Source organism: Alnus glutinosa, chromosome 1 (assembly GCF_958979055.1).
Source record: "Alnus glutinosa chromosome 1, dhAlnGlut1.1, whole genome shotgun sequence".
Lineage (NCBI taxonomy): Eukaryota > Viridiplantae > Streptophyta > Magnoliopsida > Fagales > Betulaceae > Alnus > Alnus glutinosa.
The window spans coordinates 35,026,405-35,098,493 of record NC_084886.1 but is presented as its reverse complement, the minus strand read 5'-3'; the positions used below and the strand labels follow the sequence as shown (position 1 = coordinate 35,098,493).

Below are 72,089 nucleotides of genomic sequence, written 5' to 3'. Positions count from 1 at the left end.
ATTTTTTGTGATTGTATGAAGGATTGTTTTACAACGGTTTTAATGGACATGAAATCAAGAGGGTTTGATAGGCCATGCCTAGAAAGGATGAATTGTTTTACACCCTAGTTAGTTTAATTTTGGTGGAACAATTCATGCTTGTTGAAAGATGAGTTATGTTTATCCATTGATTACATGTATGCTAATTTAGGGATTTGATAGTTCATACTTAAGGAAGACGGATCATACTGCATCTTAGTGGTTAGGTGGACGGTCAGTGCTAACCGAAAATGGGTTATTCTTATTTTTTAATAAAAGAATTTTCTTGACGACATTATTTGGTGCTTAACAAACACAGACGAGTGAAATTATTCATATATGTGAAATTCCCATGTTAAATGCAATTTACCACTATTATGAGGTTAGCCGTGAAACCAATCCTCTATATCTTCTCCAACAATCTTACTTTTATTTTTTACCTTTTTATTTGCAAATAAAAAATCAAACCTATTTTCTAAATTAGATTAGAGTTAATCTAACAAACTTAACAACTAAATCCACAGTCCTTGAGGTTCGACACCCTCACATAGACCTATTCTACAAAGATTCGTTCTATTGAGAGTGATAATTATTATTAATGCACTCAAGGCGCATCAGCACAACATGCGCCTTTACAAGTTTTTAGACTTAAGTTTGAATACAAAGATTTCAACATGGTTTGTAAAGCGTTGACCAAAAGGTCTATATCCATATCAATGACTACCTAATTTGGGATATTGTTTGTGTTCCTAAGAACATGAATCTATGATCCCACTACAATGTGGTGTAGTACTTAATGTCTCATAAGTAGCAACCCGTGGTCTATCACATACCCCCACCTTATCTCCAGAAACATTTGGAGAAGTTAAGTTTCTATCATTTTTCATTTACTCTTATTGTCTTTTAGGTACTCAACAAATAAGTATACCTCATTTTTTGACTTCATCTTATAATATTTTATGTGTACAAGACAGGCTCAAATATGCATATCTCAAACAAGCCATAGGGTGTCTTGGGAACAAAAATAGAAGTAATTACTATTGAGTATGTTGTTGTATCTAGAGCATAACCCCAAAAGACATAAGTAGAGTAGCAAAACCAGTAATAGCTCTGATCATATCTAAAAGAGTTTTATTCCTTCCTCCCACTACACCATTCAGATGGAAAGCCCTGATGCAATTTTCTTGTCAAATTTTGATAAGTAATCCTATAAGTCCTTGAAAAATTATTTGCCACTTTGATTAAATCAAATGGATTTTATGTATGTACCTAAGTACTACTTGTTTGAAATATTCTTTGAAGAATTCAGACTCCCATTGCATTAGGTATACATAAAATTGGAGTACTCATGAAACTATTACTCCATACCTTTTTCGGATTAAGACAACCTAAGGCTTACAATCATCAAAACGTTCTAACATAAGCATTTTTGTTAACCTTGTATGAAGAATTGATCAAAAGGTTTTTACTTTGTCACCAAACTACTTGTGTTGATTGATTTACTATTTTTATTATAGTTGGTGAATATTTCTGTCATTGCTAATTTTTAAATTCTATATTATATTGGCATACATGTTGTGCAAATATCTACATAAATAAATAGATAAATATTTGTGCGTTTTACTCGCAAGTGCATAAGATTAAAACGATAGTATAACAGGCAAATATGAGATCATTCCCACGAAGATTGGAATAAATTGTATTTAAAGAGAAATTCTTAAAAGAGATATGTTGAATAAGACGGGATCAAATATTGAATTAAAAATAATAAGAAGAAAAGGTAGGGCTTCAACATCCACCGCTAATTCTACTCAAATAAGATTCTTAAAATGCACAATACTACAATCATAACATGATGCTTAATATTTACTAGCCACAAGGGAATGGTATCTTCTCTTAAAACTATTGATTTCTCCAAGCAACGAGTTAGTCATGATATCTACTATAACTCTTTTCTTCCTTGAAGGATTTAGAATGGTATCTACTAAGTTGTTCTTCAAGGAAGCATAAATCTATGGAAATCGGTAAACACGCTTAGATTGGAATATGGTATCTATTCTAGTTGTCTTTATGTTGATTAATCTAAGAACCTGTGTTGAGGTTCTTTTGTTACTCTATTATGCCTAGGACTCGGTCATCTAAATTGACATAACTAACAAATCCATACCACATGTATATGATGGCCAAATATAAACATGCGAGGAATTCAAGATATTAGAATTAATCAAGTTAAGCATCGATATATAAATTGTAGCAAAGCAAATTGAAAAATTTAAAGAGACATGATTAGGGCTTCAATCGAGCCCTAACTAAAGTATTAGTTACAACTAATATTGACTAAAATTATATTCATACAAAAAATAAATAAAGGAAGAAAGAAAAACCAAAATTCTTCTTGAAGAAGCCTCCAATTCTTCCTCAAAGCTTGTGTGTTTTTTCTTCAAAGCTTAGACCCCTATTGATAAGGATTAAAGAATCTCTAGAAGCCCTAGGAATCCTAAAAGAATTGTAAATAGGTCTCCTAGTCCAAATAGAATAAGTACAAGTCTTTTCCTTTTCTGAAATTTCAATTCAAGTAGGAAAAGGATTTCAAAATTCATACAGATTTGCGGTTTTTTATTTTATGGAGGTTTTGGCATAGTAAAAGTCTGAATTAGGAAAAACCTATTTCTGACATATTTGTTCCATTTTTCATTAGCTTTCGAAATCCACTAATTTCGTCACAATCTGATACTTGAGCCAAAAGTTATGATTAAATTACTAATACATGCTCATTCTAGATTCTTTTCAAAAATAACGAATTTTTGCCGACTTCTCTTTTCTTAAATTCAAAATTGATTTAGAGTTGAATCTTTCCAAAAGTGAGTTTGTCGACTTTGTTATAATATTGGAATTTGATGATTTTTCTTCCAAAACTTGTAAAATATAAGAAAACACAAAAATAATACAAAATATTCAACTATAACAAAACTAAGAGCTTAACACATGTAAATTAAGGGGTTTGAATATGTAACATTCGGCACTTATCAATACACATATTCAATCCTCTTCTAGGTGTTGTTTGGAGTCTTTGGTTGTATTTCAATTGGTATCAAAGCCTAAGGTTCACTCTGTAAAGGATTATTTTCTTGGGTGTAATCTTTAACTCCTTGATCAAATGTCTTAACCTCAAGCCCAAACTCTTCATGCTCCTCCATATTTTGATGGATCCAATTATCCTTATTGGAAGCTCTGTATGAGAGCATTCCCTAAGTCTATAGACATTTGGTCTATCATTGTGTTAGGATATGTACGTCTAAACAAGGCGGTAACCGAACGGACTAGGATGAAGGAGATTGAGAAATTTGATGTATTTTATGCCAAGCGCCTTAATTATTATTATTATTATTTTATTTTTATTTTTGTGTGTGTGTGTGGTGTGTTTGGATGGCTGTTTATTGTCTCCGGACATGTTGGTCAGTAAGTTCCCTTAAGTAACCCTATTCGGACACAGTTTCTTTGTGCTCGGACACGCGTCGGTTTTTGTTTAAACTACCCCTTCCTTTATTTGGTTTGTTTTTATTGTGTTGATTTTCTTGTGTACTATCTTGATATTGGATCATACATTGAGTGGGAGAATCTCATTTTTTTAACTATTCAATTCCGCATATCATATGTTCTATTGTTCATGGTGTTGCATTTCATGCATGGGTCATTGTTTTGGTTTGTTTTTATTGCAGGACATTATGTTTGATCATTCTTTTGGAACCCTTTGTCATTTTGTAACAAAAACGGGGTAGAAGGTTTGACTTTCTTTGATAGGGGGAGTAATTACTTTGATGTCTTTGGTTTTGGGAGTAACATATATATATATATATATATATATATATATATATATATATATATATTTAATGTTGTGATTGATTAACATAGTTGTGCTAATGTGTTTATTGAATATATATTCAATGATTCATCTTTATGTTAATTTGAGTTTTACTACTTCAAATCTCTATGCGTTTAACGGTTTGTTCATGTTTTAGAAAACAAGTTAGACTCAAAATTTTACATAAGTTTATGTTGGGTTTTGATTTTTAAGTTTATTGTGTTGTTTCTAATGACCCAAGGCTTATATTAAGTTGAGGGAAAATAGCATTTTAAACTTATCGGGACTTTATAGTTCAAAAAATCATCGAGATGCTTCAAGAATGTAGTCAAATCACCTATTTCTAATCTAAAATGAAAATGAGTTTAATGATTTACTATAAGACCCATGGCCAATGCGTGGGTCTAAGGTATACCCACGGCCAAGCCATGGGTCTTGAGGATGTAAGAAGTAAAAGGGAAAGATGTTTTAACCATGAACAAGAGAAAATGAAAAGCTGTTTTGGTGTCTTAACCAAAACAGTTTGTGTTTCATTAATATTTATAGACGATTACAAGAGAGTGAATATACATTTCAAGTGGTCAAAGACCAGCGTACAAAACAGAAAACTAAGATGTATTTACAGGCTTTGGAATGTCAACTAAGTAAACTTAATCTAGCAATCCAAGTAAGCTGCTGTGACAGAGGAGCAGAGATATGCTTAGAGAGATCAAGGAAATGGTTTAGATGTGTGGACTTGCTGATGACGTGCTGTGCAAGTGATGTGGGCAGATTGCATGAGTTTCTGTGTGCTGTGTTCTGCATTGGTGGAGTCCTGCAATGGAGATTTGTTGGACTGATAGCTTGCATTAGTGGAAAGCTTGTTCAAGTAAGGATGAGTTGATTTATCCTTAACACCCCCCGGCAAACTGATGGGTGAGCAAACCCTCAGTTTGTCTCTTAAGAAGCAGAATCGGTGGGCAGGGAGACCTTTAGTAAAGATGTCAGCTAATTGTGCTGAAGTAGGTAGGTATCTGAGGGTGATATCCTTGTTGGTGACTTTTTCTCGGATAAAATGGAAGTCCACTTCAATGTGTTTAGTTCTAGCGTGGAAGACCGAATTGGATGCTAAGGCAAGTGCTCCTGAATTGTCACACCACAGAGTCGGGGAGGAAAGGAGAGGGAGATGTAATTCTTTGAATAACATACGAAGCCAATACATTTCAGCTGTGGTGAGACACATAGAGCGGTATTCGGCTTCGGTGCTTGAGCGAGACACTACACTTTGCTTCTTGGCAGACCAAGCAATGAGATTTGAACCAAGAAAAATACCATATCCGGAGGTAGAGCGCCTGTCATCGGGGTTTCCTGCCCAATCTGCATCACAAAAGGCATTAAGAAGAAGAGAGCTTTTGCAATAGTATAGACCATAGTCGATTGAACCTTTGAGGTATCGAAGAACTCTCTTGGCTGCAGTCATGTGAACTGAGGTGGGATTGTGCATGTGTTGGCATAATTGATTGACTGAGTAAGCAATGTCAGGCCTGGTGAGGGTTACATATTGCAAAGCTCCAACAATATGTCTGAATGTGGTGGGATCAGTGAGGAGTTCGCCTTCAAACTTGGACATTTTAGTTCCTGCTACACAGGGAGCTCGATAGGGCTTGGATTCAGCCATACGGACTCGATTGAGTAAATCTGTGATGTATTTTGTCTGTCTAAGATGGATGCCATTAGAGTCTCGAAGAACTTGAATACCAAGAAAGTAACTTAAGGCACCAAGATCTTTCATGGCAAAATCAAGCTGCAACATAGCAATCAATGCTGTGATTGTGGCATTATGATTCCCAGTAATGATTATATCATCAACATACACTAGAAGGAAAATGTGGATGCTGCCATGGTGGTAGATAAAGAGAGAGTAGTCCACTTGAGAGGCAAGAAAACCAATGTTTAAGAGAGCATGAGCTAGGCGGGTAAACCAAGCTCTTGGAGCTTGTTTGAGTCCATAGATGGACTTATGAAGACGACACACGAAGTCGGGACAAGAGGGATCAATGAAGCCAGGTGGTTGCTCCATGTAGACTTCTTCATCAAGGATGCCATGAAGGAAGGCATTTGACACATCAAGTTGACGAAGTTCCCAATTGAATTGGATTGCCAATGTGAGAAGTAGTCGGATGGTGGCTGGCTTGACAACTGGACTAAAGGTCTCATGGTAGTCAATCCTACATTTTTTATCAAAACCCTTAGCAACGAGTCGGGCTTTGAATTTATCAACACTTCCATCAGGTTTTTGTTTGATTTTGAATACCCATTTGTTCCGGACCACATTGTGATTGAGAGGTCGAGGACATAAAGTCCAAGTGTGATTGGATATCAAAGCATTGTACTCACTAGTCATGGCTTCAATCCATTCAGGGTGTTCTGCTGCTTGTTTGTAGGTGGAAGGTATAGGAGGTAACTGAATTGTGTGGAGACAGAGAAGAGGATGGCGAGTATGGAACATTTGAAAATTAGGAAATTGTTTTGGTTTAAGGTGGCCTGTTTGAGATCGGGTGAGCATACGGGTGGAAGTGGGAAGTGTAGAGGTTTGTGATCTTGTGAGGATTCTGGTTTGGTTTGAAGGAGAGGACGTGGCAGCAGATGGAATTGTGGAAGGAGGAGGTTCGGTAGGATGTGTTACCATGAAGTCAAGTGAAGAGTCCTGAGTGTGAGATAAAGGTTCAGGTATGGAGAGAGAGTGGTCTGTTTGAGTGGGGCAGTGAGTGGGGGACATGGGTGCAGGGGTGGAGTCAGGCTATTCTGCAATAGTGGGAGTTAAGTGAGATGATTGCTGCATGTGTGTAATCTCGTGGCTTGTTAAACTGAGGGGAGTAAAAGCAGGTGCTGACTCATGTGAAGGTGGGTGAGCTGTGGCAGGATTAGGAAAGGATGGGTGGCAAGTGATATGAGTGGAAGTGGGAACTTGTGATTCAGAAGATATAGGCGAAAAAGGGAGAGAATTACCTGGTGTTGCTGTGACAGTGCAGGACCCCTGAGGAAAGCTTGTACCCTTGGCAGGAAATTTGGACTCATCGAAGACAACATGCCTTGAGATGTAAACTTTTTGAGTTTGTGGTTCTAGGCAACGGTAGCCATAATGATTTGTAGCATAACCAAGGAATATACATGGTTTGCTGCGAAAGGAGAGTTTATTGGAGGCATAGGGTCGAAGCAGGGGATAACAAAGACAACCAAATGATCTAAGAGAAGTGTAGTCAGGGTCTTTGCCAAACAATTTGAAAAATGGAGAGTCATTGTTGAGGACTGGTGTAGGCAGCCGATTAATTAGGTAAATTGCAGTTAGGAAGGAGTCTACCCAATATTTAGGTGATAAGCCGGATTGAGCTAAAAGGGTGAGACCAAGTTCAACAACATGTCTGTGTTTTCTCTCAGCCACTCCATTTTGTTGAGAAGTATGAGGGCATGTGAGACGGTGCAATATACCATTTTGAGAGAGAAATTCTTTGAATTGGTTAGATGTATATTCTCCTCCATTGTCACTTTGAAGTTGTTTAATAGCAGTAGAAAATTGTTTTTCTGCTAACAATTTAAACTTGACAAAGCATTGGAAAACATCACCTTTATTGATAATAGGATACAACCAAGAGTACCGGCTGTAATCATCTACAAAGATCACATAGAAACGACATCCACTCATTGAAGAGACGGGAGATGTCCAAACGTCTGAGTGGATTAACTCTAGGGGTGACTTAGTGCATCTAGAAGAAGAAGAAAAAGGTTGTTGCTTGGATTTCCCAAGCTGACATGACTCACAGACATTGAGGGTTTTAAGTGAACCACACACAGGAAGTTGTTGAATACTCATGACACGATGGAAGACTGCATTGGAGGGATGCCCGAGTCTTTGATGCCACACCATATCACTGGTTTTGACTCCAACAAAAGCAGCAAAGCCCTTCAATTTTTTGGATTGTAAACTGGACTGCAAACGGTGCAAAGAGATAGGGTACAAGCCATTCTCACTGAGGCCCTGGAGCAACACGATTCCCGTCAGGTTGTCCTTCACAGTATAATAAGAACCAGTTAGTTCAAAGGAACAATGATTATCACGGCAAAACTTATTAATGGACAGAAGATTGGCAGATGCAGAGGGACAATATAAGATATCTTTGAGCAGAAATTGAGAGGGCTGAGAGGAGTTGGATTGAACCACTGATGAGCCAATGCTAGTGATATCCAAACCTGTTCCATTGCCAACCCCTACTGTTTCAGTTCCTCCAAATGGTTGTGGATTGTTGATGGTGGTAGGATCTGCTGCAACATGGGTATTAGCACCTAAATCGGCTAGCCATTCATGGCTATCAATCTCAGCATGATGGTGAGCAACCATAGCTTGAAGTTGTGGTGGTGGAAGTCTGCCTTGATAGGCATAATCCATCCTGTGGTAGCAATCCAATGCAGTGTGGTTAAATTTGCCACAGATTTGGCAAGCAACCGAGTGAGTGTTGTTGAAAGGAGCTCTTGGTGTGACAGTGGATGTAGTGTTTCTGCTAGGAGTGTGAGGTCTGGTTGGTTGGATTGAAAACCGAGTGGTTGAAGTCGAATATCTAGGAGATGGAGTTGAAAAACGAGAGGGAGTTTTTGGTGGGAATTTTGGCCTCCTGTTGGACGGATGAAAGGTGGAGGGACCGGTTTTGTTGGTGTAGAAAGCAAATGAATTATTTTCTGATGCAGGGGCATTTTGTTGCTGATTGTCTAGCAACTTTTCATGACTTAACAACTCAGTTTGAAAATCTGCAAAGCTCATTTCAGTGGTTCGAATGGCAAGGGAGAATGCAGTAACAAAGGAATTAAAGGTGGGATTCAAACCGCTTATGATGTAAGAGATGAGATCATCTTCATCAACTGGTTTTCCAGCAGCTGCCAACTGGTCTGACCATTGCTTAGCTAGTCGGATGTATTCAGTGCAAGACTTGCTCCCTTGCTGCAACGTTTGGAGCTGTCTTTTGAGATAAGAGATATGTGACCTTGACTGACTTGCAAACCTTTCAGCCAAGGCACTCCACGCTTCATGTGAAGTGTTCAATCCATACATGGAGGAAATGAGAGCTGGTTCAAGTGAGCACAGAATCCAGCTTAGTAGATGTTGATCTCTTTTCTGCCATAAAACATATGCAGAGTTGAGAACCTGCTCATTGTTTTCAGTATTGGTCAGGAACTTTGGGGGACAAGGTTCAGAACCGTCCACCAGTCCCATAAGTTCATAGCTACGAAGAATGGGAAGGAACTGTGAGACCCATGCCAGGTAATTTGGGCCATCAAGCTTGACCAAGCTGAACTGGGTTATGTTTGGGAGATTGGATACAGAGGAGTTGGTTGCAGCATTTGTTTCAGCCATGGAAGAAGCGTGAGCTTGAGTATGCTCTGATACCATGTAAGAAGTAAAAGGGAAAGATGTTTTAACCATGAACAAGAGAAAATGGAAAGCTGTTTTGGTGTCTTAACCAAAACAGTTTGTGTTTCATTAATATTTATAGACGATTACAAGAGAGTGAATATACATTTCAAGTGGTCAAAGACCAGCGTACAAAACAGAAAACTAAGATGTATTTACAGGCTTTGGAATGTCAACTAAGTAAACTTAATCTAGCAATCCAAGTAAGCTGCTGTGACAGAGGAGCAGAGATATGCTTAGAGAGATCAAGGAAATGGTTTAGATGTGTGGACTTGCTGATGACGTGCTGTGCAAGTGATGTGGGCAGATTGCATGAGTTTCTGTGTGCTGTGTTCTGCATTGGTGGAGTCCTGCAATGGAGATTTGTTGGACTGATAGCTTGCATCAGTGGAAAGCTTGTTCAAGTAAGGATGAGTTGATTTTTCCTTAACAGAGGATACCCACGACATTGCCTAGGTTTGAGCATAGCTTGTCACTGTCACACTCTATGTTAGCCCATTTGCGTGTGCAGATCATCTCTGAAAGCCTCCCTTCGTGCGGTGTGTTCCTCCACCGCTTTCTGGCACATGTCATCGTGGCCAATATATGTGCGCATGTACACATGCTTTACTACCTCGAAGAGTAATATAACAGTACAGAAACTGTTTAAGGGAATTTGTAATAGAAATAGAATGAAAATGGAAGAATGGGGTGAATAATGTAACCGGCAATGGAAATTGTATCGAAATTGGACTATTCGAGATATCTAGTCTGACAGTCTCCATGCTACTCATGGTGCTCAACCTCTATTTACCAAAGTAAACAATTCACTTCTATGATATCTCTGCCATTAGACTCTTGGATCTTATATACACAGCCCTTAAGCTAACAATTCTAACTAACAATTGGAATGGGCTAAGCCCATTCAGCCCACTATTAATGGGAGTATTACGCAATTACTGGCTTCAATATGCGAGGTAATGCTTTGACTTGGGTTTCAAGCGTTACGCACTAGAAATAGATCCGGTTGAAGATACCTACCAAATGTTCAACGAAATTCTTCCACCACGAAATTCAGAATCTATGCAGTATTGCCAGTACCTAGTGCGAACATACTGGAGGCCTTAATTCGCATTGTGAGTTCCTTTGTGTCTCAGTACTCGAATGAGGATGGGGTGGATTTTGTTGTCGTGAAGCATAGATGGCGTTGGAAACAAAAGGAAAAAGTAGAGGATGAGGTGGCTGATGCAATTGAGAAGTCATGCTCCTTGCATGGTGTAGTTCATGTGCGCTCATGTGCATCTCGGGGTCTTACAGCTTACTGTTGCCAAGGGCTCGGCCCAGATTTTGAAGAGGGAAGTAATGGAGAAGGCATGGTTGTGCGCTTGATTGGTTTTGAGAAGCCCAACGGTTTGATGCAATACTGAGTTGCGACGAAGAGGGAGAATGAGGTAGAATTATCATTTTGGGAGGTTCGGCCCAAAATGTGGAGGATAGTTCAATCTTTAAGTCTCCTAGAAGTTTGTGGATCACGCAGGTGCACAACAAATGCATGGTAGCATGGCTTTTCTCAAGCGTGGTTGATTTTTCATGTCATGAGCTGTAGCGTCTGATACTTCAAGTGGGCCAAGAAATCAACAGTGGGTTGGCTTTGAAGATGCTTGGGCCGTCAGTGAAGAGTCTTGGGGCAACAATGTTTTTTTTTTTTTTTTTTTTTTTTTTTTTTTTTTTAATACAGAAAAGGTTAAGAGTGAAGAGACTTGGGCCGTGAGTGCAACGGTTAGCCTCGAAAGAATTTTACTGTAGGTCTGAGGCTTAAAGTGGTTCCAGAAGTTCATGGGTTGGCAAACAATTACTACATAAATAAATAATAGTTTACATTTTTTGCTTAACCAGGGACCTTGAGGGCATGGTGCTTTAAAAGGGGTGGGTAATGTAATAGTCCCATTAGTAGTGGATGGGCTGGGTTTTAGTAGTGGGCTGAATGGGCTTGGCCCATTCTAATTGTTAGAGTTGTTAGCTTAAGGGCTATGTGTATATAAGGCCCAAAAGTCTGATTGTAGAGATACCTGATTAGTGAATTGTTTACTTTCGTAAATGGGAGGTTGAGCACCTCGAATAACTCGTAAAACCGGACATCTCGAATTGTCCAATTCAATACAATTTCCATTACCGATTACATTGTTCTTCCAATTCTTCCATCAATTCATCATTTCATTCATTTCCATTCCAATTTCTATTACAAATTTCAGAAATAAACCCTATAATTTCCATAACAGTTTCGGTACTAAACCGATTGAATCTTTGCTATTGAATTTAACAAAAATCATAACAAAATGCAGAAAATTTAGGGCTCTGATACCACTTGTAACAATACTGAAACTATTATGGAAGTTATAGGGTTGATTTATGAAATTTGTAATAGAAATTGAAATGGAAATTAATGAAATGATGAATTGATGGAAGAATTGGAAGAACAATGTAATTGGTAATAGAAATTGAATTGAAATTGGACTATTTGAGATGTCCAGTCTCCAGGAGCCATTCGAGGTGCTCAACCTCCATTTATTAAAGTAAACTCAATACTTTTCAGATATTTTTACAATTAGACTCCTGGGCCTTATATTCACATAACCCCTAAGTTAACAACCTTAACAATTGGAATGGGCCAAACTCATTCAGTCCACTACTAAAACCCAGCCCATCCACTACTAATGGGACTATTACAAGTAAATTTTCATTTAGGTTCACCAATGTACTCTCTTTGTCTTCTTCTATGACCTTTATTTTCTTAATAGTGGGTCTCCTCTCATGGTTGGTTTTTTTTTTTTTTTTTTTTCTCAAGTCTAATGTAGGGGTGTTATTGTTATTTTAAGTTACTGTATCACACATGGCCCATTTTCTTCGGATTTAACAAAAAAAAAAAATCCTAACAAAATGGGGCTAAGTGCAAGGGCTAGATAGTTTGGGGCTATAACAAATTTCAGTCTCTAAAATAAATATGTTTTATTTTGAGGAAAATGAGGCACTGTGTTGTATTATGGATGAGATAATAGTTTTTGGAGAATTACTTGGGAGTAAATATTCAAAATAGAGAGTTTTTTTTGGGACTATACGATTGAGAGGTAAAATTTAGGTTATATGTGTTTGATTTGGGCTAAGAAAATGGGACGGTTGACTGAGTATCAGAAGGTTGGTAAACTTCAATTGATCGAACTTGTGACGTGATAGATAAGCATTTAATAAGTCTGACTAGTTCAAATTTGATTGATCGAAACTGCGATGTGGGTAGGCAGGATCAAATGGTAGTAAATAGATCTAGCAAGTTCGTTTGATCGAACTGCAAAAGCATTTTGTAGGTAAGTGATAAAATTATCGCATTAAATGGCGTTGATATGTTTCGTTGAAACAAATCCTATTTCATTCGATCAAACTTGGTTTGAGTCATGTGAAAACAAGCCGTAAAAAATATCCAAGTGAGGGGAGTTTGGTTCATAGTAGACCCCCCTCCCCCCTCCCCCCCCACACACACACACACAAAATAGATGAGATAAAGAGAAGAGAAGAAAGCAAGACAAATGAGAGCAAGCTTCAAATGTAAGATCTTTACACTTGGTTTTGGTTTGAATTCATTACTTTTCTTGGGTATTTATGGCATGGGTTGTTTATGAAATGGAGGATATAGGAAATTGGGGAAGACAATGAATAATAAGTTTGATTGATTGAAGTTGGGTGTGGTCGATCAAACTTGTTATAGAAAGCCATAGAGATGCTCGACCGTAGGTTTGATCGCGGTTCGTTCGATCGAACTAGTCACAGAGAGGTTCGATTGCAAGTTTGATTGTAGTCTATTCAATCGAACTAGTCGTAGAGAGGTTCAATCACACCTACAATCGCAACCTGATCAATCAAAACATATTGGAATACTATACATACGCTTTTAATCAAGACATTTTATGTGAAATGCTAATTAAAGAGTGAAAATTCTATTTTAGACCCCTAGTTGCAATTATTCCCAATTAAACAACCCAACAGTTATCAAACCAACAAACATTGATAATATCACCACAATCAGAATAAAAATAAAATAAATAAGACACAAATTTGGTGAATAGGTGAAAACCTTTTTTAAGAGCTCTAAAGTAAGTAAAACCACTCCTAGAAGCCAACCAACTCTAAAGGCACCCATTGTATAAGACTCATGTTACATATTGTTCTACTTACAAAATCTTTGTAAACCTAAAGACTCAATCTCATAATCCCAATAAAGCTGGCAGTAAAGTAAGGACAATGAACTTAACAACTTAGTGGTTAAGCCATATATATATATATATATATATATATATATATATATATACTCAAACATGTTGTGGTTTAACTTCTGTTTTCTACTACCATTTATATGTTAGCAATTGAATTTATCTGCAGTACTATATATATGGAATTCTGGGAGTAAAAAATGCTAAGGAAGTTTGTAAATTGGATCCTATCATGAAAAGTCACTCTCTTTAAGTTAAATGATTTTACACTATCGTTTCAACTAAGTTGCTTTGATATACAAATTTATGTTGGAATCAAATTTAGTTATGATTTTTCGTATGTGACATTCTTTTGAATTGTCGTATGTGGCATTCTTTTGAATTTGTACAAACCGATGATAGTATAGAAATAAATAATAATAATAATAATAATAATAATAAAAATGAGAGAAGAATACATATGAATTTTTGTTGCGTCAAAGTAAAAATAGTAGCGCCACATAGAATATGAGGTTATTCCATTTTTCAGCTTAATATTTAAGCTAAGGCGTTATAAAAGAAGATGATGAAGCAGACATTAACGAAGGAAGAACCCAACTAACATATTACGAAATAAAAAATCACCCAACTAACAAGAAGAAAAAAAATCATGATTTTCCCTTAAAGGACAATGATGATCATTTTTAAGGGAGAGGGAATGTTACAAATCTCTTAAAACCTTTCCCCTCCATTTGGAAATTTAATATTCTCTTTTTCTTTTTATTTAACTCTTTCTTTATCTACCATAACTTTAATTCAATAAGATATCTTAGAGGATCAAATCAATCGAGAAAGAACAATTAGGAAAATATATTATATGTTATTAACCAACAGGATTTTGGATGCAATAGACACAACAAAATAAAATTAACCAATAGGAAAATATATTATATGTTCAATTACGTAGCATTATGAAAACCATTTTATACAACAAAATAAAATTAACCATAAAATGGTTGCTCTTCCTTTCAATATATAATCACGCCAGGATTAATTTAGTGTGGGAGGAAGAGGTTGGCAGTGTGAGAAATATGTGTGCCTTTTTCGGCCTAAATACTTATTAAAATGTAACACATTAAATTTAGATGGATAAAATTCTTCCGAATTAGATTGATTTTTTTTTAAAAAAAAATATTGATTTATTTACGTAGAACGTGCGAACACATATAGAGAGACTATATATATCTAAGTAATTATCTATGTACGTAGGTTTGGACGTTCCACCCCAAAAAATCTTAGTTCCAATCCTAGTTGGCATGTTATTCAAAAAATTTAAATGATGGGACATCATATATACTATGAGTAATGATTCATTGCCACTTTTTAATACAACTTTTCACCACCCTTCCTATGTGGCAAGGTGGTCCACCACCTGATTTTATTTTTAAAATTCAAAAAGTAGTAGGGAACCACATTGCCACATAGGAAAGGTGGTGAAAAATTGTATCAAAAGGTGGCAATGAATCATTACTCATATACTATTGGGAAATGATACTTACACATCACCCTCACAACGACTTCACTCACACAAGACACGTTGAAGTGGGGCTCAGTATGTAGGCCCCACTCCAATGTGTCTTGTGTGAGTGTAGTTGTTGTGCACAAGAAGTGTAAATATCATTTCTCTATACTATTATATGCAACAACATTTTAATTCGAACTATAAAATGATTTATTTTCATTTCATTTCTAGTCAAATGGAGATGATCCTTGTGGCGGCTATTATGATTGCATCATTTAATAAAAATAAAATATGGCTATTCAACAAGACAAATGATATTTGTACACATTTTTTTTGTACACACATTAATATCTAGTGTGAGATCCATGCATGTGAGACTTATGTACATAAGTCTTACACCAAATGTGAGTGTACAAATAACACATCTCATTTAACAATTAGCCTCGACTCGAAATAGTGCAAACTTTGCAGCAAGTGGTAATTAGAGAAATTGGACCATTTTGGATAAAACAAATATTCAATGGAGAAATGTTCACTTTCAAAAGGAAATTTGAAAAGATGAATTTTTCTGCACATATTTTCGGAAGGAAATGTTCACTCATTCAATTCACTTTCAAAGTCAACGTCAACAACGTCAATGAAGTAGTTACGAGGGAGTTTTTTTTTTTATAAGTAGTTACGAGGGAGTTAATTAATTTTGGATAAAACAAATTTCTTCTGCCCAATTGAATGTGTTGGTTTTAACATACACAATTTCAAGGTATTATACTCCTTTTTTTCTTTTTCTTTTTTTTTTTAAGTATAATTCACAATTGATCATTTCGACTATCTAAGGCCATCTGTTGACCCATTTCTTTTTTCGTTGGAAAAATTATGGAACAGAATAAGGAAAATTACAAAGGCAAAAGTAAAATTGAGATTTAAGGCTCCATCGCAACGACGAAATTTGTAGAACTTATTTTGTCCAAATTTTAAGTGCTAAAGGGTTTTGACAAAATTGTTCCTAGAATATAATGAAGACCAAATATTACTTGAGATTATCACTTTCTCCGGTAACTATAAAACACTCCTACGGAGAGAATTGTAAAAAAGAAGTTGGTAGGAGATAGTAGAAGCTATTGTTGTGTGAATACGCATATAACCAAAGGGTCATATTTATAGTGAATTTGGACACATCTAACTGTCTAAAAATCATTTGATCCAATAGTCACAAATTATGACTAGCTACCAAATCTAACTTAATAGACATTGTGCCTCATATTACCCAAAGCCCATTGCCCGAATGGTATACAACAAAATGTTTTCAAGACCATACAGACTCACAGAGACAGACTTCCATATTCTTCACAAGTGGTTATTGACAGTCTTAATGGATTTGGATTATGTATCAAGACATTCATAAATTATTTGCAAAGTCTTTTTTTTTTTAAAAAAAAAAAAAAAAAAAATCACATTTACTAGCTAGGAAACAAATTGAGTAGCTAATGCTATGGCTAGTATAGAACAATCTGTTGATAGATATCATTTCTAGAATGACAGAACAATCTGTTGATAGATATCATTTCTAGAATGACATATTTGATTTCAGAAATGGGTAGGATTTTAAGATAAGATATCATTCGACCAAGTACTAAGAGGCTAAGACCATCCCAGATCATTAAAAAAAAACAATGTTGAATGTTAGAAGTACAATCATCCACAAAAAATAACATTTAAAACTCAATCAATTAGAGCATCACCAGCAATATTATGCATTTTTGCTAATTAAAAAAAACAATTTTTATACTGTATCTACTACTTTTTTTCAATATAAACTCAAGTATATTTTCTATTTTATTCTCTATTTTCTTTAAATATAATTTTCTATTTTTTTTTTATTGTTTTCTTAAACCACCAAGAGAGAAAAGCAGCTGTAGCAAAAAAAAGAAAGAAAGAGGAGAATGATTAACAAAAAAAATAATAAAAAAAAAAAAAATACATGAGTTATAATACTGCTAAGTAAAAAAGAAAAATATGTGCTTGTGATTGTAACTTTTGTCTTATAATAACGAAATATTCACAATATTAAAGTTTTAGAGCAACGAGATGTTGATGCAGGTTAATGTAGTGGGTTCACAATAGTAAACAACAATAGAATCAACACTCTTCTCAAACCAAAATTTTATCAATAAGTCAAGACAAAAAGGATAGAAAATCACTCATAGAGTGTTTCATATTGAGCAACTGATAGAAAAATACATAAACTGGAGGCTAAAGCCTATTGTAATATGTTTGTTACAAACATTATTTTTTTAGAGGTATTTAAAACCTGTTACCATTTCTTAATATGTTTATGAGTTTTTATGAAGAAGAAAAATTAATTTTAATAATTTGGTCATAAAGTGTTTTGACCGTTTATTTTCTTCATCTTAAAGAGTTTTATGAAAGAAAAATTTAGTTGTAATGGTTATGACCATTGCTCATTTATAACTCTTAAAAGCGATTTATTCTCTATGACCATTTTTACCTGCTATTGATTTCTTAGTCTTTAACATATTTTGAGGTTTCAATGTAAAATGACCGTTAGTCATTTAATGGTTTTTAATCTTCAAAGTTTTGGCTGTTTGATACCTTTGGTCATGACATTAACATTTTCTTTTATGACCTTTAGAACTCATTCACGAGTATATATTATTTGATATATCAAATGTTTCATACAATCACTTCTTTTCTTTTATATACTGTACAAAGAGTTGTAAAACACTTGTTTTCAAGGTATAAAGCTATATATTATAATATTAGCTTGTCTACAAAAATTTTTGAAGTTCCCCATCTACTTTGATCAAAGGGTTGTTCTATTTGATCTTTGTTATTGGAAGTGTGTCCTTAACGAAGATAGACGCTATAGTCTAATACTGGGAGGTTGCGTGTCAAGAGATCCGATCACACCTAGTTATATACTCCGGGAGGCACGAATCAACCTTTAAGGACAACGCTCTTCTTGCGTGATTCTATAGTATTGTGAGATCTTTCCTTAATTTAATTTTAATCTCTTGTACAATATTTATTTTATTATTATTATTATTATTTCGGATCAATATGGTCTAGTATCAACAATAATTTTTCAACCAATTATTTGTTTAACAATTATTTATTTAATTGTTAATTTTCATATTGAAATTATTTTATTTCAATAAAAGAACTTTGTGCACCATCCAAAATTATTTCCAACAATGCCATCTTATTATTAAATGTGCCCAAGACTCTGCAGCATAATGGCATAGCAGAGAGAATGAACAGAACGATCTGTGAAATAATTAAATGTATGCTCTCTCATGTAAAATTGCCTAAATCCTTTTGGGGTGAGGCAATGAAGACTGCAGTTGACTTGATCAATCTTTCTCTGTCAGTTCCTTTGAACTGTGACTTTCCTCAAAAGGTGTGGACAGTGAAAGATGTTTCTTTTGAGTACTTGAGAATGTTTGACTACAGGGCATTTGTTCATGTTCCTAGAGATGAGAGGTCCAAGCTTGATAGCAAGGCTAAACTATGTATCTTCCTGGGTTATGGACATGAGGAGTTTGGTTACAGACTTTGGGATCCAGTTTCTAAGAAAATCATACGGAGTATAGATGTTTTCTTTGAAGATCAAATCATTGAAGACATGGAACAGAGTAAAAAGCCAGAGTCTCTCTGTGAAGAACATGTTGATTTGGGTCCCGTTGTTCCTCCTTGTGTGACACATGATGAACATAGGAGAGATGTACAAGAAGAGGACGTTGACACAGTTGGTAGAGATGGTGAGCCCGCAGTTGATAATGTGGAGTCAGAAGAGCACCTAGAGCAAGCTTCCTTAGAGCCATCCACTGAGATTCAGTTGAGGAGATCTACCAGAGAGCGTCAACCTTCTAGAAGATATTCAGTTGATGAGTATGTGTTATTTTCTAATGGGGGAGAGCCAGAAAGTTATCGGGAGGCAATGTTACATGACCAAAAAAATGAGTGGCAAAAAGCCATGCAAGAAGAGATGAAATCCTTGCATGAGAACCACACATATGATTTGGTGGAACTGCCTAAAGGCAAGAGAGCACTCAAGAATAAATGGGTGTTCAGATGCAAGATTGAACCAAACAGATCACAACCAAGGTACAAGGCAAGGCTGGTTGTGAAGGGGTTTAGTCAGAAGAAGGATATTGACTTTGAAAAAAAAATTTCACCCGTAGTGAATATGTCTTCTATCAGAGTTGTTCTAGGTCTGGCTGCCAATATGAATTTGGAGATTGAACAGCTTGATGTGAAGACTGCTTTCCTTCATGGTGACTTGGAGGAGGAAATATATATGGAGCAATCAGAGGGGTTTTCAACTAGAGGCAAGGAACATCTAGTGTGTCAGTTGAAAAAAGAGTTTGTACGGACTCAAGTAGGCACCCAGACAGTGGTACAAGAAATTTGATTCCTTCATGGTTGAGCACGGGTATGAAAAAACTACTTCTGATCACTATGTATTTGTGAAGAAGTTCTCCGATGGAGAATTTATTATTCTCTTGCTATACGTGGACGACATGTTGATAGTTGGTTGTGACACTAGCAAAATTGACAGATTGAAGGAGGAGTTGAGTAAGTCCTTTGCTATGAAGGACTTAGGACCCGCAAGACAGATTATTGATATGAAGATCTCTCGTGACAGGAAAAATGGAAGATTTTGCCTATCACAAGAGAGTTATATTGAGAAGGTATTCGACAGGTTCAACATGAGCAAGACAAAATCGGTGAGCTCTCCACTTGCAGGTTAACAATACCCAAAGCCCATTGCCCGAATGGTATACAACAAAATGTTTTCAAGACTGTATAAACTCACAGAGACAAGCTTCCATATTCTCCACAAATGGTTATTGACAGTGTTAATGGATTTGGATTATGTCTGAAGACATTCATAAATTATTTGCAAGGTTTTTTTTTTTAAAAAAAAAGATCACATTTACTAGGAAACAAATTGAGCAATTGATGCTATGGCTAGAATAGGACAATCTGTTGATAGATATCAGTTTTAGAATGACATATTTGCTTTCAAAAATGGGTAGGATTTTCAGAGAATATATCATTCTACCAAGTACTAAGGACTAAGACCATCGATCCCAAATCATTCAAAAAAAAAAAAAAAAAATCAATGTTGAATGTCAAAAGTACAATCATCCAAAAAAAAAAAAACATTTAAAACTCCATTAGTAAGAGCATCACCAGCAATATTATACATTTTTGCTAATTAAAAAGAACAATTTTTATACTGTATCTACTACTTTTTTCAATATAAACTCAAGAATATTTTCTATTTTATTCTTTATTTTGTTTAAATATAATTTTCTAATTTTTTTTTTTATTGTTTTCTAAACCACCAAGAGAGAAAAATGGCTATAGGAAAAAAAAAAAAAAAAAAAAAAAAAAAAAAAAAAAAGACCTCTCATTTTCTTTAAAAAAAATAATTTTTTTTAACATATAGTAATAAAATGTGGTAGATGTGATTTAAAGGAAAAAAAAAAAAAAGTTTATAATTTTTTTTGTATGAAAAAGTGAATTTTTTTTTTTTTTTTTTGTTTTGAAGTAGGTTTTTTTAAATAGTAATAAAAAATCTAAATGTGCATGCACCTTCTAATTAATTCACTTTCAATAGGCTTGATGCACTTGGTACGTACCCCTATGCATTTTATACCAAATTATAAAGATTGGGGTCTCCTTATATGCATAACCTCAGAAATACCATAAATAATGTGACATGCACCCGTTTTGCACAATCCCATCCTCCATGTGTACACGCGCCGGTCTCCGGGCGAAGACAGTGCCCACCCTCAGACATTTTTGAATTGTATTTTCTGCTAGTTCTGTGTATATTCCCATGTGTCTACTGTTGATCACAGTTTGTCTATATGTAATGCACAAATGTTCATGGGCTTATTTGGTGTCTGCTAGACTAGGCCAATCCTCTTATGTTGATTGTTTGGGCTTTATTTGTAAAGAGGTGATTTATTTGGGGTCCTTGTAATATTTGTGAATTGTATTTAGGCTACTGCTTCAAGTCAGACTTGTTTCTGATTTAAGGTTTAGGGGAGTCTTGTACCTCTATCCTTGTACTCGCCCTTGGGGCCTTCAGTAATATATGATAGCAAATACTATCCTGTTCGAAAAAAAAAAAATAATAATAATAATAATTTGAAAATTTTTTTAAACAGAAAGAATCTTATATAATTAAGGCTGGCCAGGTCCACTTTCAAAAGCAAATTCACATCCATCATGTTTTCTTTCCAAAATGCGGAATACACAACACAATCCCGACCCCACATGCCTTGACTTTGTAACTTGACTACCTACTCATGAACGTACTCCACATTCAACGTCGTCGTCAACACCAAATAACTCCCACTCACTCTACGCGTCTATCTTTCTTATATATATACTAAAACACTTGTGCCCAAGCTTTAAGATAATCATTCACATTAAATCTTCTTCAATATAAAAAATATTTTACATAATATTTTTATGTTGTGAAAAAAAATGATTTTTATAGGTTAATATTATTGAATGAAAATATAAAAAATATTTGTGATTTTTTGCACACTTCAAACGCTGAAAAATATTTTCTGCTGAAAATATTTTAGGTTGAAAAACTTTTTAAAATATACAAAGAAACAACATGATACAGATATTACAAGCCACAATTCACATGAGAACATAGGCTAGTTTCCACTTTCCTCCACCGGAGCAAAAAAAAAAAAAAAAACATTTATAGATGTTAAACCCAAGCAAAAAACGGAGAAGATATTCAAGAGAAAAAAAAAAAAAAAAAAAAAAAAAAAAAAAAATCAAACCGAGGAAAAATAATGAATAATACAATTTTTTTTTTTTTTTTTTTTTAATTTAGCGAAGCACCGTTTAAAAATAATAGAACAAGGCTATTTCACCATTGACCAAATAATAACTAGTGCAAGCCTCGCAGCAAGTTGTGCACGCCAAGAAAAAAAATTTAATAATGTTTTGGTTCAAGGTATTATTTTGTTTAGAAACTAATTAAACACAATTTCACCGAAATTTTGCAGTTTAATAGGACTCGAAAAATATAAGAATAACGTGAATCACGAATGGTTCTAATGGAACACCCTTACTTTAGAAGTAACAACTGTCCCCGCCAAGACTAATAATACTCATTCAATCCAATCAAAAGCAAATTAAATTTTACAATTTGATTATTAATTTCCAATCAAGAATTAATAACGTGAGTCACGATGCACAATCCTATCCATATAATTAAGGCTGGCCAGGTCCACTTTCGAAAGCAAATTCACATCCATCATGTTTTCTTGCCAAAATGCGGAATACACAACACAATTAATCCACATTCAACCCCGCGTGCCTTGAGAAATTAAGCTCAACACAATTAATGTTGTCTACCTACTCGATGACGAAGGTACTCCACATTCAAGTATTCAACGTCGTCGTCAACACAAAATAACGACTCCCACCTACTCCACACGACTATCTTTCTTATATATTAACGAGAGTCATGAACCAATATATTATACAATCAATCAACCAATCATTATACATACACTTGTAATTAAGCATGGTGTTCATTGCATGGGCTACAAGTTTCTTCTTCTATACAGCTCACTTTGTTGCAGTATCTCAATTCTCAGCACTACAACTAGATCGAAGCAAATGCCCTGCTGGCGATTGGGTAGTGGAGAAGCACCAATACCACCAACAATACCTCAAGTCGTTCCGAGTGGCTTGGTATTACTTGCAATGTTGCTGGAAGCATCACAGAGATTGATATGCACTCTGCCGGAAAACCAAAAAAACCCAAAAAAACCAAACATTTATAGCAGCTAAAAGACAGCAAAAAATGGAAAAGATAAAAAAATCAAACTGAGGAAAAATAATGAAGAATACCATTTTTTTTTTTAAAAAAAAAAATCAACTTTAAAAACTAATTTTTTATTACTATTCAAATAAAAAAAAATCAACTACAATACAATTTTTTTTTAGGAGTAATTCTTTTTTAATATATAATAATAAAATGTGGTAGATGTGATTTAAAGTAAAAAAAAGTTCATAATTTTTTGTATGAAAAAGTTTTTGTTTTAAAGTAGGTTTTTTAAATAGTAATAAAAAATCTAAAAAACGTGCATATATGCACCTTCTAATTAATTCACTTTCAAAAGGAAATTCACTTTCAACGTGAATGAAGGAAGCTAGCATTGGGAGTTAATTTTGGATAAAACAATTTCTTCTACCCAAATTAATAATGTTTTGGTTATGGCATTCCAAGGTATTATTTTGTTTAGAAACTAAACACAATTTCACGGTAATTTTGCAATTTGATAGGACTCGAAAAATACAAGATCGAATAACGTGACTCACGAATGGTTCTAAGGAGACCCCCTAGTTGTTGCATTGAATGTACGTCTTTACTTCCGAAATAACAACGTACTATCCCCGCCAAGACTTACTCATTCAATCCAATCAAAAGCAAGTTAACTTTTGCAATTTGATGATTTCCAATCAATAATGAATAACGTGAGTCATGATGCGCCCCAAGTTTATTGATGATCACTCAATAATGTGAGACCATGTCAAAAAAATAAAAATAAAAAATAAAAAAATAATGTGAGACGCGTTTTGCACATGAATCCCATCCTCCATGAATAATTAATAATTTGAAAATTTTGTTAAAGATCGAGAGAGAATCTTAATTAAGGCTGGCCAGGTCCACTTTCAAAACAAGAATATGTCGACCCCGCGGAAAACACAACACAATCCCGACCCCGCGTGCCTTGACAAAGCTCAATACAATGTTGACTACCTACTCGATCACAAACGTGCTCCACATTCAAGTATTCAACGTCGTCGTCAACACAAAATAACGACTCCCACCTACTCCACACGACTATCTTCCTTATATATATATATTAACGAGAGTCATGAACCAATATATTATACAATCAATCAATCAATCATTATACATACACTTGTAATTAAGCATGGTGTTCATTGTATGGGTTACCTGTTTCTTCTTCTATGCAGCTCACTTTGTTGCAGCATTTCAATCTTCAGCACTACAACTAGAAGCAAACGCTCTGCTGGCGACAGGGTGGTGGGGAAGAAATGACTCAAGTCGTTGCGAGTGGCCTGGTATTACTTGCAATGTTACTGGAAGCGTCACAAAGATTGTCATGAGCTCAAGTTTCTATTTGGGAGGTGAGATGTCAAAACTCAACCTCTCTTGCTTTCCAAATTTAGTCCGCCTTGATCTTCGAAATACTAGTCTTCAGGGGAGTATCCCAGTCGAGATAGGTACCCTATCTAAACTCACATACCTTGATTTGTCATATAATACTCTAACAGGTCCAATTCCTTCCACTTTGGGTAATTTAACTAATTTGGAAGTTTTGTCACTTGATTCCAATCAAATCACTGGTCCAATCCCTCCCACTTTTGGTAATTTAACTAATTTGGAATTTTTGTCACTTGGTTCCAATCAAATCAATGGTTCCATTCCCCCAGAACTAGGAAACCTTCATTCATTGAAAAATTTAGTCCACCTTGGCCTACGAAATAATAGTCTTCAGGGGAGTATCCCGGTCGAGATAGGTACTCTATCTAAACTCACATACCTTGATCTCTCATATAATACTTTGATAGGTCCAATCCCTTCCACTTTGGGTAATTTAACTAATTTGAAAGTTTTGTCACTTGATTCCAATCAAATCACTGGTCCAATCCCTTCCACTTTGGGTAATTTAACTAATTTGGAATTTTTGTTTCTTGCTTCCAATCAAATCAATGGTCCAATCCCTTCCACTTTGGGTAATTTAACTAATTTGGGAGAATTGAATCTTGATTCCAATCAAATCGATGGTCCAATCCCTTCCACTTTGGGTAGTTTAACTAATTTAGAATTTTTGTCACTTGGTTCCAATCAATTCAATGGTTCCATTTCCCCAGAACTAGGAAACCTTCATTCATTGAAAAATTTAGTCCACCTTGGTCTTCGAAATAATAGTCTTCACGGTAGTATCCCAGTCAAGATAGGTACTCTATCTAAACTCACATTCCTTGATCTGTCATATAATACTCTAACAGGTCCAATCCCTTCCACTTTGGGTGATTTAACTAATTTGGAAGTTTTGTCACTTGATTTCAATCAAATCACTGGTCCAATCCCTTCCACTTTGGGTAATTTAACTAATTTGGAATTTTTGTTTCTTGTTTCCAATCAAATCAATGGTCCAATCCCTTCCACTTTGGGTAAATTAACTAATTTGAGAGGTTTGAATTTTGATTCCAATCAAATCAATGGTCCAATCCCTTCCACTTTGGGTAATTTAACTAATTTGGAATTTTTGTCACTTGGTTCCAATCAAATCAATGGTTCCATTCCCCCAGAACTAGGAAACCTTCATTCATTCAAAAATTTAGTCCACCTTGGTCTTCGAAATAATAGTCTTCAGGGGAATATCCCAGTCGAGATAGGTACTCTATCTAAACTCACATTCCTTGATCTGTCATATAATACTCTGACAGGTCCAATCCCTTCCACTTTGGGTAATTTAATTAATTTGGAAGTTTTGTCACTTGGTTCCAATCCAATCACTGGTCCAATCCCTTCCACTTTGGGTAATTTAACTAATTTGAGACGTTTGTTTTTTCATTCCAATCAAATCACTGGTTCAATCCCTTCTACTTTGGGTAATTTAACTAATTTGAGTATTTTGCATTTTGGTTCCAATCAAATCATTGGTCCAATCCCTTCCACTTTGGGTAATTTAACTAACTTGGGATTTTTGTATCTTGTTTCCAATCAAATCAATGGTTCAATCCCTTCCACTTTGGGTAATTTAATCAATTTGGAATGTTTGTCTGTTGGTTCCAATCAAATCAATGGTCCAATCCCTTCCACTTTGGGTAATTTAACTAATTTGAAACGTTTGTCTGTTGATTCCAATCAAATCAATGGTCCAATCCCTTCCACTTTGGGTAATTTAACTAATTTGGAGCGTTTGTCTCTTGATTCCAATCAAATCAATGGTCCAATCCCTTCCACTTTGGGTAATTTAATTAAATTGAAATATTTGTCTCTTTGTTCCAATCAAATCAATGGTCCAATCCCTTCCACTTTGGGTAGTTTAACTGATTTGGAATATTTGTCTCTTTTTTCCAATCAAATCACTGGTTCCATTCCCGCAGAACTAGGAAACCTTCATTCATTGAAAAATCTGAACCTTAGTCATAACTTTATTAGTGGAGAAGCACCTGTTCAACTTGGGTTTATTGGCAATTTACAGAGCTTGGATATCAGCAGCAATAATCTTACCGGCAATATTCCCAATAGTTACATTCATATTCAAACAGTCAACTTGTCGTACAATTCTTTGACAAGTCCAATTCCAATTCCTCCTTGCCTTCCAACTCGTAACAAATCAATTGTAACCAAAGCAAAAATTTGTGTTCCCATCGCCATTTCCCTTGGATTCTTAGTTCTTGGGGGTTTTCTCCTATGTCAACGCATGGTCAAGAAAACCCAATTTGAGTCAAGAAAAGAAACAAAGCATGGGAACTTGCTCTCGATATGGAATTATGATGGACATATTGCATATGAAGACATCGTTGAAGCAACCGAAGACTTTGATATAAAATATTGTATTGGAATTGGTAGTTATGGCAGTGTTTACAAAGCAAAATTACCATGCGGAAAAGTGATTGCCTTGAAGAAACTTCATCGATTGGAGGCTGAGAACCCAACTTTTGATATGAGTTTCAGAAACGAGGTAAAAGTGTTAACAGAGATCCGTCATCGAAACATTATAAAACTTCATGGGTTCTGTTTACACAATCGATGCATGTTTCTGGTTTATGAGTACATGGAAAGAGGAAGCCTATTTTGTGTCCTAAATAATGATGTTGAAGCGATAGAATTGGATTGGAGCAAGAGATTAAACATCATCAAAGGCACTGCCCACGCTTTATCTTACATGCATCATGAATGCATTCCAGCAATTGTTCATCGAGATATAACAAGCAACAATATTTTATTGAACAATAAACTAGAGGCTTTTGTCTCTGACTTTGGCACAGCTAAGCTCCTTGATCCTGATTCCTCTAACCAAACGTTAGTTGTCGGCACTTACGGTTACATTGCCCCAGGTAAACTATTCTTTTCCTTACAATAAATTATGTTTTTATTTATTTATTTATTCGATCTTACCTATTATTCTAAAAGAAAGCATTAGCCATGTAGAACAAATGTCTTTCCTAATATTTGTGATAGTAGGGTTATCTTGTCATTTGCTATTTGAATCAATTCATGCATGATCGCAAACAACCACTTTCACTATAGAATTTTTATGCAATGACAAGTTTTGACCAACTTTTTTCAATTGAAAAATATACAAAAGGAAAAAGGAAAAAGAAATAAAAAATAAAAAATATTTTTTTGCATTTTTAATAGTTCTTTTATATATATATATATGCAGAGTTGGCCTATACCATGAAAGTTACTGAAAAATGCGATGTTTATAGCTTTGGAGTTGTGGCACTGGAAATAATAATGGGAAGACATCCAACGGAACTCTTGACTTCATTATCATCATCGTCTTCTCAAAACATGATGTTACATGAAATATTAGACCAACGTTTGCCACCTCCCAATCATTTGGTTCAACAAGATATTTTCCTTGTCGCTACAATAGCATTTGCATGCCTCCACGAAAAACCAAAGTCTCGGCCTACAATAAAATGCGTGTCTCAAGAATTTCTTTCTCGGAAGAAGCCAATAACCAAGTCTTTACAAGCAATTTCGTTATGGCAGCTAAGGAATCAAGAAATGTATATGGATTGATCAAGGGAAGATACTCAATTATGAAGTATTTGTTTCTAGGCCGAGTATCATGCGAGTTGTAAAACTTACATATTTATAATAAATGTTGTGTATGACAAATTGTAATGCCATGAATTATGTTATTTTCTAGATTTTACCCAGTTTCTATGATATATATATATATATAACTACATACATATACATGTTTATGCGTATGTATGTATATATATATATATAGGATTGTACGTGCAGTGGTAGTTAGCAGGTATTGCCAAAATTCAAGTAGAATAGAAGAAAAATGAATCCAATTCCTTTCCTCATTCCATCCGGCCTTTACCCAAACAATTCATAACTCAACAACAAATTTCTTAAATAATACCACTCTCCTTAATCAAAATTTTCACCAAAACTGATACCCAAATATAAACCTCTTGACTTCACATTTCCACCGTTAAAAAATAAAATTATAAGTTAAAAAATAAAACTTTAGCCTATTGGTCATTACCAACAAATTTGCTTTGACCCTTGGCTCTTGCCCATAAGAGATTGTAACTCCATCTCTGCTAATATGCTGTAGCTTTTTTTATAGCACCAAAGCCAAATTCTTCGAGTAAAATAGAGATGAGCAATTTCATAATTAAAATTCTGAGTACAAAATGGCATGGCAAATTCAACCACAATAATCATCAAAATAACAAAAGGGCCAGATGGATATGGCCGTGCAATTAAAGGCCATACGGCAATTAACAGGAAAAAAAAAAAAAAAAAAAAAAAGAAAGAAAGAGGGAAGGCATAAAAGAGGCTCACGCCTCTTTTCATGCTATCCCAAAAATAAAAATTTAAAATTTAAAAAAAAAAAAAAAAACCGAGGGAGAGTTCCTCAGAAAGTCCATTTGGCTTTTCATAGAGAAATTGCGATCTACGATGATCCAACCATCTAAACTCAAATCCGACTTTGAAAACGTGATCTATGCATAAGGATCTACGTTTTCACCGATCGTTTTGAGATAAACAATTAAATTCATATTTCGAGATTTTTGGTTAAATCTAGTAAAATATGAGTTTGATCTAGTATTTTCTTTAAGTATTGTGCTACTTGGAGCTTGCTTGTGATTCCCCAAACTTCATATATTATTTGGGTGAATTGTGGTAAGTTCCCTAAACCCTAACTTTTAAGTATTTAATTTCGTTATGTTTTTATGAGATTAACCTTTCGTAAAATGCTATTGGGTTAATAATATTATGATTGAGGTAGTGTTTTGATGATTTTGGTTTAAGATTAGAAACCCTAATTTGGTGAGTTAAATTAATTTGGGAATTTTTTAAGTGTTTAAAACTTAGATTGTTAATTTGTGGATTAATTGTGGTTAAAGTGATGATTAATCCCAAATTATTTGTGGGTTTTGTAAAAATAAGTATTTATGGGTTAGATTCTAGTGTTAGTAAAAAATAAATAATTATGGGTATTTAGTTTAAATTGTATTTGTGAGATTAAACCTAAGATTTTCTTATGGGTTAATGTTATTTTAAATGTGTTAATGATTTAAGTTAATAAGTTAGTAATTATTACAAAAAGATTAGTGAATATAATTTTAGGATTAATGCTAGTATAAAAGTGTTAGTGAAAATAATTTATGAGTTAGTAAAATTAATTGCGGGTTTGTAATTAATATCATGAGTAAATATTTAAATGGTGATTTTAATATCTAACCCTTAGTAAATACTTTGGGTTAGTATTGTTTTAGTTTTAGTTAGTGTCTAGGATTTATGGGTAGATGTTTAGAACCCTTAAAAATATTATGGGTTTTCCAACGATTTAGCCTTGAGCGATTCAAGTGCTAATTAGGGTGTTAATTATTTAAAGTGCTAAATAGTACAATGTGTTATTCCACAGTGATATATTGCAAGGTGGTGTCTAAGAGACCTAGTGCTTCAATCTACGCAACCAAGGAGAGTATTTTATTCACTGGGAAAAAAAATGTACTTTTATGTATTTAATAGATTTGCAAATGATATATGATTTTATTATCGGACCGATAATATGTTGACAATATGTTTTGGATGTTTTTGAGTAATTTCAATTATGTTAAAGTATATCAATGATGTTTATGATAAATGATGTATGACTGAAAAGTGTTATTTAAATTGTTTTGAAGGATTTGATTGCCTGTTGTTATTGGAATTTAAATTACGCAAATATTGATTGATGAATTGACGTGTTAAATTGTTTATGGATTTATATTGAAAGCATGAATTAAATGCATGTTCATGAAATTAAAAAGTTTATGTATATTGTTTTAAGGCATGTGACATAAGCATATAAACGTTAAACGTGCATCGAAGTGAAGTTTACAACCCACGGAAAACGACAAGCCTTTAATCGGCAAGTAGTATTGGGTGCTACTTGGTCTATGTAAAACTCTAATCGACAGATAGTACCGGGTGCTATTTGGTCGATGTTTAACTTTAATTGGCGAGTAGTTCGCTATTCGGTCGATGTAAAACTTTAATCAGCAAGTAGTACCAGGTGCTACTTGATCGATGTAAAACTCTAATCGGAAGATAGTACCGAGTGTTATTCGGTCAATGTAAAACTTTAATCGGAGAGTAGTTCGTTGTTCGGTCAATGTAAAACTTTAATCGGCGAGTAATTCGCTATCCAGTCGATATAAAACTTTAATCGATGGGTAGTTCGCTATCCGGTCGATGTAAAACAAATGAAACCTTGCAGGAGCATGTATAAAATTGTTTTTATGAGTGTGATATTTGTTGAGCCTGTATTTTAACATGTAATTAGTGTAATATATTTTATAAGCCTTAAATAGATAGACTTGTAAATAGCTCTTATTGTTGATTAACTGTTATGTATTAGATGTATTTCCGCTTATGATATTTGTTCCGCTGTACATTGATTATTATATTCCGCTGTTAAATGTAACTCTGATTATTAAGTGCATGTTATAGGACATGTGCCATATGTTGGCTGAACAACATGTAATCATGCCACTGTGAAAATTCGTTTGTATGTTTCCAAAAAAGGAGGGGGGGGGGGGGGGGGGGGGGGGGGTCGTCACAACAAAACTTACATAAATGAATAGTTGGCAAAATAGAGACCTATATAAAGCATGTATAAAATGAACTTGAGCACGAGAGACCATGCATGCAGTATGTGTTAGTGATCTGCCATAATTCTGAAAATACAGAGAGATTATATGGAGGCCCTTCATAATATGCGACAACTATACATAGACAACAAAAAACGGCTTTGTCATGCGACAACTATGGGAGGAGATCTTTGTCAATCACACCCTAGCGTCTGAATGTACAGTACAAAAATCATGTGACAACAAAATTAAAGAACTCTAACTATGCAACAGGAGCATCCCAAACAGTTTGAAGGCAGAGCTACTCTAGTAGTCCTATATAACAGAGACAGAATCTGACTCAAACCTCCAGAAACCTGAAATTTAATGGCCCCAAGGATTCAAACATGGACCCTCATTTGAGACTAAAGCTAGGCACTCAATGGACAATGATTTAGGGAAAAAAAATATAGAGCAGCTTTTCTTTGAAAAGTGAACAACTACATAATTGCCCAAACTAGTAATTATTGAACCTAAGTGATTTTATTTAACAACTTCAACAGAGCCAATGGTTTGCATGTTCTGCAGTAAACAGTACACCTACAAATCTGGCATGCAACAACAAATACCAAGGTCCAAGTTCAAAGATTCAATCAGCGACTAAAGAAATATGTAGATGTCAAGAGTAAATACAGGATCTAGCAATATATTTTCTTAACTTCTAATTTACTGAGAAAATTTAAATTACTTACCCAAAAATAAAAGGAAATTTAGCTTAATTTACCTAACTTAGAGTATGATCCGAATATAATCGGTATTGATAAATCAAATACAAATTAAACCAACAAGACGAAGTTAGTACTAAAATAACAAGTTGGACATCCAACCCCTGCGCTTCTAATAAGATTGAATGACTTATCAAAAAAATCCAACCCCTGCACAGCCACAGAGTAATCACAAGCAATAGAACGGTGATAGGTCTGCCAGTATTCGGAGAAGTAGCAATGCAGTCACCAAACGCGGAAGTAAGAATTGAATCAGAAAATTATAGATGATTTAATCATTTGATAAAATCATCAAAAAGCAGGTCAAAGCTCTTTTTTCCCTAAATTCAATAAGTTTAGTTTGAAAAGACTAGTGCATTTGTTTCGTTTCTTCTTTCCCCACGCATGCACAACATATTACATGACACATAAAAGCCACTGGCAAGTGGCAACTAATAATAAAGACTAACCATGTATAAAGGATGCGCTCCAAGGATTTCCAAACTTGCAGTTGCTGGAAGAAAGAGACATCAGGTACGGTCCGTGGACAATCAACGGCAATCTAACAAGAAAAACAGCAGCAATTTGTCAAATATTGGGCAGAAGAGATTAACATTACTGAGAATGGAGAATTCAATAAACATTGAAAAAACCTGGCGAAGCATGTTGATCTCATTGTCTGATCTTTCAGTAACTGGAATATCATAATACTGAGAAACACAGTCAAGATACTTCAGGTGCTTTTTTCTTGATGTCATAAACACAATCTTGATGTCATAACTTAATTGATCCTTAACAATCTTGATGAAGAGGTCTCAGCAAGAATTTTAAATAGAGCTTTAAAATAAATCTGGAAATATTTGTATCATTCTTCTAAAAAATAAAGCTCTTCCATACATGAGAAGTCCAAACCATGAGATTTAATTTATCCCCTCTATGAAACCCACCATGCCAGTTTAGTAGAATTAGGGATTTCTACCAGATCATTTGGATCCTCTAATGTTCACACGACTCATGTCAAGGAAATCTCAAATACACGATTGTATAACCGTGATCTTGCAACAACTTAATAGGACGACCCATGTTGCTGACAGTGGCACCCATTAGACAGATAAAATCAAAATCGGTACTTAACATTATGGCTGATTTTTCACCAACACGGATCATGCTCTGGCCATGAACATGGGAGGCCTAGGGTCCAAATCCATGCAGCATCTAGAATCCCAAAATAGATGCTCATTTCAAAAAATTAGGTACACTAAAAACTAAAGAGTTTAGCTAAAATCATGAGTAACAAACAATTGACCAGTGAGCATTATTATCATATATGTGGCATTAACACCTGTGAAATAGGTATTCTTTATCAGCATAATGGACAAGAAATCTAATTTCACAGCTTTCCACTGAAACAAAGATGTGTAACTATATTCCAAGAAACATTTCATTACAAGTATGGAATTTCCATCTAAAAATAAGCATTTTATTTTATTACAAGCCAATGATTTCCTGTCAACGCTTTTTAAAACGTTATCCAGTATTAGACCACTCAAACTTACCAAGAGAAGCCTCCATACATCAGGGCGCATATAATCCGGTATGCCACTCCAAGCTAACTCACGTAACTTCTCTACAAAATGAAATTCAAATGAGAAATGTTATAGCTTGTCGAATCATACTTACATTAAAATTATGAACTGATAGATTTCACTAAAGAGAGAACAGGAGAAAGAGGGAGGGAGAGAGATCCTCACCTCTATTAGCTCCAAAGTGTCATTTCTGCAGGTAAACTTTTCACTCAAAATAGAAACTAAAACTACCAAAGTGAAAAGCTTTTTTAGATGTAATAATCGATATAATAAATTTCATTAAAACAATGAAAGTGACATTAAGGCTTTTTTTCAAACTTACTTCTAGCGTGAAAGTCTGGAACACCCCCGTAATATCGGATTTGGATTCCCTCAGATTTTAAAAAATCTGAGTTTCTCAAATTTCGAAATCCTGGCCATTGGTTGCATCCAAGGGCCACGACTTTGCTGGTTAACCCAACCCGGGTTAAATAGCTTTTAAAAAAAAATTTAAAACGATAACATAGTTTCTCTCCCCCAAATTTTCATTTCCCCCCACCGTTCTCTCTCCCCCAAATTCGTTCCCTCCCCCCTCTCCCACCAAGCAGCGCTGGCCACCACCAAGCAGTGTAGCCGCCGCCATCCAGTGCCTCCGCCCACCATCCAGCCGATCTCTCTCAACCTTACGCGGTTTGGTCACCTCCGCCCACCGAACGGCGCCCACCCACCACGACACCACCGGTCTGTTTTTCTTTTGATTCTTTCTTATTTTTTGGGTTCGCTCATCTGGGTTTTGCTTGGGTTCACCAAGTGTTTTTTTTGGGGGGGGGGGGGGGGGGGGGGGGGGGGGGGGGGAGGGGGGATATATAGAAAGTTACAAATGATCTTTTTTAATCTGCATTGTGCTCTGTTTCTTTCTTGCTTTATAGGTTTAAACTGAGCTTTGATCGAAGGTGGGTTGTCTCTCTTTCATCATAAGCTTATTTCACCGTTTCTCCTTCTCGGTTCTCTTAACCTAACCCTGCATTTTGCCTCTGTTAGTGTTGATGTTTCTCAAGTTTATTTTTTCATTTGTTGCCTATGTAGCTTCAGTGATTGGGTGTTTATTTATTTAAATTTTGTGAAGTTTCATTATTTTTAGTAGCAATCTGTGTACTTTTTCTTTTTCATGGAGTTGTTTTCTTTCTTGGGAATTTCTGAGTAGCATTGAAGCTAATAGTGTTTTCATTTTAGTCTCCGCTTAGTGATGGATTCATTTGGTGATAAGTGGGATGAGGAATGCTCTAACCATTGGAGACAAAGGAGAAATCAGTTTTATTGATTATGGGGATGACAAATCTGTATAGTTACAACACAATTGAAGAGGTTCCTATGGTTTTTTCTGCCCCATTTGCTCTCGTGGGGGGAAAGCCTCAATCAGTAACCGTAGGAAAAACTGCTGCAGTTCTTGATGCAATTCTGTGATGCAGTTCTTGAAAACAGGGTCTCCCCAAGCACTTTTGTGATGCACATTTGCCTAAGCATGATACCAAAATTGTTTTGGAAGATGAAGGTGGGGAAGAATTTGAAACAAAATATCTTTGGGTAAAAGTGGGACCAAGTGCTGGATGGAGAGGGTTTTCTATAGCTCACAAGTTACTGGCGGGAGATATCGTGATTTTCCATTTAGTCAAGCCTTCCAAGTTTAAGGTGGTCATTTGAACCTTCTTGTTGTTGCTTATAGCTTGCCTTCCGCCCAAAATCCTTGAGTGCTTAAGTAAATACTGTTTACATTAATTGGTGTTGATTATTTCATTAAAGTACCTAATTTATTTTTAAGTGAAGGACAACCATTCTGCAGAAACTGAAAAGGACCAAAGAGTTGGCTTAATCAATTATTTTGTAATTTTTTCCTTAATAAATAACTCTCGTAAAGGCCTTATCCACTTCTTTCCTCTTTCAATTTACTTAGCAAAAAAAAAAAAAAAAAAAAAAAATCCTAAAGGGCTTTTGTCTAATGGAGGTTTTCTCTTTCCAATGCATGTTGATTAAAAGGATATAATTTATTATGCTGCTTGCAGCTGTTACTTGTCAATGATATTATATGTGTAATTTTTACCTGACCCATTTTAGGTATACATTTTGAGATCTAGTAGCTCAGATGAAGTGGATGGTGCTCTTGCCTTCTTAAAATTGGATACTTGCATGAAACAAATGAATTGACAGCAAGTTGTTTTGCAGTTCACAATGCTTTTCTTTTTTTTTTTGGTTTTTCTCTCCTTGATCATCTTTAAATGGCTACAAAATGCTCTACTTTCTTCAATTCCCTTGCTATTTGTTTCAATTGTGTGAATCAGATACGAAAACCAATGCTTGTGAAGAGTCAGTAAATGACGGTTTGGAGCCTCTTTCTCAAGAAAATACTATGGATAGAAGCTAGACTTGAACGAGATCATGCAGAAGAGGAGAAGCAAACTCTGGAGGCAAAGCTTTTGGAAATAGAAGAGAGAATGAATAGCCTTGATGCCGAGATTGAGAATCTGGATCCTACTGCTGAGAGGCTTGAGCTTATGTTTGAAGAACTGGCTAATGCCCCTTGGTAATGAGGAACTATTGTCATTGGTTCACAGCTTTTGTGTAAAGTATAGGAACTATTCCAGGACCAGGAATATGTCGATACTTGATAGTGAAGAGTGGTTTTGTTTTACTAGTATATAGCTTTTTTTGTGAATTTTCTCTCACATAAATTGATAGTTTCACAAACGAACACTTTTTTATCAGCACTATAACTATCTTTTTGTAAGTTATGGTGATTAATGATAGGGATGGATGACTGGAAAAACTCATACAACTGTTAGCAATAGCCAGAGGAGATATTATTGGCTCCAACTGTTAGCATAATTTCCTAGTTCGGATAAACTTTTTGCCAACACTTCACCAAATGAATGGTGTTATTTGACAGAGAAAGTAACAGAAGATAGTGCTTTTTACTATTTATTTACCTTTTTTTTTTTTTCTTTTCTTTTTATCTTTTTTCACTTTTTCATATTTTTCGATAACAATCAAATGTCAAAACATTTTTACTTTTTCTTTTTTCTTTTTTCTTTTTTTTTTTTATATCATATCAACATTTTTTAGTTACTTTTCAAATAAAAAAATTCACCACAATAAAATTTTTTTTCACTTTTCTATATAAATCATTTTTACTTTATATTACATTATCACTTTTTACTAATTCTAAAATTAACACACTACTCTTCATCTATACAAACATTTGCCAAACATACCCAATAAACCAAACATTTCAGGTGAAACGGTAGGTGCAATTCATTTTTATTTTCATTTTCTAAGAAGTTACGAGATATTTCCGAACTTGATTTCAAAAATATTTCACAACTCATAGTTTCCCACACGTCTGTGATAATAAAAAGCGCAAATTATGAAATTCACAATCAAAACTTGGGACACATATATCAAACGTGAGAAAATTGTTACGGAAACTTTGTGAAAGTTCATGCATATATGAATAATTCACTTGCATGTTCATTCATTGGGTCGGGGACGTATCTATTGGCTCTCTCTTTTGTAAGCCTTTCGACGATTACCTAGTATAAAAGCTGTAATTATTAGACAATTGCATGAGCCATTGCTCTCTTTCATACAAGTTTGTCTTTGCTCAAATCCAAAGGTTCTAAAAGACGGAACAAGATCATCTCAATTTCAAATAAAATGAATAGAGAACCTGTTTTTGATTGTATGCACGAGAATAATAAGCAGCAGTAGTGCATAAAATATGTCGACCATCTCACAGAAAACATATATTGGAAGCGATCAAGATGAACACATCATTAGAATACAAGTACAAAATATACAAGAGAAGTAAACCATCTTCGGTCTTTTCATGGCAACTCATCTTCAGTTCACTGCATGGAGGGCCGGCTTGATATATTTTGAGGTCTAAGGTGAGAATTTTAAACGAAACCTTTTTTCCGTGGGCTCCACTCTCAGTGATGGTTGTTTTTGTAGAGTTATGACTTGTATTTCAACTAGTCTTTTTTCATGGGCCCCAGTCTCTTCATTGGCTTCCTTGTAGTGCACACCCTTTTAGTTGAATCTCATAATAAGAGAGAAAATGTACTTTTTTTGTTGGTATTAATTGTTGTGTTCTTAGACCTCTAATTATTTATTTTTCTATTGAAGTTAAAGAGTCTCCAAAGAAGAGATCATGCTCATTTTTTCAAAACCATTCCGGATTATGATTAGTTTTTTTTTTTTTTTTTCAAACAAACCTATCTTTGGGGGCCTTATTCCATTGAGAAAAAATCATTTCAGCTTTTGATTAGGCTTTTTTTCTTTTTCTTTTTTCAAACAAACTTATCTTTGGACCCTTATTCTATTGGAAAAAAAAACCGTTTCAGATTATGATTAAGCTTTTTTTCTTTTGCCTTTTTCAAACAAACTTGTCTTTGGGGCCTTATTCCACTAGAAAAAAAAACTTCTCAGATTATGATTAGGCTTTTTTTATTTTTTATTTTTTTTCCAAACAAACCTGTCTTTGGAGCCTTATTCCACTTGGGAGCTTTAGGCAACCGCCTAACTCGCCTTATGGTTGAACCGGCCCTAGCTGCATGCTAGTTGCATTGCATTGATACGTCCAACTGACGACCCCTGGAGAAGAAACATTTAGATTTGATCATGAGTACATTTTGCAAAAAGAATGAGAAAAAAGCTTCAAAAGAAAATTTGTATCTAGTATCACTGCCATGCAACTGATGCAAGGCAGAACAATCCATCAAGGACATCATACACATCCAATTGGTCTACACATGCTTGGAAGTCCAATATTTGGAAATTAATAAACAAGTACTACTTTGTCCTTTAGTTATTGATCGAACAAGAAAGATGGTTTGGTTCAGAAATACCCAAGAAAATTAACTCTTTAATGGAAATACTCATGTTTAAAGACATCGTTGAGATCAAAAAAATGACACATGGTAGGTTAAGGTGAGGCTAGTGAGCAATATAGAATCCAACCATAAAGACGAGGTTTTTTTCCTATTCTGTGCACTAAAAGAAAAAAGGGTGCACAACAGGTAGGTTGACACTTAAATCTTCCTTATGTTCCCTTTGAACGACTGATTCAGCATGAAAGTGAAAAATCTAGACATAAAAGACAACAAAACATGCCCCTGATTCTTCAATCATCACCATACAAACACAATCACTTATTTTAGGCTATATATGACATGCTAATCGTCTTAACCGAGTAGAGCTCATGCCTTGTAACCGACTGCATCACCAGAGATTCACTGCATATTCAAAGAATATATAATATTCAATACCTACTACTATCATTACATTTTTCAGCTAATAATTCTATTACGAAAGTATGGCTAAGTGGGTCTGAGTTTAAAAATTTGTTTTTAACAAGGGCAAAAGAAGACATTAGAATTAGATTGTGCTTTGTGTTCTTTTCCTGCAGTTTCTTGGCAACCAAACACGGGATAACAAGAACAAACACATTAAAATAGCGTACTCACAGGTATTGGAGACTATCCAACTGGTCCAGAGACCCCGGAATGACACCAGATAATCGGTTGTTAGAGAGATCCAACGTCTGAAGTCTTGGAAGCGTGTCGAGTTCCGGTGGAATTTTGCCAGAGATATTGTTGTTTTGCAGCAATCTTTAAATTCACAAAGACACAACATAAAAACCAGAGTCCAAAATGAGCTGGTAACATTAAATTGAGACAAAGAATGTCCTTTTTCCTTTTTCTTGTCAACCAAGCAAAAATTAATGGAAAAAGGGTTGTGAAAAGCCAAATACGCTCAGTTTTTCTTACACTTGTCGAAGATTTGTGAGATTTCCAACGGCCTCAGATAGAGAGGCAGAAAGAGATTGGCTTGGAGCTCCCCTGCAGAACCCAGAAACGAAAATGGAGTTTATTTCTATGTAATCAAATCCATTGAGTTAATAATAGAACCAAACCATTGAAGAGTACGAACTCAGAGGCCAACGACAAGGTTTTCAGATGAGCAGGTGATGATGGCCCAGCTACAAGGGTCCACATTGTCTTCATCCCAGTTGTTCGACACTCCATGTGGATCACTCAGAGCTATTTTTATGGTTATCAAAGCTTCCACTACAACAAAGAAAACAAAACCCGGAGAAAGTTTTCACCTTTATATGTATAAGGAAAATGAATATACCAAATTCAAGGAAAAAAAAAAAAAAAAAAGTTTGTTCATGGGGTTGCTTTGCTTGCAGTTGCCCACCTAAATGGTTGCAAGGCTCATAGGACACAAAGTGTAGCAGAAGAGAGAAGAAGATGCGTCGTTCGGTGGGCGGAGAGAAACGATGTTATCGTTTTGAATAATTTTTTATTTTTTATTTTTATTTTTTTTATGTTTTATAAAAGCTGTTTAATCTGCCAAATCTGGTCTTTGGAAGCAACCAACGGCCAGGATTTCGAAATTTGAAAAACTCCAATTTTTTAAAATTTGAGGGGATCTGAATCCCATAATATTTGCTTTGATCACATCTCAACAAACTTGAAAGAATGTTTGTAAAACCATCACGGCCTAGCATCCTTTCACCACCTTAAATACCTCACTCTCCTCAAATGGGTTATCGTAACCAAGAGGCCTCCTTCACATCAATGGAATCAAAAGCAAGGCAATCCATCTTGGGCCACCAATTAAATTGTTCAAGCTTCTAGGGGTGGGCGTGGGTCGAATTGGGCCGGATTTGCATGTTTTTCCTAACCCATCCCACAGTGAATAAGTTTGAAAATTGAGATCAGCAACCTGCATAGTGAATGGTCAACCCGCTGGGCCTCGGGTAGCACGGATCAGGATGGGTTCATGCGGGTTCAGGTATTCTTTTTTTTTTTTTCTTTTTTCTTGGGCCCAAAACTAGAAAACTAAATCACAATCCTGCTAACCCAGTTCAAAATTTGAAAATCCCAATTGAATCAACTTCACCAGCAAACAAGAATAAGAAGAAAGAACTAGAATTACCAACAAACCCAACATCAAAATCAAAACTTTTCCAACAAAGAAGTCGTGACTCTTATGATTTTCTGGAGGAAAATTTGATGGAATGAGTATAAAGGGACTGCGGGGCGGGGCGGGTGTACGGATGAGAAAAAATTTAATACCACAACCCACCCCATAAATCACAGGTTAGCCTATTTAGGGTCCGCACTTTTTCAGGAATGTCTTATATCTGTTATTGACGGGCCGGGTTGGTGCGGGGCGGGGGGGTTTTGCGGGTAAGGGTGGGTTTTGCACACCTCTACAAGCTTCTATCAAGGAGTCAAGGCAAAAAGAATAGAAAATCACTCATAGAGATTTCATATTGATAAAATGATAGAAAAATACGTAAACCAGAGGCTAAAGTCATCTTAATAGGCTTATATAGAGCCTAAATTCGAAAGCCTAAAAAATTATAATAAAAAAACGAAATAAAAATACTTTGCAGTACAAATAATACAAAACAATAACTTCTCTGGTAAACGTTAGAATTGCGAAATTTTCATGAAATACAAAATTGTAGCGCTCTGAATAAGCTTTCCAACGCCACTAAGTTTATCTCAATCCGATGTTAGAATCAAAAGATATAATTTTTGAAGTAAAATGAGTCTAACAAAAAATTAATAAGACTAACTCGCATCATAAAGTCTAATGGTTTGAATAGTAAACCCAAATACAAGTACCAAAAAAGAGTAGATTCTTCAATAGTTAGGGGCCTGACTCAAAGTAGTGCAAACTTCCCAGCAAGTCCGCTAGTCGAGAGTAGTTGGACCATGTTATTAATGGCGAAATGTTCCCTTTCAATTGGAAATTTGCAAGGGAAGACAATTTTGTGAAAATTAAAAAAGAGTAGCTGGCTACATTAATACTGTTGAGAATTCCAGCCCATCAAGCTAGAATGGTTCTAATGGGACCCTGTTGCATTGAATGTCTTTACTTTTCAAATAATCATTCAGTAGTACTCATGTCCCCCGCTTGCCTTGACAAAGCTCAACAGTTTACTAGTCATGAACATGACATTGATCAACGTCAACACATACAAAATAATTGGTCTCAACCTTCACTTTGATCACTCCACACGTCTATCTTTCTTATTTTAAATAAATAATTAGCTCAAATAGAAATTATTGTTAAAACATGGCTTTCAGATCCAAACTGTGGAGGTGTTATGTGCATGGAGTAAGCCCCTGTGTCACGCAATAAAAGACAATAAACCTTGACTCCCACTCCACACGTTTATATATCTTTCTTATTGAGAGATCCATAGGAACTAATTGGAGCTATCCAATTTGATAGAGACAAGGTGAGAAATATTGGGCATAGTGAAGGTAGTTGTTGTGACAGTGAAATTAAGAGGAAGATGATGATATATTGTGATTGGATCAAGTAATGGTGTTTGTTTTATTGTGCTTTGATACCATAAAAAGCTTACAAGTACACATACAATCAACTAAATCTATATACACAAAGACGTCTAAATTGTATCCGATGATTTTTGGGATTAAATGAGTTCCATAATTCTATATATAAGCCAAATAACAGTAATTATGATTTTCCTTCTATGATGAGATTAGTTTTTCTTCAATGATCCATGAATGAGCTGGTTTTTATTTTTTACAATTTTTAACAATCGTGAGTTTTGTGTATGGAGAGAATCTAAATTTGGTTGACCAAAAGAATCTTCAATTAGTCTTGTTTTCCTATTTCACAATGAGAAATGATTGTGGTACAACTTTTGTTATAACTCTTGTAAAACTCCAACAATTTTTTTTTTTCAAACTAACCATTAAATTTACGTATCATATCTATTTGACAATCGTTTACAATTGTAAGTTTTTAATATGAAGAGAATCTGAATATGGCTGGCCTACAGAACCCTTGCCATCCTTAAAAGAAGCAAGTTTATCTTGTTGTTTCTAATGATTCAGGGATTATATTAACTTTTGGCCGGGTAAATTACATTATAATCTTATCGGGACTTATAGTTCAAAAAATCAACGACACGCTTCAAGAATGTAGTCAAATCACCTATTTCTAATCTAAAATCAACGACACGCTGCAGCGCATGCATGTCCACATGCTTTAGTACCTCAAAGAGTAAATCGTCGTCTGACTCGTCTAGGTTCACCGACGCACTCTCTTCGTCGATCTTCTTCTTATTCGAGATTTATTTTCTTAACACGACGTGGGTATCCTCTCATGGGTTTTATTTTTTATTTTTTAAAGTCTGATTCAGGGGTGTTATTGCTATATATTTTAAGTCATGTGTATTACATGTGGCCATTTTCTTTAGATTTAATAAAAAAATTCTAATAAAATAAGACTAAGTGCAAGACTAGATAGTTTGGAGTTGTAACATACAGAATTTTAGTCCCTAAAATAACAATGTTTGATTTTGAAGAAAATGAGGCATTGTGGTGTATTATGGATGAGATAATAGCTTTTGGAGAATTACTTACGAATCATGTCATATCATATCATATATACATATAAAAGCCACGTGAGTTCCAATTTAGAGTTGGCCTAGAACTATGACACGTAATGTGAACTCATATTTTTTAAACATTGAACCGGTCATTTAAGTAAAACTAAACCGGTTACTGTATTTCAAGTGAAATAAACGGTACATTTAATATACCTAATTAACTCTCTCATGTTGAATATAAAATGAATAGAAACGTGGAATTTTGTTATTAAATTCTCTCTTATTTCTATCTCTCTCTCTTCCTTTAAGTAAAAAACTGGTCCTTTAAGTAAAACTGAACCGGTCAATATATTTCAAGTGTAATAAAATTAAAGGTGCATTTAATATATATCCTTAATTAACTTTCTTTTGGTTGGATAAAAAATAATAAAACGGTCAAATTTTGCTGTCATTAAATTCTTTAAGATTTCTACCTTTCTCTTCTTACTTTTAAGAAGTATCAAAGTATTAGTGTTTACTCTATATTACTCTTTGCTAGAGCCTTGAAGTCAACAAGTCTCCTCTTGAAGGAAACGAATTGAGCAAAACCTATGGTCCGTCCTCCTATAATAAACACTAGCAACAACATTCAAGTAAATTGTTTTGTTTTGTTTTGCTTTTTGAATTACTTTGCTTTTCTTTTCTTATTTCTTTTGTGGTCTTGAGGTAGTTGAATTCAAGGTTGATTCGGTCTAAGAGTTTCGATTTAATAAAAATAATGGTTTTATATTGTAATTCATTTGAATGTTTTATGGATTTTTCTTTTCTTCATTTGTGTGATTTACTCAAAACAAGATTCTATCAATGAGTCAAGACAAAAGGGATAAAATATCACTCATAGAATATTTCATTTTGATCAACTGATAGAAAAATACATAAACTGGAGGCTAAAGCCATCTTAATAGGCTTATATAAAGCCTAATTAAATTCGAAAACCTAAAAAATTATAATAAAAAAAACGAAATAAAAACATTTTGCAGTACAAATAACACAAAACAATAACTTTTGTCTGGTAAATGTTAGAATTGCGAAATTTTCATGAAATACAAAATTGTAGCGCTCTGAATAAGCTTTCCAATGCCACTAAGTTTGTCTCAATCCGATGTCAGAAAAAAATAAAAAATAAAAAAAAATGATTTTTGAAGTAAAATGAATCTAACAAAAAACTGATAAGATTGACTCGCATCATAAACTCTAATGGTTTGAATAGTAAACCCGAATACAAGTACCAAAAAAGAGTAAATTCTTCAAAAATTAGGGGCCTAACTCAAAATAGTGCAAGCTTCCATTCCCTCAGAACTAGGAAAATGTCATTTCAGGTGCATAGCAATTGGCCAAGTGGTCTGTTTCTTGTTGTTCCCAGCCAAGGAATTTCCGTTTTCTATTGGATAATATATAGATGCCGTCTTGGAAGGATTCTCTCATGAGCAACTTGTCATATGCCCATGTTTACTAGTCATGAACATGACATTGACCAACGTCAACACATCCAAAATAATTGGTCTCAACCTTGACTCCCACTCCACACGTTCAACCTTGACTCCACTCCACACGTCTATATAACTTTCTTATTGAGAGATCATTGGGTGTAGTAAATTAATACTTATTCAATCCAATCAAAACCAAATTAATTTTTGCAATTTAATGATTAATTTCCAATCAAGAATTAATAACGTGAGTCACGATGCGCCCCAAGTTTATTGATGATCACTCAATAATGTGCAGACGCGTTTTGCACATGAATCCCATCCTCGATCCATGTATAATTAATAATTTGAAAATTTGGTTAAAGAGAAAGAATCTTATATAATTAAGGCTGGCCGCCCAAGAAATTCCACTTTCAAAAGCAAATTTGAGACATTCCATCGATGTTTTCTTTCCAAAATTAATGCGGAATACACAACGTACACAATTATTAATTAATCCCGACCCCGCGTGCGTGCCTTGAGAAATTAAGCTCAACACAACGTTCACTACGTACCTACTCCATCATCAACGAACATACTCCACATTCAACGTCGTCGTCTTCGTCAACGCAAAATAACTCCCACCTACTCCACACCTCTATCTTTCTTATATATATTAAAGCCAGTCATGAACAAATATATTATACAATCAATCAATCAATCAGTCATTATACACTTGTAATTAATTAAGCATGGTGTTCATTGCATGGGCTACCTGTTTCTTCCTCTATGCAGCTCACTTTGTTGCAGCATCTCAATCCTCAGCACTACAACTAGAAGCAAGTGCCTTGCTCGCGAGTGGGTGGTGGAGAAGCACCAATAACACCAACGATACCTCAAGTCGTTGCGAGTGGCTTGGTATTACTTGCAATGCTGCTGGAAGCGTCACAAAGATTGTCATGAGCCCTAGTGCTAGTTTCTATTTGGGAGGTGAGATGTCAAAACTCAACCTCTCTTGCTTTCCAAATTTAGTCAGCCTTGATCTTTCTGGAAATGCACTTAACGGGAGTATCCCAGTCGAGATAGGTACTCTATCCAAACTCACCTACCTTGATCTGTCCTATAATGCTCTGACAGGTACAATCCCTTCCACTTTGGGTGATTTAACTAATTTGGAAGTTTTGTATCTTTATTCCAATCAAATCAATGGTCCAATCCCTTCCACTTTGGGTCATTTAACTAATTTGAAATATTTGTATCTTTATTCCAATCAAATCACTGGTCCAATCCCTTCCACTTTGGGTAGTTTAACTAATTTGGAATATTTGTATCTTGATTACAATCAAATCACTGGTCCAATCCCTTCCACTTTGGGTAATTTAACTCGTTTGAAAGAATTGTATCTTCAATCCAATCAAATCACTGGTCAAATCCCTTCCACTTTGGGTAATTTAACCAATTTGGAATATTTGTTTCTTGGTTCCAATCAAATTACTGGTCCAATCCCTTCCACTTTGGGTCATTTAACTAATTTGAAATATTTGTATCTTTATTCCAATCAAATCATTGGTCCAATCCCTTCCACTTTGGGTGATTTAACTAATTTGGAACATTTGGATCTTGATTACAATCAAATCAATAGTCCAATCCCTTCCACTTTGGGTGATTTAACTAATTTGGAAGTTTTGTATCTTTATTCCAATCAAATCAATGGTCCAATCCCTTCCACTTTGGGTAATTTAACTAATTTGAAAGTTTTGTATCTTTATTCCAACCAAATCAATGGTCCAATCCCTTCCACTTTGAGTAATTTAACTAATTTGGAATATTTGTATCTTGATTACAATCAAATCACTGGTCCAATCCCTTCCACTTTGGGTAATTTAACTCGTTTGAAAGAATTGTATCTTCAATCCAATCAAATCAATGGTTCCATTCCCCCAGAACTAGGAAACCTTCGTTCGTTGGAAAATCTTGACCTTAGTCATAACTTTATTAGTGGAGAAGCACTTGTTGAACTTGGGTTTATTGACAATTTACGGAGCTTGGATATCAGCTACAATAATCTTACCGGCAATATTCCCAATAGTTACGTTTCTATTCAAACAGTCAACTTGTCATACAATTCTTTGACAGGTTCAATTCCAACTCGTAACAAATCAATTGTAACCAAAGCAAAAATTTGTATTCCCATCGCCATTTCCCTTGTATTCTTAGTTCTTGGGGGCTTTCTCTTATGCCGACACATGTTCAAGAAACCCCAATTTGAGTCAAGAAAAGAAACAAAACATGGGAACTTGTTCTCGATATGGAATTATGATGGACATATTGCATATGAAGACATCATTGAAGCAACCGAGGACTTTGATATAAAATACTGTATTGGAGTCGGTGGTTATGGCAGTGTTTACAAAGCAAAATTACCATGCGGAAAAGTGATTGCCTTGAAAAAACTTCATCGGTTGGAGGCTGAGAACCCAACTTTTGATATGAGTTTCAGAAACGAGGTAAAAGTGTTAACAGAGATTCGACATCGAAACATTATAAAACTTCATGGGTTCTGTTTACATAAGCGATGCATGTTTCTGGTTTACGAGTACATGGAAAGGGGAAGCCTATTTTGTATCCTAAATAATGATGTTGAAGCGATAGAATTGGATTGGAGTAAGAGATTAAACATCATCAAAGGCACTGCCCACGCTTTATCTTACATGCATCATGAATGCATTCCAGCAATTGTTCATCGAGATATAACAAGCAACAATATTTTACTGAACAATAAACTAGAGGCTTTTGTCTCTGACTTTGGTACAGCTAAGCTCCTTGATCCTGATTCCTCCAACCAAACGTTAGTTGCTGGCACTTACGGTTACATTGCCCCAGGTAAGCTATTCTTTTCCTTACAATAAACTATGTCTTTATTTATTTATTCGGTTCTACCTATTATTCTAAAAGAAAGTATTAGCCATGTAGAACAAATGTCTTTCCTAATATTTGTGATAGTAGGATTACCTTGTCATTTGCTATTTGAGTCAATTCTTGCATGATCTCAAACAACCACTTTCACTATAGAAATTTTATACAACGACAAGTTTTGACCAACTTTTTTCAATTGAAAAATATACAAAAGGAAAAAGAAGTAAAAAAATTAAAAATATGTTTTTACATTTTTAATAGTTTTTTTTGTTGTTGTTGTTCTTTTCTTATATATATGCAGAGTTGGCTTATACCATGAAAGTTATTGAAAAATGCGATGTTTATAGCTTTGGAGTTGTGGCACTGGAAATAATAATGGGAAGACATCCAACGGAACTTCTGGCTTCATTATCATCATCGTCTTCTCAAAACACGATGTTACATGAAATATTAGACCAACGTTTGCCACCTCCCAATCATTTGGTTGCACAAGATATTTTCCTTGTCGCTACAATAGCATTTGCATGCCTACACGAAAAACCAAAGTCTCGGCCTACAATGAAATGCGTGTCTCAAGAATTTCTTTCTCAAAAGAAGCCAATACCCAAGCCTTTACAAGCATTTTCGTTATGGCAGCTAAGGAACCAATAAATGTATCTAGTTTGATCAAGGGGAGATACTCAATTATGAAGTGTTTGTTTCTAGGCCGAGTATCATGCGATTTGTGGAACTTATATATTTATAATAAATGTTGTGCAGCACAATAGTAATGCCATGAATTATGTTATTTTCTATCATATTATATATATATATAAAATAAAAAAAATAAAAAAAAAAAAAAAAAAAAAAAAAAAAAAAAAAAAACACTACGTACATATACATGTATGTATATATATATATAAGATTGTATGGGCAGTGGTGGTTAGCAGGTATTGCCAAAATGCAAGGAGAATAGTAGAAAAATGAACCCAATTCCTTTCCTCAGTCCATCCGGCCTTTACCCAAACAATTCATAACTCAAGAACAAATTTCCTAAATAATCCCACTCTCCTTGATCAAAATTTTCACCAAAACTAATACCCAAATATAAGCCTCTTGACTTCACATTTCCACTGTCAAAAAATAAAATTATAAGTTAAAAAATAAAAATTTAGCCTATTTACCAAATTTTTTTGGCCCTAGACTCCTGCCCAAAAGAGCTTCTATCTCCATCCCTACTAATATGCTGTAGCTTTTTTTATAGCACCAAAGCCAAATAAAGATAATCAATTTCATGATTAAGATTCTGAGTACAAAATGGCATGGCAAATTCAACCACAATAATCATCATTAAATGAAGAGCAAAAACAATTGAGGCTCCTTTTGGGGTGGCAACCAAACAAACATATAAATATTAAAAGTATACCTATCTAAAGGTGCATGGGAGTTCACCATTTACCAGGAATTCGAATGCAAATGATGTAAACAAATAAGAAAACATTGGATTTCCTCTCAACTACATTCACAAAATTGAAAATTGTTGTACAAGAAAGTACCTTCTTTTTTATTTTTTATTTTTCTTTTTCATGTTCTCCTCTGGTCAAAGAAAATCTACAAAGAAACAACTAATAACACAGATATTACAAGCCACAATTCATATGAGAAAATGGGCTGGTTTCCTCCACTGGAGCAAGAGAAAAAAAAATAAAAATAAAAATTCCAAACTGAGAAAAAATAATGAATATTACAATTTTCTCTTTAGCTAGCTAAGTGGCTGGGAGAGTTGTTGAACATACTGTGCCACATAAATGCTCTAGAAAGCACCATCTCCAACTCTTGGTGAGTCCAGTTCTGTGTTGGAAGGTGTTGAAGGAACATCACCAATTCTTGGAAATCAAGCTTCTGAAGCTTATCTGACCACTGAATATAAGGTAACAGCTCATTTTAACTATTTCACATATAATCATCGCTATCACGAAATAAAATGTGACTCGATCGAGCCAACTGTCCAGAGATTTGTCTGGAGAAAAATGCATAACCAAATGGTAAACACCAAAATGTTTTCAATACCATGCAGACTCACAGAGACATACTTTCATAAATGATTTGTAAAGTTTCAAAAAAAAAAAAAATCACATTTACTAGGAAACAAATTGACCAGCTGATGCTATTGCTAGTATAGGACAATCTGCTGATAGATATCAGTTTTAGAATGACATATTTGCTTTCAGAAATAGATAGGATTTTGAGAGAAGATATCATTCTGCCAAGTGAAGCACATGAATAGCAAGACCAAATGAGAAGCTTACAGAAACACCGCAATGATAAGTTCAACAGTGGCACCCAGATGGAAAATTGAATATTTTAGACAGCAATTGATCACACCACCTTTGGTGTTAACTGCAAGATCATGTGAAGTACAAGCTCTTCTATAAACAAAGCTGTGAAACATGCTTGCCTTTCTATTTCTTACTATTAAACCAACGGCAGTGAAAAGTAACATTGACATCAACATTTTCGACCATTAACGAGAGATCGATGAGCCCAAAAGCAAAGAGTGTCTACTCACCGTTAGAAGAAAACTGGCAAATATGTATACAAGGAAATCTGGCAATGCATCTCCTTCCGCAAGATATGTGTCCCACAGGCGAGTAACAAGATGGAAAGGCATCTAACAAGACAGAAGCTATATTAGCTTTGCATAAATGATAAAAGCACCAGATCATGGCCAAAGCTCTGCTGCAAATGTTCTCAGCTACAACTTAAGCAACATAGAGATTACATATTTGGTTCACTTAACAAAATTAAAGCAATTCATAATACATGAAATGCATCTGGAGGAGCAAACCTCGCGTATTAGAAGACAGTTGAACCAGCGGAAAGCAAATTGCAAAAATTCCAGCCCTTGCTCCTCCATGTGTCTTGAAACAGGTTCTAGAGGAGTTTAAAAAAGTGGTCTCGTCAATAGGGCTGGCATATTATGGACGGACATAAATGTAAAACAAATGAAGAAACAAGTACTAGATATAGTAAGGCGATGACAACTTTTACGTGTCGGAAACCACTTCACCAGAACGATCTCGGAAACCCAAGAAAGCTATATATTACAACTGTTTAAAAGTTCCTTTCCCATCAAAGCCCTTGGAGTGACTATGAAAAATATGCTCTATTTTTCTACATTCAAAATATAACCCCTAAAGAAACAGTTCTCAAAAAATGCAAAATTAACAACACATTTTTTTCCCAGTAAGATGCATACTGAAATCTGTTGCTAACGCACACAAGTCTTTTTACAAAAGACTGACTGGTTGGAGTGCTCTGGGGGAGAATTTTTTGCATTTATAATCTAAACAGACTTTACTAATTTCATTTTAAATTGTTGAAAAGGTAGCCACAATGGACTTATTGAATTAGCTCATGGCATATAATATTGGTGACACCAAATGAAAACTAAAAACGTTATAAATTCTGCTTTGCTGTATGAGTGACAGTCCAATGTTACATTTCTATAGGACATCATGGCTTAATTAACTCAAATTTCCATTTCAATCCACCATTTTATTAGTTTGCAATAACACCAAAATTAAGCCGACATATCATCTTACAGTGGGAGATACATCAAGAACAGGCTCAGAAAAAGAGCAAGATTGAATTTCTTGTCAAATGAGCAAAGCACATCTCTATTTCCACAAATCTCGAACAGATTCAGTAGTGTTTTGAGGCAACCCTGGATACCATACCACCAAGAAACAGGCTCAGAAGAACCTTAACTTTAAATAATTCTAGTCTCTTGGCAAGTGCCGATGTGTATGCCAAGGCATTTTTCTTTAAGAGGGGTAGAAGAGAAGAAAATTGTGGAGAGAGAGAGAGAGAGAGGAGGTAAACATGGAATAAAAGATGGTAGAGAGGTGGGAAGTGGTTTGGGGAGTTTAAAAAGTAGATATTGCCGGTGTTTTTATCCAAAAATACTGTGTACTTAAACTTTTCACATGATCATAACTTCATCGTACAATAGAAATAAAGAGTTTAGTAAAATGGATGAGACTACTATTTAAATCATAAGATTTTTTTTTTTTTTTTTTTTTAATAAATACTCTAAATCAGTAGAGCACGGAAGGAACTTTTTAGCTCAAGTTCCCGATCTATATGTGCTGCACATACAAACATAAGCGGGAATGGTTGGGACTTGCAAGCTACCATTCAACTTTACTTGCCAAGGAAACCTCATGAGGTGAAAGTTGATAAGCCCAACTAACCTTGTTCTAACTATTCAATAGGTGAACCTTTTGCATTGTAGTTAGACAGCAAACTATAATCTTACTGTAGGTTTCAAACCAAGAGGCAGGAGTGAAGAAAATAGAGCGCCAAGGTCATCTAGTCGCACTAGCCTTAACAAAATCAGGACACCCTAACTCAAAGTCTTTTAATTTTGTTAAGCATAAAGCCACAACCATTCACTGCATTTGACTAGGTTGGATGCACCAAAAGTTTTTAAGATCAACTAATTATGGACATCACTGGAATGATTATGACATAATATGAGCAGGTTTTGGGCCCACATCCACTTCAACCCAATATACACACCTCATGCACAGGCACAGAGCTAAAACAAGCATAGAATTTATGTATAACAGTGTAAATCAATTTATTTATTGCAGAAAAAAGAAAAAAAAAAAAAAGAGGCTCTATAGTAAGTAGAGTTAGAAGAAAGGATTACCATCAATCCGCCTAACCAATTCCTTCAATTTAAACACAAGCCTCTGAATTCCTGGTTGAGCAAATGTGTAATGGTCTTGCATACCCTCAAGCAGCTTCGATAGACACCAATAGCAATCAGCCTCCATGTTAGAGACTTTTTCTGGAGATAAATCAGAGATTGACCAGTTATCCACACCCCCTTCTAAGTGTTCAGACAAGAAAACAACTAGAAAGGGTGTGGCTAGATCATTTATTCCCTGAACATACCCACTTGCAGGATGCCGAATGGCCCTGGAAAGAAATCAGGAAACAGAGGAAAGAGATAAACCGATTAATACTATGACAATATAAGAAAAATACTCCAATGAGGACACTTACACAGCCATACACCAGATGATGTACTTTTCTTTCCTTAACCCCCCCCCCCCCCCCCCCCCCCTTTTATTTTTTTTCAAGGTTATAGCAGTGGGATATTGAAATTAGTCAGCCCCGAGTATGGAAATTAACAAAAAATACCATGATTTATGGAAATGGAACATGGCAACTCCAAAAAAATATATAGACAGGTCACAACCATATATTTGATCTTTGGTCAATTCATTTCCACGGTAAAATTTTCCATTTTGGTTAATGGTACCCCTTCTGGATTCTTTCAGAGTTCGCGGGGGATTAGGCAAGGTGATTCTCTTTCTCCTTTGTTGTTTGTGGTGGTTATGGAGGCGCTTAGCAGGATGTTGTATGAGTCTATGCGTCAAGACTTGCTGTCAGGCTTCTCAGTGGGCATTAGGGGTAATGAACCCTTAGTGGTAAATCACTTATTGTTTGCGGATGATAGCTTAATTTTTTGTGGAGCACAGGCCAAGCACGTTCGAAATTTGAGGTTTACCTTCTTATGCTTTGAAGCGGTGTCAGGGCTGAGGATCAATTTAGGCAAATCCGAATTGGTCCCTATCGGCGAGGTGGAAGATGTGGAGTCTTTGACACACATTCTGGGGTGTAGAATTGGGTCTCTGCCGATGACTTATTTGGGTATGCCGTTGGGGGCGTCTTTCAAATCTGTTTCTATTTGGAACGGGGTTATCGAGAAGGTGGAACGAAGGCTGGCTAGTTGGAAGAAACTTTATTTATCCAAGAGTAGTAGGGTGACGTTGATCCACAGTACTCTTTCCAGCATTCCTTCTTATTATTTATCTCTGTTCCCTATTCCTGTGAGTGTAGCTAATAAACTGGAGCGGCTTCAAAAGAATTTTCTCTGGAATGGTATGGGGGATGAGACTAAATTTCATTTAGTCAATTGGCATCGTGTTTGTTCTCCAATCAAGGCTGGTGGTCTGGGAGTTCGTAATGTTATTAATTTTAATCAAGCCTTATTGGGGAAGTGGATCTGGAGGTTTTCTCAGGAGCGCGATGCTTTGTGGAGATCGGTGATTGAGGTGAAGTATGGGAGTGTGAGGGGAGGTTGGTGTTCTTTACCGGTGACGGGGCCTTATGGTGTCAGTGTTTGGAAGTTTATTCGAAGGGGGTGGGACAATGTTGCCAAATTTTTGCGTTTTGAGGTGGGTGATGGGTCCCATATTCGCTTCTGGCATGATTTATGGTGTGGGGACAGGCCTCTCAAGCTTTGTTTTCCAACTCTGTATACTATTGCCCGTTCTCCTGACGCTTGGGTGGTGGATAATTTGTCTATGGTAGGAGGTGTGGCCCATTGGAATGTTCTCTTTACGCGTAATGCTCAGGATTGAGAGTTGGAGATGGTGATGTCCTTCTTTGAACAATTATACTCTACTCGGGTTCAGCATCGGGAGGTTGATAGGGCGGTGTGGATTCTTTCCAAGAGGAGGAATTTTGAAGTGAAGACCTACTATAAAGCTTTAGCTTGTCACGAGCCAGTTTCTTTTCCTTGGAAGGGTCTATGGCGTGTTAAAGCTCCGAAGCGGGTTGCGTTCTTTGTATGGACAGCAGCTTTAGGAAAGATTTTAACTCATGACAACCTTCGAAGGCGTGGCATTGTGGTGGTTGAGTGGTGTGTTATGTGTAAAAAGTATGGGGAATCCGTTGATCACCTTCTTCTCCATTGTGACGTGGCTCGGGTTGTTTGGAGTTTCTTTTATAGTTTGTTTGGGGTGGAGTGGGTTATGCCTAGTAGTGTCTTGGATTTATTAAGTGCTTGGGGATCTTTGCTGGGTCGTGGTCCTGTTCACCGTATTTGGAAGCAGGTTCCTCTTTGTGTTTTGTGGGGTTTGTGGCGTGAGAAATTCTAGGCTTTTTGAGGATATGGAGGTTCAGTTTGGGGCTCTTTGTAGAAATGTGCTTAATATGTTATATCTTTGGGTGTCGGCGTATAGCGTGAGTAGTATGCCGTACGCTGATTTTTTACTTTCTTGTTCGTTTCGGTCCTCTAATTAGGGGCTCCTTTGTATACTTCCTGTGTACTAGGGTTGCGCCCCTCTGCGCTTTTTAATGAATTTTTACTTATAAAAAAAAATAATATTAAACATATTTATTTATCTGTGTTTGACTTTCTATTTCCACACACAAGAATCATGGATAGTAAACCTTTTTTCATTTTCCTTTTGTCTTTTTCATAGGCATAACTCACACATCCATATGGATTGAAACCATGACCTTACCCTCCATCCCTTATTAATTAGGGGAGGAGATGCTATTTTGATGCAAAGACCATTGGCAATAGATGGTAAAACAATATGAAAATAATAAATAAGAAAGGTTGTTTGACAAAAAAACCAAAAATACTTCTCAAGTTTCAAATGTTGCAAAACACTTCTTAGACAAAAGTTACCAAACGGATTTTCAAATGTGGCCCCCACTAATTAACACACTTTTCAAAACAAATACCAAAAAACTTCTTGAAAAGCAAAACACAATACACAACACTCTTCAAAAAATAAAACACAACACTTTTTAAAAGCTTCCTACACATTCGTACAAGAATTTTTTTCAAAACACGTGCTCATTTTTTCATGTGCGGAGGCTAATCTTATTAATTATAAACATGTGCTTATTTTCAAATAGGAATTTTTGAAAACACAAAACACTTTGCAAAAACCACGGGGTCGATCCATGTAGTGGCCGCCAAATGATCATGAGTAGCTACCGATTAGTTTGGCGGCCACCGCGTTTGCAACCCTGAGGTGCATGGTGGCCAACACGGGACGGTCGGTTCTGTCTAACAACAACTGCAGTGGCCGCTGCCAAATCTACATGGCAGACACAGTGATGGCCACTGCCAGATCTACATGGCAAACACCGCAGTGGCTGCCGAATCTGTCTGGTAGCCTTCACACTATGGAAGCTAGCTCCAGAAGACTCAACTTTTTTTTTTCTTACTTTTTTAGTTTTGTCTATTTTATTTTTTGAAAAACACTTCTTAGTTTAACAAAAAAAAAAAATCTTTTGTGGACCGTACATTATACATACAACACTTTTTTAAATGTGACCCCCAGCAAAACACTTCTCAATTTTCATTTTTTCCAAAACCCTTTTCAAAACCCAAAACACTTCTTAAAACTTTACCAAACCAACCTAAGTTTCTTGAATGCATCACACCAAATGTGCATTTCTTTTGGGCACATCAAGGTAAATTATTTTATTGGTGTCCAAACAAGTGCCGGGAACGAGTGGACATCAGTGGCATGTCCACAAATTTCACTAAATTTAAGAATGTGTGCTAGAAATCAAAGAATATCAAAAACATGATACAGGAAGGACATGAAGTTATTTAATTTAGTTTTATTTGATTTTAGAAGTTGGGGGGTATTTTGGTCTTTCCATAAGGCTCTCAATAGCTGGCTAGTTGAGCTTGATTAGAGTAAGCTCTATATAAGGTATGTAGTCAGATTTTCAGAAGCCAATGAAAAGTTGGGTAGGTTATAAGATATGTCTTGACTGTGGAAGTCAATACAAGGTGGGTAGTAAGCCTATCTAAGGCACGTATTTGTAATTTCGAAAGAGGAAAAAAAATGGAAAACACAGCTGTTTGTTAGATGTGTGAAGCATCTTTCTCTCGTGTGTGATGTCCAAGAACCCCAATGTGATGCTATGTTGATCTTTATTCTTCTTTCTCACCATTTTCTTTCAAAGTTACCATTGGCTATGTTCCAGCCCCTCTACTCAGATTACACAAGCCCTAAACACTTATAGTCCAACCACATACACAACCTATAAGCGTAATCTGTACAGACCTACTTCAGATCTATTAGTTTCCCCCAAATCCGACCCAAGATTCTTTTTTTTTTTTCCTTTTTTTTTATTGTATAAGTAAGAAGATTTTATTAAAAAGCGTAAGGCACCCCTACTTATACAGGGACCACCAAAGCCACCAAACGACCCAAGATTCATAGATTCTCTTAGTCAGTAGGTGCTGAACTATAAGATTCTGCATTATATATGGTATCAGAACAAGGTTTTGCTATAAGGTTATCACATCACTGGAGATCGTACACAAGTTGATTAACTTTGGAAAAGGCTAAGGAGCTTCTCAAAGGAATTCTTCTAGGAGATTTTCAGTGTGAACTTCTTGATCAATTGAATACTTTTCAGCAAGGTGACTTCTGTGACTGAAATGCGAGGAAATGTAAGAAATTATTTATTTAGGCTGAAGTAATAGAAAGTGTGACTATTGCGCAATTCAAAAGTGAGCTGAGATCTGAAATTAAAAAAGAAATGTCAACTGTATTTAGAAGATCTTAGACATGCAATTGAAACAAGGCTATCCAGTTTGAGATGTTCATAGGGCAATTTTTTTTTTTTTTTGTAAGTAATAGAAATTTTATTAAAAAGCGAAAGTGCTACTTAGGTACATAGGAAGTATATACGAGAAACATTTAGCTAGAAGGAAAAAAAATTAAAAATTAAAAAAATTAAAAATTCTAAAAAACTAAGTACTCAGGGAGCAACAAATGCAGTTGTCCGAGTATAAGAGTAAAAAAAAAAAGGACTCGAGCTCCACTAATGTCCTCTCGCTGTCTTCAAAACTTCTATCATTTCTTTCCTTCCAAAGACACCACAAGAGGTAAGAAAACACCATTTTCCACACAACAGCACTCAATTGTTCTACCACCAATTCACCAACAAGTAAACAAGTCGACTACTCTACTAAGCATCGCCCAAGAAGACTAAAAAAGGCATTCCATAAGGCGCAAGCAACCTCACAATAGACGAGAAGATGGCCTATGGACTCCCCATTCCTCTTGCACATACAGTATCTATTAACTACAATGACATGTCGCTTCCTTAGATTATCCATAGTAAGGATCTTCCCTAGAGTCGCCGACCAAGCAAAAAATGTTGTTCTCAAAGGAACCTTAGTCCGCCAAATACTCTTCCAAGGGAAATGAGTGACATCGTTCCAAGCAAGGACACTGTAGAAGGAGCTAACAACGAACCCCTTTCTAGAGGTAGACCACCAAAGCTTGTCTTTACCATCTATACAACAAATTGAAGAACGAGGCAAAGACCTACACCTCCCAATCATGAGCCGCTCTAACAAAACTTACATTCCACTTATTGGAGTCGCCAGAAGACTCCAAGTGAGCCACTACTAAAACATTCTTTGCACAAGCAATACGGTATAAATCTGGAAAGGCTTCCTTTAAGGCCTTGTCCCTACACCACAGATTATGCCAAAGTTTATGAAGAATCTGCAATTTATGAAACCTAAACACAGTGCCAAAAAAAAGTTTTTTGATAAGTGCAAATTTATTAAAAAAACAGCGTAAAGCGCCCCTAGTAGACACAGAGCATACATGAAGCAATAGCCTCACCCCCGACCCTACAAAAACAGCCCATAAAACAACTCAACCCTAAGCTCCTAAAGCTCACACCCCTCAATCTTATCCCACCTCCTATGTTCCTTATCAAGGGTAGATAGGAAAGCCACAGATTTATCTTCTCCCCCTTGTCCCCGGACCCTATCAAAGACCAAAACAAGGACAACTCCATAGGAGAAATAGCCTAGGAACCACCCGTAGAATTGAGAGGACTAGCTCTACTAGAACAACCCCCTCCAGAGAAACCACGATCTGCTGGAGGAAGAGAGGATGAGCTCGAGCTCGATTTAAGAAACCCCCGCCTGAGAAAGCCCACATCTTCGAGTTCCCCTTGACCCACCGCCAACTTCGGCTTCCTCCCTTTACGCTTGTGTTGATTCAATGGCTTCGACGTGGGCTCTTTCAAGGAAGAGAAAGGAAGAACCCCTCCCTACAACGAGCCCACCTCATAACCCGCACCTAGCGCAGTCGCCTCAGAAGAAACCAGATGAAAATCCCCCACCAAAGCCAGCCCAGTCTCTACCGACGGACCAGCACAGTCTTCGGTAGAAGTATCAACTGTGGACGACGCTGTTGAAATTGCTAAACTGGACGGAGCAAAAGTCTTCTCTGTGAGCAACTTCTGGGTGAAATTGGGAGGGAGACGCGCGTTTCTCTTTGCTAACCCGCACTACTTAGTCTTCTTAGTGAAAGGCAAACATCTCAACCTCCTGGAACCGGTCCGCATGCGAGCATAGGAGGACCAAACCCCAAAGTGTCTAAACTTCCCCAAACGTCTAAATAACCAGCCTAAACCCAAAAGGCCCAGTTTTGGTTTCAGCCCAAAAGAAATCCTACCCAAATGCGTTGGACGCTTGCACACCCAAACCAGCCAATCACCAACAGAGACGAGAATCTTCCTGAAAAACCCAACTTCCTTCCCCGAAACGTCGCAATTCCACTCGTGATCACCCTCTGAGCACATCTTCCTACACCCTCTGCCACATCGATCCATGGAGCCAACTTCGTCGACTGCAACCTGAGTCTTGGAACACGTTAGAAGGTCCTTACCCAACGGACTGGAAGAAGAATACTCCATAGCGTAGCAGTCGTCCGCAAGGTCTTTACCCAGAGGACCGGAGAAAGACCTCTCCACAGCAAAACAATGCACTGCCGGCCGGAAGGGCTCCTGTTCCTGGTCCAGCCAAAAAATCTTCTCCGTCTCGCACCAAACCACTGTTGCCGTTTGAACACGAGGCCCACCACCAACCGACGAGCGCATCGCCTTTGCGTACGACAATAAACCCACGTCCTTGCTCAACCTCTTCCCTGGTCGGGCGCCACTAGAAGGATACACCACCGAGGATCCAAAGAAACCCAGCACTTTGCTTAGCTCCCCAAAAACACGCCCCCAACCCCGCCCGTCACAGCCTTCAGGAAACACAATCATTCCTCTCCGGCCACCCACATCGAACACCGTCACCACCAAAAACTGGCCGGAACTATTTCCACCTCTCCGAACGATGGTCACCTTCGAACCCTCCCTGAAATATTTAACAAAGTCCTCAGAGTCCGGATTTTGCAACACCTCTTCCACCATCGACAATAACCAATCAACGCAACCCGAACTCAGCCGAACCCGCCCTAAGAAGTCTTTCCTCTTCTTTGCCACACCCAACACAAAAGTTCCTTCCACTACCGAGAAGATGAAGGACTTAGCCTCCACAAAAAACCGGTTCTCCATACCCTACCGCACTCAACAACCCCCAACAGGGTTCACAACAGCCCCGTCGACACACCTCACATGGCTGAAAAACCTGAGAGACGCAAACTTCCCAGGAAAAACTCTGAAGTTTGTAGATCCTCTCATTGATAGACACTACTAAGTGAAGAAAAAGTAGGGAAGAAGAAGGTGAACTGAGACTGAGAGTTAATGTGACACTCCTTCACGCGCCGCCATTAACGAGGAGAGGGAGAGTAGAGGGAGTGGCAGCTTCAGGAAAAACTCTAAAGTTTGTTTCAAGAGTTTCTTACACAGTGCCAAATTGTAGAGATCATGCCGGAGATGTTCATAGGATTTTTGAAGAATCTACAATTTTCAAGCCTAACCACAGTGCCAAATTGCCCAAACTGCAAGCAAGAAGGACTGAACAGCAAGACCAGCCAACAGAAAAGCCTAAACAAAGAGCTAAACGCTTAAAAGGGAAGCTGGAAAGCCAAAAATGTACACTTGTGAACCAGAAATGTTTGCTAGAAAGTTAGGGCAGAGGAAAGAGCAACCAGTAGAGCCTAAGCAGCAAGATCAAGAGTCACGACAGCATGCAAAAAGTCCAAACAGCAGGAGCAACAAGCAAAAGAGCCTACTAAACAAGTCAAAATGCTTAGACAACTTTCAGGTGAGTCAAAACAACAACATGAAAGGTTAATGGAGGAAACTTTCAACAAGAAGGAAGCTCTCATATTGATTTACAAAAACAAGATCAAAGATGAGGGCAAAGAAATAGAGGTCGAACAGGTTGTTAGATCAAAGGAAATTGGAATTTCAACTGGAAGGTTGCCTTCTTTTGTATCATTAACACTATTCAAGAGCTTTTCTAGAAGAGGATAAAGTTGAAGCAAAAGAGGACACTTCGTTGAGTAAAGAATTAAAGATCCAAGTTCCTTTTCTGTTGTTGCTACAAAGGGCTCCCAAGAACTAAAAAAGTGGAGCAAGGAAACAAGGAAAATAACATAGATCAAAAGCCTATTTCAATAGCTCATCGTGTGCATCAAGTTAAGGCTGTACCACCTGCATTGATGGTTCCCATTATTGATGTTGTCATTCTTAAAAGTTAAACACTCAGATTGAAAAAGATGTTCCAAGATCTTTACGGTTGCTACTAACAAAGAAGAGGAAAAAACTACAAAAAAAAAAAAAGGGTTCAAGCTTCAAGCTTTTTATGCCATGTCTAGGATGCAATTTAAGAAACTGGATATTTATAAATTGAATACTTAAAAACTTGACAACTCGTTTTCTCCGGAATGATGCAGACAGCAAAGAGAGTGTTTCATTTTAATTAATGAGTGTTTTAGTTTCTACATACGGGTCCCAGCAGCTGGTTGGGCTTGATAATGTGTGAGGTCTATATAAGGTATGTAATGATACTGTCAGAAGTAAATGAATAGTTGGCAAAATAGAGACCTATATAAGGCATGTATAAAATGAACTTGAGCACGAGAGACCATGCATGCAGTATGTGTTAGTGATCTGCCATAATTCTGAAAAGACACAGATATTATATGGAGGCCCTTCATAATATGCATGTATCATGAAATTCTAAAATTATAGGCAAGAAACTCAGTTACAATGCTAGAATAAAAAGTGGCAAACAATTCATGGCTACTACTAAGCTTTGTCAAGATGTCCCAGCCCACCTTCCATATTTACACATTTCACATGTCAAGACCGCAGCATTAAACCCTATGGAAATCACCCTAGACCTGAAAACCCATCCTGATCAGCCCCACATCCATATTTTCATAAATTTGGTGTGAAGAAAAATACTTGCGTGTATATATATACATAGACAACAAAAAACGGCTTTGTCATGCGACAACTATGGTAGGACCCTACCGTCTGAATGTACAGTGCAAAAATCATGTGACGACAAAATTAAAGAACTCTAACTATGCAACAGGAGCATCCCAAACAGTTTGAAGACAGAGCTACTCTAGTAGTCCTATATAACAAAGACAGAATCTGACTCAAACCTCCAGAAACCTGAAATTTAATGGCCCCAAGGATTCAAACATGGACCATCATCTGAGACTAAAGCTAGGCACTCAATGGACAATAATTTAGGAAAAAAAATATAGAGCAGCTTTTCTTTGAAAAGTGAACAACAACATAATTGCCCAAACTAGTAATTATTGAACCTAAGTGATTTTATTTAACAACTTCAACAGAGCCAATGGTTTGCATGTTCTGCAGTAAACAGTACACCTACAAATCTGGGATGCAACAGCAAATACCAAGGTCCAAGTTCAAAGATTCAATCTGAGACTAAAGAAATATGTAGATGTCAAGAGTAAATACAGGATCTAGCAATATATTTTCTTAACTTCCAATTTACTGAGAAAATTTAAATTACTTACCCAAAAATAAAAGGAAATTTAGCTTAATTTACCTAACTTAGCGTACGATTCGAATATAATCGGTATTGATAAATCAAATACAAATTAAACCAACAAGACGAAGTTAGTACTAAAATAACAGGTTGAACATCCAACCCCTGCGCTTCTAATAAGATTGAATGACTTATCAAAAAACATCCAACCCCTGCACAGCAACAGAGTAATCACAAGCAATAGAACAGTGATAGGTCTACCAGTATTCAGAGAAGTAGCAATGCAGTAACCCAACGCGGAAGCAAGAATTGAATCAGAAAATTATAGATGATTTAATCATTTGATAAAATCATCAAAAAGCAGCAGGTCAAAGCCCTTTTTTTCCCTTAATTCAGTAAATTTAGTTTGAAAAGACTAGTGCATTTGTTTCTTCTTTCCCCACGCATGCACAACATATTACATGACGCATAAAAGCCACTGGCAAGTGGCAACTAATAATAAAGACTAACCATGTATAAAGGATGCGCTCCAAGGATTTCTGAACTTGCAGTTGCTGGAAGAAAGAGACATCAGGTACAGTCCGTGGACAATCAACAGCAATCTAACAAGAAAAACAGCAGCAATTTGTCAAATATTGGGCAGAAGAGATTAACATTACTGAAAATGGAGAATTCAATAGACATTGAAAAAACCTGGCGAAGCATGTTGATCTCATCATCTGATCTTTCAGTATCTGGAATATCATAATACTGAGAAACACAGTCAAGATACTCCAGGCGCTTTCTTCTTAGAATTCCCTCCTTTCTATCTGAATTAGGTGGTGCATATCCCTGTTGTCAGTTCATTTTAAATTTCAAACAAGCAACAAATTTAATTGAATAAGAAAATTCAGGAGACAAGACACATTACGTTTCTCCTGAACTTAGATGTGATGGTAGTCCAATACATGCACTAAAAAATGAGCCTTTTTGCTACAAGCAGTATATATAAGACAACTAAATTGCATGGGGGAAAAAAAAAAAAAGGAATAAACACAATCTTGATGTCATAACTTAATTGATCCTTAACAATCTTGATGAAGAGGTCTCAGCAAGAATTTTAAATAGAGCTTTAAAATAAATCTGGAAATATTTGTATCATTCTTCTAAAAAAGAAAGCTCTTCCATACATGAAAAGTCCGAACCATGAGATTTAATTTATCCCCTTTATGAAACCCACCAGTTTAGTAGAATTAGGGATTTCTACCTGATCATTTGGATCCTCTAATGTTCACACGACTCATGTCAAGGAAATCTCAAATACACGACTGTATAACCTTGATCTTGCAACAACTTAATAGGACCCATCTAGCTGACAGTGGCACCCATTAGACAGATAAAATCATAATCGGTACTTAACATTATGGCTGATTTTTCGCCAACACGGATTATGCTGGTCCAAATCCATGCAGCATCTAGAATCCCAAAATAGATGCTCATTTCAAAAAATTAGGTACACTAAAAACTAAAGAGTTTAGCTAAAATCATGAGTAACAAACAATTGACCACTGAGCATTATTATCATATATGTGGCATTAACACCTTTGAAATAGGTATTCTTTATCAGCATAATGGACAAGAAATCTAATTTCACAGCTTTCCGCTGAAACAAAGATCTGTAACTATATTCCAAGAAACATTTCATTATAAGTCTAGAATTTCCATCTAAAAACAACTCTATATTACAAGCCAATGATTTCCAGTCACTGCTTTTTAAAATGTTAGCCAGTATTAGACCACTCAAACTTACCAAGAGAAGCCTCCATACATCAGGGCGCATATAATCCGGTATGCCACTCCAAGCTAACTCACGTAACTTCTCTACAAAATGAAATTCAAATTAGAAATGTTATAGCTCGTCGAATGATACTGACATTAAAATTATGGAACATATAGACTTCACAAAAGAGAGAGCGGGAGAAAGAGGGAGAGAGAGAGAGAGAGAGAGATCCTCACCTCTATTAACACCAAAGTGACATTTCTGCCGGTAAATTTTTCACTCAAAATAGAAACTCAAACTACCAAAATGAAAAGCTTTTTTAGATGTAATAATCGATATAATAAATTTCATTAAAACAATGAAAGTGGCATTAAGGCTTTTTTTCAAACTTACTTCTAGCATGAAAGTCATGGAACACCCCCATAATATCTGCTTTGACCACATCCCAACAAACTTGGAAGAATGCCAAAGTAAAACCATCATGGCCTAGCATCCTTTCACGAGAAATGATTGAAGGGGAACCCTTATGGTACTTTGGGTATTGGATTTTTGAAATTAGAATTCAATTCTTATTTGGTGCGTGAATTTCAAGGTTTGACTTTTAGAAAAAGTTGAACAAAATATGATTTGTTTAGAAAAAAATTGAATAAAATATGATTTGTTTTTTAAAAAGTTGAATAAAATATGATTTGTTTTTGAAAAAAGCAAAATCAGAATCATATTCATTTTTTAGAATTTTGTTACCAAACACACCATTAACCGTCCCCCCTCAATCATTTCTCTCCTTTCACCACCTTAAATACCTCACTCTCCTCAAACGGTTACTGTGACCAAGAGGCCTCCTCCTCATCAATGGAATCAAAAGCACGGCAATCCATCTTGGGCCACCAATTAAATTGTTCAATAAAAGTCTACCATAGAAGTGCACAATGTGATCCCATATTACAGTTCGATCGGAAGAAATTGAGCCATTAACCAATAGTGACTCAATGGAATTATTTCTCCTATTCAAGTTGGCCACTCGATGAAAAAACTTAATGCATTTGTCACTCTCTTTTAGCCAAATATCCCTCCTCAACTTCTGCCTACAACTAGCCCTCTCCAAATCACTTATAACTTTTTCTTTCCTAAATTTCTCTTCATCATATAAAGCTCTCTCTTTCTCCAAACCATTAAGAACAGGTAATTCATCCAAAAGAATCTTTTATGGGTCTCCACATTACCAAAGAGCCCTCCTCAACTTCTGCCTCCAACTAGCCCACTCCAAATCACTTATAACTTTTTCTTTCCTAAATTTCTCTTCGTCATATGATATAAAAGCTCTCTCTTTCTCCAAACCATTAAGAGCAGGTAATTCATCCAAAAGAATCTTTTATGGGTCTCCACATTACCAAACAGCTGCTCATTCTAGACTCATGTATCAGCTTTCAAGGTCTTCTTAAGTTCACGAACCAAAATGAAGTTCAGGGAACCTTGAAACTGATAAGAGATCCACCATTGTCTCACCTTGTCAACAAAGCCTTCAGCTTTTAACCATATGTTCTCGAACTTAAAATATCTTCTACCACCCTAAATACCGCCACAATCAAGAAGACTAGAAAAATGGTCCAAGCAAAGTCTAGGCAACCTTTTCTAAGATGAATAAGGAAACTTGACTTCCCATTCTGTAGAGACAAGAAACCTATTAATTCTTGACCGAGGAGGATCTTGATTGTTTGACTACGTAAAAGTCCCTCCTACAAAGGGAAGGTCCATGAGGCCCAGATCAAAAATAAAATCAGAGAACTCCATCATAGCAGGACAAAAGTGAGCTTCACCCGATCTTTCACTAGAAGATCGAGTGACGTTGAAGTCTTTCCCAATGCACCACGACAAGTACCACCAACTAAGCAAGCCAACCTATTCCTCCCATAAAAACCTTCTATCACAATCAGAATTAGGCCCAAAACCTGCAAAAGCCTAAGAGAACCCATCTTCAACATTTTTAAAAAAGTAGGCAACAATAAACTCCCTCACACACTCTTTGATCTTCTCCACAATCCTCCTATCCCACATAAGCAAGATTCCACTGGAGGACCCTCAAGAAGCTGAGTAACACAAATCCACGTGTTGACATCCCCACAAATTATGCACAACACTGTTGGAAATGAGCTCCAATTTATATTCCTGCAAACAAATCTATCTTCCACTGTCTAAGCAAATTTCTAAACCTTTGGCGTTTGTCTCCCTCATTTAACACAATTACATTCCATGAAAATAACTTAGGCGTCATAAATAAGCGCACACAACCCTTATTTTGACTTTGCCACCGATGCCACGACTAGCACTACTACAGATCGAGTCATAGTTAATGGAACAAGATAACCTACTTAATTCTCTACTACTTTTACCCAATTTGGAACTAGAGGCCGACTCCTTATGAGAGTGACTTGCTTCAATTTTTGTAAACAAGGCTAATAGCTCCTCTTCAAAACCCTCGCACAACAACCCCACAAAATGACAGATTTCCTTCATTGTCTGCAAAACCCAAGCTGGAGACTTTATGCCTGCACTTTTCTTTTTGGCCAACGCGGGACAAAATCTTAACAGAATGGGCTCCTCATCAAAGAACACTTCCATATAAAGGCCAAGTTACATTAACAAGAGCATCACTCCTATACACACAATACCTTTGCTCCCCCCCCCCCCAAAAAAAAAAAAACACCTCTAAGGAAGAAGGCGAAGAGGAATGAAAGAAATCCAGCAATGAAACCCGCTTTGACCCTTTAACAACAGAAGCTCACTCTGAAGTTGTTGATAAAGAGTCCAAACCAGGGACAATCTTCGCGTCTGATGCTATAGGAACTAACTTGGCCCTCAAATCCACATTTCTCAAGCAAACAGAATCGGTCACAGTGCCTTCGTTAGGGCCTACTTGCTGGACCAAGCGAGGCATACCTCCAGACCTGCAACCGTTGCCACCCGAGTCCAAATTGGAGAGCCCATGAAGTAGGGGGACCAACTCAGCTGCATCACTGGCAAAATCTGAAGGAGCAGGGAGAGACAGGTGCTGCAACCGGATCACTGAAGGCTCCAACATGGATGAAAGGTTGTCAGCTGGCACATATGCATCGTCTGTAGCCCTTGAATGAGTGCACAACTCGCGCATCATCAACCTTGGTATCGAAGGCTGTCGCTGAGTGCATCGGAAGACCACCAATCTGGGTGGAGCTCAAAACTACACGACGCACATCCAATCTCTCTAAATCCACTTCTACAACCAGGTCTTGAACCAAAGAAGAGGCCTCCCTAGCCCGTGTCTAGCCCACTTAAAATTGGGCTTAAGATGAAATTTCACTTGCTGGGGAGGAAGGTCTTTTTTTTTTCTTTCTTTTATACTCAATACAGCCTTTCTCCCTCGAAATTGGGCTTTGATTATGGGTTATTAAAACAGGTTGGGCCTTTGCTAAATGCTTCGCTGAAACAAAATAAACCCGATTCAAAGGATTCAACCCTTCCAGCCCAATAGAGTTCAAACCCTCATCCACTATCGCAAGAGCCCGGTCGAGTTCCCCTTTTAATTTCTCTAGCTAACTTCTCCAATTTTGAAGGTTCTTATAGATATCCACCACGTCAACCCCTCGTACAACCTCATCCCCTGCTGCAGTGTGAAAATAAGGGGTAGACGTTATTAGAACAACTCTCGCACAAGACTCAAAGTCCCAGTAGGAGTCTTGTGCGGCTCAATCTGTGGAACTATCCAACCGAGACTCTACTAAGGAGTCTTCTACTTCTATCCAAAAGCCGAGTCCTATTGTAAAATCCTAGTTCAACAGTGTCATAGCTAGATGAGATTTCAAGTGTTATAGTTTGAATGTATTTAGAGGTAGAAACCGATTGCTAGACTAGAGTTAGTATTTATCTTAAACTCTGTAAAGAACCTCTATATATAATCAATGAATGCTCGAGTATAGAGCAAGGTTTCAAATTATATTATTCCTAAGTTCTATCAGACGCGTCTACAAACATACCTCGAGCAACATTCTTTTGACCTTGAGGTAAATAGGCAATGATCCTTGTGTGGCCCTCTGTATGAGACCAAGTGCAAGGAGCTTGCTCCACCCTCGCTACTGGTGCCGAAGGGCACCCCTGCATCTCTGCATAAGTCTTGCAACTACCGAAAATCAACTCACCTAGAACCACCCACATCGGTTGACATAGAACCACCAGTGGCCTGGCTTGGAAACAAGACTCTACTCCCCGCACTAAGAGAGAATTCAAAGAAAGCCACCACCTTTCTAAGCTCAGCAGGAAAGCTTCTCCATCCCCTCCCTTCTCGCCCCTCCGGGATTACAATAAGACCTCTACAACCACCCATCGCATACTCCATCACCTCCAGATACTGGTCAGACCTATTAGAGCATCTCTGAGCTATGAAAGCCTTGTTCCCATCCCTTGACGATTTGATAAACTCGATCACCTCTATGATTCGAACCAATGCCTCAACCGTGGTCTTCAGCCAAGCAACACCCATCTTACCCACCAACACTGCTCAGGATACACCTTGGCTCCTTTCAACCAAACGAAGAACTGACCCCCTTTCTACTATCGAGAGGCTTTAGCTTTCTGTATGACCTATTTTGCTGATAGGATTTATCACCACTTTAGCTACTTTAGCGGCTCGGCCGGTTACTCTGGTTCATATTTCGTCGACCAATCCTTCCTAATTCACATCTTTGTTGAAAGAGTTTACTGCGAGTAGTGGTAGCAACGATCGATCCCAATCCGGTTATTCCATTCTGGGACCAAGAGAAGGCATCTACATAAAACCAGCTCACGAAACTCATTGTAGACAACCAAAACCAATGACTACAATCACACCAACATAAGAGAGTAGACACAAGAGGAAAATGACGTGCCTACACACACTGACAAGAAAGTTGCTGGAATAATTATCAAGTTAATTCACACTATGATAAATCCCACTATCAATGATTGGCTTAATCCATGATGAGAACTACCAAAATCAATCAGGATGACAAACCTTTTTGTTTTTTTTTTTTAATAAGTAATCAGGATGACAAGCTCAAAAATGCTTTTTCTTGTTCGCTCAAACCCCCATCAAAAAGTAACCAGAAGCACCATAAATCTCCTGCATAAGTTTTAATAAAAAGAAAGAAAACCTAGAAACTCCTTCCTAATAAACACTAAAGATAATACAAATCCATGGAAACGTACACTTCAACCACAATGCGGTCAAAGTTAGAAGACGACTTGAAGGGCCAACTTTCTAACATTAGAACTAGTGATATCATTTATTTTACTGAACCACACATTGAAAAAAACCAATGGTGGCATACCAGAAGGTTCTACAACAACTATACCACAAAAGCAGAAGTAGGCAGTTGAGTATCGTATACATGTAAATTTTTATACACAGATTTCCCAAAAAATTACAACTGAAATTTAAGAAATCAATAAACTTTACCAAAGAGAACATGGTGGTGCTGCCATAGGTGTTCAAACACTCATAAAATGTCCCTAACAATAAAAATTTAAGCTCACAGATAGGAAAGTCTACTCCGTCAAATGAGTCATAATGGAATTTCTCAAAAAGAGTGACATTAAGATAATAAAGATGCCACTATCTATTATGATAGGATAGAACATGTCATAGAAACACAATAATCGTTTTTTCCTGTATTCTTATTTTAACAATAAGATAAATTTGGTATTGCATCAACACAAAGTAAATTTTACTGTGCTTATCAAAAAAAAAAAACAAAGTAAATTTTACTGTTATTGGAAAAGATTATGTTCCTGTTGAATGTTTTATTAGAAAAATAGGTTTTTTCCATTAAAATCATTCCATAGAAGATCACATTGTGCAAAGGGCTGCCCATTATACTCAGGTTTCATGGGAACAAAACTGTTACTAAACACAACTAGTATCAGCGTGACAGAAAGAAAACTAGGCAACACCAGAAGTTTATCTATATGCAAAGGATGCTGGAAACAGATCGAAAGTAGGACAGAGGGCGCGTGTAGCATATTTGATTATCTTCTGCTCTCCATATCCTACAGCTTTTTAGCACGTTCGCCTTAAGGTAACATGATTCTGGGGAGAAAGAATACTTTTTACAAAATTTTGAAACCAAGAAGCATAAAAAGCATCCCTATAGCACATTTTAAAAAGCAATCCAAACAACATCCAGTAGTCACTATTAATTGGAAAAGAGGAAGTTGAAAAGTTCAAATATATATCAAAACACTGATAAATTTGCATGCAGTATAATTTCACCAAGCCTAAGCATCTCAACATCTCCCGGCAGACCCATCATACTCTAGGATATGCGCCCCCAACATATCCATCACTAGAAATGGGAAGGGGTGACAGAGAAGAGAAACTTAAAAATCTCAATACCTAATATGACTGTTGTCCCTGAAAGCACCTTCGTGAACTTCATAACCCTTGCAGAATCTGTAGCTCTAGCACCCATGGTGGACTTCTGAACTTCTTTGGATGTATTTTCAATATCCAAGTTTGATGTTTTTAACTTATTGGCATTTGTGTTATTGTTTGACTTGCCTGTGCTCTGCACTTCTTCCTACATTAAGAGTAAAAGTTCCACTTATTAAATTTTCAAGTATATAACTTCTACACATCATATGTTTATAGAAGGAAAAATAATGGGACAAAATGAATGTCACTATACCTCTACTGCCTTGGCCATGCGATCACTAGAACCAGCCTCATTTTCTGAAAAGCTCCTTATATACTCGGGAGACCGTTCTTGTGAACTTGATTCATCTAGTGGATCTAATCTTCTAGTCAGCAATATTTTACCAGGAATACTGCGGCCTTTGAGCAACCTAGATAGACCAAAAAAACACGATTAAGGAACAAATTATACAATTCCAATGTTATTGATTTTCAAGAAAAAGATATTACAAAAGAAGGCAAGTAGAAGAATCATTCAGATGTTAAAGAAACAGGTATATGAGGCAGTATATAGGAAATCGATCTAAATATTATAGAACCGTTCCACAAATAGATATCAAAAAACAAGCTTTCTTTATATACAGACATAACTCTAAACACTCAAAACTTGTAGAAAATGACATAATCAAATAATATAAACAAGCAGTCATATTGCTAAATGTCTGAGACGACCTAATGCAATGTGAATCTAACCAATTTAAAAACCAAGTACATAAAAATAAAATCTAAGCAATTTAAAATAATAATAATAAAAAATAAAAAAAAAATAAAAAAAAAAGAAATGAAGGCCATGACTTTGGAGGAAAAGAGAGCCATTGCATATTTATATCAACAATAATGGTAAAAAAAATATTCCTGAAATTCAAAATTAAGTATCACATCTCATGCAATTAGAAAGCCACTAGAGAGAGAAAAAGAGACAGAAACAGAGAGAGAGAGAGAGAGAGAGAGAGAGGTACTTAGTAGCCACCTCAAATCCACAATAGCCCAAGTGCATTTTCTTATAAAGTAACCGAATCTAGTAAAATGAATTTCCTATCACTAATTCTCAACTCCATTCGATTACCGAGCCAACTTAGGACAGAAAAAGAAACAAAGCTTCGAATCCCAAGTTTCACTTCACATTCAAAATGTTTACTCACATTTTTCTCAGAAACCAAACAGAAGCACAGCATCAATGAAATCACCAACCAAAATGCACAGATCCTATCAATTGCAAAATCCCCGATTAATTTTCTACCAAAAACATCAAAATCCACCGGACCCATATGAATTTTCTCAACCAAAACATAGATTTTGAGAGATCAACAAGCCATATCTCACAGATTAGAACAATATTCAAATGGGTTTTCCAAATCCAACACCACAGACCCATCGAGAAGTGAGAATTGGAAGTTATCGAAAACCATGATATTGAATGTGTACTTGCTTCCTTAAGAGATCAGAAGCTTTTATTGAAATAGGTTTTCAAATCTTAAGGAAAATTCAAGCAAATATGAGTGAGAAGTGGGAAATGAGAATTCTTGGGAATTGGGGATTCGTACCCTTGAACATTTCTGAGGGTCTGGTTGAACCTGGAATCCAGGCTTGCGATTGTGCTCTCTTTCTTCCGCTGATCCTCTTCGCTGTTATGGTTGTTGTTGGTGTTCCTCATGGTCGTTGCAATGCAGAAACATGCTTTTGTTTGTGCTTTTCTTTTCTGTGACCCCTTCCAAAACCAAAACCAAAACCAAAACAAAACAGAAAAAGCTTCAACTACGACATGCAGTAAAGGCAATGATTCACTTCTTCTTCCTTTTTTCTTTTTTTCTTTTTTTTTTTTCTTTTTTGTGATCACTTCATTTTATTAATGACTAAGGAAAAAAAAAATGATTTTAATAATGATTTTTATGTAATATTGGAAAATAAACACTTTCAGCAGTTAAGAGCTTAAAGACGTAAAAAAATAAAAAATAAAAGCTTAAAGACGTAAATATTTCTTGTTTGGTAAAAAATTGTTTTCGGTTTTAAAATATAAAAACTATTTTTTAGCTTTTATAAAATCTGTTTGATAACTCTTCTTAAATTTCAGATTCCTAACACTGAGATCTTTTATGGTGTCAAAATATCTTCTTTGACTAATACTTTTCAAAAGCAGGCCTTTAAAAATTAAAATCTATTTCATTACGTCAAAAATCAAA

General features: G+C 36.2%; 4 protein-coding genes across 7 annotated transcripts; 2 read left to right on the top strand and 2 right to left on the bottom strand.

The window, feature by feature from the left end:
• Positions 1-24,044: 24,044 nt before the first annotated feature.
• Positions 24,045-28,067, top strand: LOC133879326 (MDIS1-interacting receptor like kinase 2-like). 2 transcript variants are annotated; one of them, XM_062317854.1, is made up of 2 exons: positions 24,045-27,233; positions 27,563-28,067. In XM_062317854.1, exons 1-2 carry the CDS (start codon positions 24,071-24,073, stop codon positions 27,925-27,927), a joined length of 3,528 nt encoding a protein of 1,175 aa, XP_062173838.1. In that variant the 5' UTR covers positions 24,045-24,070; the 3' UTR covers positions 27,928-28,067. The 2 variants fall into 2 exon arrangements, with proteins under 2 accessions (XP_062173838.1, XP_062173843.1); XM_062317859.1 differs by having other exon boundaries at positions 27,609-27,769.
• Positions 28,068-36,999: 8,932 nt separating this feature from the next.
• LOC133858852 (probable LRR receptor-like serine/threonine-protein kinase At4g30520) lies at positions 37,000-39,820 on the bottom strand. Of its 2 annotated transcripts, none has more exons than XM_062294311.1 (5): positions 39,574-39,820; positions 39,304-39,440; positions 39,141-39,212; positions 38,838-38,981; positions 37,000-37,965 (listed from the first exon to the last, which is right to left on the bottom strand). In XM_062294311.1, the coding sequence occupies exons 2-5, from the start codon at positions 39,396-39,398 to the stop codon at positions 37,929-37,931; spliced, it is 348 nt and encodes a 115-aa protein (XP_062150295.1). In that variant the 5' UTR covers positions 39,399-39,440; positions 39,574-39,820; the 3' UTR covers positions 37,000-37,928. The 2 variants fall into 2 exon arrangements, with proteins under 2 accessions (XP_062150295.1, XP_062150294.1); XM_062294310.1 differs by lacking the exon at positions 37,000-37,965 and adding an exon at positions 38,113-38,606 and having other exon boundaries at positions 39,574-39,818.
• A 5,107-nt stretch (positions 39,821-44,927) lies between these two features.
• Positions 44,928-47,900, top strand: LOC133858804 (MDIS1-interacting receptor like kinase 2-like). Of its 2 annotated transcripts, none has more exons than XM_062294263.1 (2): positions 44,928-47,085; positions 47,420-47,900. In XM_062294263.1, exons 1-2 carry the CDS (start codon positions 44,955-44,957, stop codon positions 47,767-47,769), a joined length of 2,481 nt encoding a protein of 826 aa, XP_062150247.1. In that variant the 5' UTR covers positions 44,928-44,954; the 3' UTR covers positions 47,770-47,900. The 2 variants fall into 2 exon arrangements, with proteins under 2 accessions (XP_062150247.1, XP_062150248.1); XM_062294264.1 differs by having other exon boundaries at positions 47,466-47,633.
• A 734-nt stretch (positions 47,901-48,634) lies between these two features.
• LOC133879343 (GTPase-activating protein GYP1) lies at positions 48,635-71,665 on the bottom strand. The gene is made up of 10 exons (XM_062317868.1): positions 71,454-71,665; positions 70,124-70,280; positions 69,832-70,015; positions 63,459-63,529; positions 62,363-62,500; positions 62,180-62,271; positions 51,815-52,086; positions 49,946-50,031; positions 49,667-49,768; positions 48,635-49,017 (listed from the first exon to the last, which is right to left on the bottom strand). Exons 1-10 carry the CDS (start codon positions 71,561-71,563, stop codon positions 48,856-48,858), a joined length of 1,374 nt encoding a protein of 457 aa, XP_062173852.1. The 5' UTR covers positions 71,564-71,665; the 3' UTR covers positions 48,635-48,855.
• Positions 71,666-72,089: the final 424 nt, after the last annotated feature.

What these genes read in the sequence shown, in the direction of transcription:
- LOC133858852 (XM_062294310.1), bottom strand. Translation starts at nt 39,398, where the DNA reads ATGGAGTGTCGAACAACTGGGATGAAGACAATGTGGACCCTTGTAGCT. An exon ending in ACCTTGTCGTTGGCCTCTGA is followed by an intron (nt 39,213 to 39,303) that starts GTTCGTACTCTT and finishes TGGGTTCTGCAG; the next exon opens with GGGAGCTCCAAGCCAATCTC. An exon ending in CTCACAAATCTTCGACAAGT is followed by an intron (nt 38,982 to 39,140) that starts GTAAGAAAAACT and finishes GTGAATTTAAAG; the next exon opens with ATTGCTGCAAAACAACAATA.
- LOC133858804 (XM_062294263.1), top strand. Translation starts at nt 44,955, where the DNA reads ATGGTGTTCATTGCATGGGCTACCTGTTTCTTCCTCTATGCAGCTCAC. An exon ending in TTACGGTTACATTGCCCCAG is followed by an intron (nt 47,086 to 47,419) that starts GTAAGCTATTCT and finishes ATATATATGCAG; the next exon opens with AGTTGGCTTATACCATGAAA.
- LOC133879326 (XM_062317854.1), top strand. Translation starts at nt 24,071, where the DNA reads ATGGTGTTCATTGTATGGGTTACCTGTTTCTTCTTCTATGCAGCTCAC. An exon ending in TTACGGTTACATTGCCCCAG is followed by an intron (nt 27,234 to 27,562) that starts GTAAACTATTCT and finishes ATATATATGCAG; the next exon opens with AGTTGGCCTATACCATGAAA.
- LOC133879343 (XM_062317868.1), bottom strand. Translation starts at nt 71,563, where the DNA reads ATGAGGAACACCAACAACAACCATAACAGCGAAGAGGATCAGCGGAAG. An exon ending in GAGCGCATCCTTTATACATG is followed by an intron (nt 52,087 to 62,179) that starts GTTAGTCTTTAT and finishes ATTTCTTTCCAG; the next exon opens with GGCCATTCGGCATCCTGCAA. An exon ending in ACTGTCTTCTAATACGCGAG is followed by an intron (nt 49,769 to 49,945) that starts GTTTGCTCCTCC and finishes CTGTCTTGTTAG; the next exon opens with ATGCCTTTCCATCTTGTTAC.